General features: G+C 40.0%; 4 protein-coding genes across 5 annotated transcripts in view; 2 read left to right on the top strand and 2 right to left on the bottom strand.

Moving 5' to 3' along the window:
• Positions 1-2,546, bottom strand: part of LOC117338636 (uncharacterized protein DDB_G0284459-like) — a 6,573-nt gene extending 4,027 nt beyond the window's left edge. The window contains exon 1 of the mRNA XM_033899992.1: positions 2,350-2,546. Within this exon, the coding sequence (XP_033755883.1) occupies positions 2,350-2,469 (120 nt within the window). The 5' untranslated portion in view covers positions 2,470-2,546. The remainder of the gene's footprint in view (positions 1-2,349) is intronic.
• A 16,685-nt stretch (positions 2,547-19,231) lies between these two features.
• LOC117337297 (EKC/KEOPS complex subunit TP53RK-like) lies at positions 19,232-24,167 on the bottom strand. The gene is made up of 2 exons (XM_033898201.1): positions 23,924-24,167; positions 19,232-19,919 (listed from the first exon to the last, which is right to left on the bottom strand). Exons 1-2 carry the CDS (start codon positions 24,111-24,113, stop codon positions 19,426-19,428), a joined length of 684 nt encoding a protein of 227 aa, XP_033754092.1. The 5' UTR covers positions 24,114-24,167; the 3' UTR covers positions 19,232-19,425.
• A 2,513-nt stretch (positions 24,168-26,680) lies between these two features.
• LOC117337296 (ganglioside-induced differentiation-associated protein 1-like) lies at positions 26,681-32,890 on the top strand. Its single transcript, XM_033898200.1, has 5 exons — positions 26,681-26,770; positions 28,547-28,745; positions 28,910-29,080; positions 29,341-29,541; positions 30,468-32,890. Exons 1-5 carry the CDS (start codon positions 26,699-26,701, stop codon positions 30,794-30,796), a joined length of 972 nt encoding a protein of 323 aa, XP_033754091.1. The 5' UTR covers positions 26,681-26,698; the 3' UTR covers positions 30,797-32,890.
• A 12-nt stretch (positions 32,891-32,902) lies between these two features.
• On the top strand, positions 32,903-38,834 carry LOC117337294. Of its 2 annotated transcripts, none has more exons than XM_033898198.1 (2): positions 32,903-36,667; positions 36,782-38,834. In XM_033898198.1, exon 1 carries the CDS (start codon positions 33,388-33,390, stop codon positions 34,378-34,380), a length of 993 nt encoding a protein of 330 aa, XP_033754089.1. In that variant the 5' UTR covers positions 32,903-33,387; the 3' UTR covers positions 34,381-36,667; positions 36,782-38,834. The 2 variants fall into 2 exon arrangements, 1 of the variants encoding a protein (XP_033754089.1); XR_004534788.1 differs by having other exon boundaries at positions 36,656-36,743.
• Positions 38,835-72,089: the final 33,255 nt, after the last annotated feature.

Here is a 72,089-nt window from a genome sequence, read left to right as displayed (position 1 = left end):
GACACCCGTTATATATTACCTGTATATAAGGGACATCCGTTATATATACTCATGTATATAAGGGACATCCGTTATATATAACCTGTATATAAGGGACACCCGTTATATATACTCATGTATATAAGGGACACCCGTAATATACAACCTGTATATAAGGGACACCCGTTATATACAACCTGTATATAAGGGACACCCGTAATATGCAACCTGTATATAAGGGACACCCGTTATATACAACCTGTATATAAGGGACACCCGTTATATATAACCTGTATATAAGGGACACCCGTTATATATAACCTGTATATAAGGGACACCCGTTATATATGCTCATGTATATAAGGGACACCCGTAATATACAACCTGTATATAAGGGACACCCGTTATATATAACCTGTATATAAGGGACACCCGTAATATACAACCTGTATATAAGGGACACCCGTTATATATAACCTGTATATAAGGGACACCCGTTATATATAACCTGTATATAAGGGACAACCGTTATATATACTCATGTATATAAGGGACACCCGTTATATATAACCTGTATATAAGGGACATCCGTTATATATAACCTGTATATAAGGGACATCCGTTATATAACCCGTATATAAGGGACATCCGTTATACATAACCTGTATATAAGGGACACCCGTTATATATAACATGTATATAAGGGACACCGTTATATATTACCTGTATATAAGGGACATCCGTTATATATACTCATGTATATAAGGGACATCCGTTATATATAACCTGTATATAAGGGACACCCGTTATATATACTCATGTATATAAGGGACACCCGTAATATACAACCTGTATATAAGGGACACCCGTTATATACAACCTGTATATAAGGGACACCCGTAATATGCAACCTGTATATAAGGGACACCCGTTATATACAACCTGTATATAAGGGACACCCGTTATATATAACCTGTATATAAGGGACACCCGTTATATATAACCTGTATATAAGGGACACCCGTTATATATGCTCATGTATATAAGGGACACCCGTAATATACAACCTGTATATAAGGGACACCCGTTATATATAACCTGTATATAAGGGACACCCGTAATATACAACCGGTATATATGGGACACCCGTTATATATAACCTGTATATAAGGGACACCCGTTATATATAACCTGTATATAAGGGACAACCGTTATATATACTCATGTATATAAGGGACATCCGTTATATATAACCTGTATATAAGGGACACCCGTTATATATACTCATGTATATAAGGGACATCCGTAATATACAACCTGTATATAAGGGACATCCGTTATATACAACCTGTATATAAGGGACACCCGTAATATACAACCTGTATATAAGGGACACTCGTTATATATAACCTGTATATAAGGGACACCCGTTATATATAACCTGTATATAAGGGACATCCGTTATATATACTCATGTATATAAGGGACATCCGTTATATATAACCTGTATATAAGTGACACCCGTTATATATAACCTGTTTATAAGGGACACCCGTTATATATAACCTGTATATAAGGGACACCCGTTATATATAACCTGTTTATAAGGGACACCCGTTATATATAACCTGTATATAAGGGACACCCGTTATATATAACCTGTATATAAGGGACACCCGTTATATATAACCTGTATATAAGGGACACCTTGATATATTACCTATATATAAGGGACACGCGTTATATAATCTGTATATAAGGGACACCCGTTATATATAACCTGTATATAAAGGACACCCGTTATATAGAACATGTATATAAGGGACACCCGTTATATATAACCTGTATATAAGGGACATCCGTTATATATAACCTGTATATAAGGGGCATCCGTTATATATAACCTGTATATAAGGGACACCGTTATATATTACCTATATATAAGGGACACGCGTTATATAACCTGTATATAAGGGACACCCGTTATATAGAACATGTATATAAGGGACACCCGTTATATATAACCTGTATATAAGGGACACCCGTTATATATAACCTGTATATATGGGACATCCGTTATATATCACCTGTATATAAGGGACACCCGTTATATATTACCTATATATATAAGGGACACACGTTATATAACCTGTTTATATGGGACACGTGTTACATATACAGCCTGTATGTAAAGGACATTGTATATCTACAGCTACTTTATATACATCTGGAAATAGAGAACTCCTTGGAAGTCCCTTTTTAGAAGCGAATTACATTGCAAACAAAATTTACGTCCTCGTGAAGGCTGTGATCACTTGTTTGAAATGACGACAGATTAAACTACAGACGTAATGTTAGGTTTACTTGTACCTTCTTAGACCGTCTCTTGCCAGGCATGTTGTTGGAGAGGTTTGTTGACTCGTAAAGTAAGGCCTCCACAACAGTTCTTTGGATCAGAAGGCAAGCAATACTGCACAGATAGGTTCCCATTAACGCACGTGTCTCCTCTACCGTGTCTGAGAGACTTGTCCGGGGACTGAGATAGACTCACCTGAACGCCTCACACGCGCGTGTAGGTACGCTGTACAGGAACGCCGATACCTAGTTTATATACGGGTACGTCTGGTAAGTTTGACCATGGCTATACACCAAAGAATACGTGCAACCGTCACCAAGCTGAGGTCACGTGATAGATAATAACAATGATACTATACGATGATTAATACATATTTGTGATAATTACTAAGAACACTAAACTGCCTGATACACTCTTTAATTTATAATCAATTAACTTTGATTCTCTAAACATCTATAAATGATAAATATGTTGATTATCCCTTGCACTTAGTCTCGACTAGGATGAGCAAAGTGGTATTCTGGAATATATTTCTTTCTCAAGCGTATTACAGATTCATGTTCACATTTGAATATGTAATATATTCATCACCAATATCTGATTTATACACCTACAAATTCTCTCGTGACGAGGTATACCAAGCCATATTCCTGACTCTACTGGAAGTTTAATATAAGAGGATTAAAATTTACAGATATTTTTCCTGCCCTTTTCTTTAAGCTCTATGCCAAATTGTGTCTTAAATAAAGAATATGGTTGTCCTGTTGAAGAATTACCAATATCATGAAACCATTTATGTATAAACTGATTCTTCAATCTACTTTTAACTAGACTCTTTATTTCATCTCTTGAAAAAGAACATAATGATTGGTAAATCCAGACATAGTTTAAGCCATATTGAGATAAAATATCTTTAACGTATGACAGCCATTTACACGACGTTGAGCCTGTTTCCTGTAAAGTATATATTAGTGTATACATGTTACTTGATAGTTTATTTGAGATTTTTAAGTAATGTCAAAACGTGATCACTTAATGTCAGTGTTTTAACAAAATTGCAAATGACTTGTAATTAAATGTTTGTATTTTCAAACCCCAATATTTAATATGCGTTGAACAAAACTGGAATGCAAATTAATAGAATCGAATAATTTCAATTGGAGGTCAACATGTGACATTTGGAAGTTATATGTTCCAAAGTTTCTTTTGAATAGCTAAAACTGACTTATGCTCTTAGCTTGCTTAGCTACATTTCAGATTACATTAAAAAACTACCATTAAAGTTAAAGAATATACTTAGATATATATATCTTTCAAGTATGTCTAATTCTATAAAACACAATATAAAATGGTAAATTTGTACACCTTTCCGTTAGGAGATTAAATTCTAGTTTCCATGTATAACAATATTGGTCAAATTAATTTAATAATTGATATAAATCACCTGGTGTCTCTGATAACAAAACTGTGTTCAACAGGATAAGTTTATAAATCATTGGGGTAAATTGAAAACAGAAAGGTGACACCCCACCCCAGTCCTAATCTGACTGTTCACATCCATTTTAACACATGATTTGGTATATTCATATAACTTTAAAATGACATTGAAAATTTAAGTCTTTGGTGAGCATTGAGTTTTATGCTGGGGGCTATTTAAGCCTCGTCGCCCCTCCCGTTATACTGGTGGAACAAACCAAACCAATGTGGGGGGTGTGGCGTTGTGGGCGAGCCCATGTACGCCAGTCGCTCTACGGTGGTATAGAAATATCCCACGTTATAGTTTTTTTGTCGTGGGAGGGCGACCGAAGGGAGCCAAGAGGCTTACTATATACTGATGTTAAAACTTTATCTTTATATATTTATAAGTTATCTTTGCAAAAAATATCGATAGTTGTATATATTTGTTCAAGAGTGAAGTTATTGTCGTATGTTATTGTTCAAATAAGGGGCGATATATAATGTGTCTGTTATGTACCCCGGGTCTAAGGCCACCAGTTACTCCCAACAGTCGAGGACGTCACTGCTTCCGTAAGGTACAGTACCTTGCCCTTTTGCCGGGCTTTGCTGGAGGTACAGATGGTCCGGGGCGTCCCTATAGTGTATGCGGGTTTTTATTTTATTTTTTTATCTTATACTAGTGAATGCGTATCAAAGATATATAATATGAGAAAATGCAGACAAAAAACGGCAGTAGAAGTTTAATAAAAAATCAATGGATTTAACATGAAAAGGAGGAGGAATAATCATTAGCTGTCTAATACTTATAAAAAGTAATTTATTGTTACGTGAGGGCTAATGTACCCAGCTTATTTAAATAATTACGTAATAGCTACGTATAAAATGTATCAGTTAAAAAAAATAAACTAATTCCTCTGCCACAGGAATAGTTGTCTGGTATCATTTTGATGAAACAAAATAATAAAGATATTATAGTTGCCAGGCGGACTGTGTCCTTTAGTGTCCTGGCCAAAAAAGTGGGATAAAAAAAAACAAAAAAAAAACGATGATGCTGATAAGATTAATGTAAATGAAGATGAAGTAGAATTGAAAAAGTTTGGTTTAAGATATTACCAGCTATTTTGTGGAGATGATAGAAAAGAAAACACAAGTTATTACTTAACTATTTCCTCTGCCACAGGATTAGTTATCTCCATGTATAGTTTTAACTTTAATCTTATAAAAGTATCCCTATACTAAAAGGTACAAGGGGTATAGATTGCCAGGCGGGCTTGACCCATTTAGTGTCCTGACCGGTATTTCTTGCGAGTCGTCTCCCCTGGTCCACTACAGGTTTAGTGGGGGGTTGACTCGTTTCACAATATATAAATAAGAATTAATGTGTGGAGCACTTATTATAGAATTTTTTTTGGGTTTTTTCATAAAAAAAGTACAGCTGGATATCAAGGGTTGTTAGTTGTTATAAGTGGTACAGACCTGTCGCCCCTCCCTTTATACTGGTGGTACAGACCTGTCACCCTCCCTTTATACTGGTGGTACATAGACCTGTAGCCCCTCCCTTTATACTGGTGGTACAGACCTGTCACCCTCCCTTTATACTGGTGGTACAGAGACCTGTAGCCCCTCCCTTTATACTGGTGGTACAGAGACCTGTCAGCCCTCCCTTTATACTGGTGGTACAGATCTGTCACCCCTCCCTTTATACTGGTGGTACAGACCTGTCGCCCCTTCCTTTATACTGGTGGTACAGAGACCTGTCGCCCCTCCCTTTATACTGGTGGTACAGACCTGTCAGCCCTCCCTTTATACTGCTGGTACAGACCTGTCGCCCCTCCCTTTATAATGGTGGTACAGAGACCTGTCACCCCTCCCTTTATACTGGTTATACAGACCTGTCAGCCCTCCCTTTATACTGGTGGTACAGACCTGACACCTCTCCCTTTATACTGGTGGTACAGACCTGACACCCCTTCCTTTATACTGGTGGTACAGACCTGTCACCCCTCCCTTTATACTTGTGGTACAGACCTGACACCCCTCCCTTTATACTGGTGGTACAGACCTGTCACCCCTCCCTTTATACTGGTAGTACAGATCTGTCACCCTCCCTTTATACTGGTGGTGCAGACCTGTCACTCTCCCTTTATACTGGTGGTACAGAGACCTGTCGCCCCTCCCTCCCTTTATAACTGGTGGTACAGACCTGTCCACCCTCCCTTTTTATACTGGTTGGTACCAAGGACCTGGTCAGCCCTCCCTTTATAATGGTGGTACAGACCTGTCACATCCCTCCTTAATACTGGTGGTACAGACCTGTCACCCCTTCCCTTATTACTGGTGGTACAGACCTGTCACCCTCCCTTTATAATGGTGGTACAGAGACCCTGTCAGCCCTCCACTTTATAATGGTGGGTAGCAGACCTGTCAGCCCTCCCTTTATAATGGTGGTACAGAGACCGGCCACCCCTCCCTTTATACTGGTGGACAGACCCGACACCTCTCCCCCTTTATACTGCTGATACAGACCTGTCAGCCCCCTCCCTTTATACTGGTTGGTACAGAACCTGTCAGCCCTCCCTTTATAAGATGGTAAAGACCTGTCACCCTCCCTTTATACTGGTGGTACAGACCTGTCACTCCTCCCTTTATACTGTGGAACAGATTCTGTCCCCCTCCCTTTATATGTGGTACAGAGACCTGTCACCTTTATAATGGTGGTACAGACTGTCAGCCCTCCCTTTATAATGGTGTACAGACCTGTCACCCTCCCTTTATAATGGTGGTACAGACCTGTCAGCCCTCCCTTTATAATGGTGGTACAGACCTGTCCACCCTCCCTTTATACTGGTGGTACAGACCTGTCACCCCTTCTTATACTGGTGGTACAGACCTGTCACCCTCCTTTATAATGGTGGTACAGAGACCTGTCAGCCCTCCCTTATAATGGTGGTACAGACCTGTCAGCCCTCCCTTTATAATGGTGGTACAGCCCTGTCCCCCCTTTTATACGGTGATACGACCTTCAGCCCTCCCTTTATATGGTATAAAAACCGCACCCTCCCTTTAAGGGGTGGTACAGACCCCACACCTCCCTTTTACTGGGATACAGCCCCCCTGTCAGCCCCCCTTTTATCTGGTGGTACAGCCCTACACCCCTCTTTTCGGGTGGTACAAAAACCTGCACCCTCCCTTTATAATGGTGGTACAGACCTGTCACCCCCCTTTTTAAGGTGGTACAACCTGTCACCCCCTTTAATGGTGGTACAGACCTTCCCCCTCCTTTAAAATGGTGGACGAGACCTTCCCCCCCTCCTTTTAAAGGGTGGTCAGACCTGTCAGCCCTCCCTTTTAAAATTGGGGGAAAACCCGTCCCCCTCCCTTTATACGGGGTACAGACCTGTCGCCCCCCCTTTTTAAAAGGGTGGTCGACCTGAACCCCCCCTTTAACTGGTGGTACAGACCTGTCACCCTCCCTTTATAATGGTGGTACAGAGACCTGTCATCCTCCCTTTATACTGGTGGTACAGATCTGTCACCCTCCCTTTATTCTGGTGGTACAGACCTGTCACCCCTCCCTTTATACTGGTGGTACAGACCTGTCACCCGCCCTGTATAATGGTGGTACAGAGACCTGTCACCCTCCCTTTATACTGGTGGTACAGACCTGTCACCCTCCCTTAATAATGGTGGTACAGACCTGACACCCTTGCCTTTATACTGGTGATACAGATCTGTCACCCCTCCCTTTATACTGGTGGTACAGACCCGTCACCCCTCCCTGTATACTGGTGGTACAGAGACCTGTCACCCCTCCCTTTATACTGGTGATACAGACCTGTCACCCCTCCCTTTATACTGGTGGTACAGACCTGTCACCCTCCCTGTATAATGGTGGTACAGACCTGTCACCCCTCCCTTTATACTGGTGGTACAGAGACCTGTCACCCTCCCTTTATACTGGTGGTACAGAGACCTGTCACCCCTCCCTTTATACTGGTGTTACAGACCTGTCACCCTCCCTGTATACTGGTGGTACAGACCTGTCACCCTCCCTTTATACTGGTGATACAGAGACCTGTCCACCCCTCCCTGTATAATGGTGGTACAGAGACCGGGCACCCCTCCCTTTATACTGGTGGTACAGACCCGACACCTCTCCCTTTATACTGCTGATACAGACCTGTCAGCCCTCCCTTTATACTGGTGGTACAGACCTGTCCGCCCTCCCTTTATAATGATGGTACAGACCTGTCACTCCTCCCTTTATACTGGTGGAACAGACCTGTCACCCTCCCTTTATACTGGTGGAACAGAGACCTGTCACCTCCCTTTATAATGGTGGTACAGACCTGTCAGCCCTCCCTTTATAATGGTGGTACAGACCTGTCACCCTCCCTTTATAATGGTGGTACAAGACCTGTCAGCCCTCCCTTTATAATGGTGGTACAGACCTGTCACCCTCCCTTTATACTGGTGGTACAGACCTGTCACCCCTTCCTTTATACTGGTGGTACAGACCTGTCACCCCTCCCTTTATAATGGTGGTACAGACCTGTCAGCCCTCCCTTTATACTGGTGGTACAGACCTGTCACCCCTCCCTTTATACTGGTGGTACAGAGACCTGTCACCCCTCCCTTTATACTGGTGGCACAGACCTGTCACCCTCCCTTTATACTGGTGGTACAGACCTGTCACCCTCCCTTTATACTGGTGGTACAGACCTGGCACCCTCCCTTTATAATGGTGGTACAGAGACCTGTCACCCTCCCTTTATACTGGTGGTACAGACCTGTCACCCCTCCCTTTATACTGGTGATACAAGACCTGTACACCCTCCCTTTATAATGGTGGTACAGAGACCTGTCACCCTCCCTTTATACTGGTGGTACAGAGACCTGTCACCCTGCCTTTATACTGGTTGGTACAGACCTGTCACCCTCCCTTTATAATGGTGGTACAGATACTGTCACCCCTCCCTTTATACTGGTGGTACAGACCTGTCACCCTCCCTTATACTGGTGGTACAGACCTGTCACCCCTCCCTTTATACTGGTGGTACAGACCTGTCACCCTCCCTTTATACTGGTGGTACAGACCTGTCACCCTCCCTTTATACTGGTGATACAGACCTGTCACCCTCCCTTTATACTGGTGGTACAGACCTGTCACCCTCCCTTTATACTGGTGGTACAGACCTGTCACCCTCCCTTTATACTGGTGGTACAGACCTGTCACCCTCCCTTTATAATGGTGGTACAGAGACCTGTCACCCCTGCCCTTTATACTGGTGGTACAGAGACTGTCACCCCTTCCCTTTATACTGGTGATACAGAGACCTGACACCCCTCCCTTTATACTGGTGGTACAGAGACCTGTCACCCTCCCTTTATACTGGTGGTACAGACCTGTCACCCTCCCTTTATACTGGTGGTACAGACCTGTCACCCTCCCTTTATACTGGTGGTACAGATCTGTCACCCCTCCCTTTATACTGGTGGTACAGAGACCTGTCACCCCTCCCTTTATACTGGTGGCACAGACCTGTCACCCCTCCCTTTATACTGGTGGTACAGACCTGTCACCCCTCCCTTTATACTGGTGGTACAGACCTGTCACCCTCCCTTTATACTGGTGGTACAGACCTGTCACCCCCCCCTTTTACTGGTGTAAGACCTGTCGCCCCCTTTTTTAACTGGTGGTACAGACCTGTCCCCCTCCCGTATAATGGGGTGAAAAGTACAAGCCTGTCCCCCCCCCCCTTCTACGGGGGTACAGCCCTGCACCCCCCCTTTTAAATGGGGGAAGACCGTCCCCCCTTTTATGGGGGACAGGACCTGTCACCCCCCTTTATCTGGTGGACGACCTGTCACCCCTCCCTTTTACGGGTGGACAGACCTGTCCCCCCCCCTTTTTACGGGTGGTAAGACCTATCACCCTCCTTATATGGTGGTACAGCCGTCCCCCTCCCTTATTGGTGGCAACCTGTCACCCCCCCTTTTTTTGGGGGACAACCTGTCCCCCCCCTTTACGGGTTTGGTACGACCTGCACCCGCCCTGTTAATGGTGGACGAGACTGCCCCTCCTTAAAAAATGGGGTACAGCCCTTCACCCCCCAATAAGGGGTACAGACCTGACACCTTGCCTTTCGGGGAAAAAATCGTACCCCCCTTTAATGGGGGAAAGCCCGTCACCCTCCCGTTTGGTGGTACAGAGAGTCACCCCCCCCTTTTACTGGTGATACAGACCTGCACCCCCCCCTTTAACGGGGTGGTACAGACTTCACCCCCCCTTTTAAAAGGGGGTACGACCTGTCACCCCCCCCTTTTATTACTGGTGGTACAGAGACGTACCCCCTTTTATCTGGTGGTCAGAGCCTTCCCCCCTCCCTTTATAGGGTGTTACAGCCCGGAACCCCCGTTATGGGGGTTACAGCCCTGTCACCCCTCCCTTTTATGGTGATCAGCCCCTTCACCCCCTGTATAATGGTGGTAAGAGACCGGCCCACCCCCCCTTTATAGGGTGGTACAGACCCGCAACCTCCCTTTTATGCTGAAAAGATGCAGCCCCCCCTTTATATGGTGGTACGCCCCTGAGCCCCCCCTTTTAAAGTGGTCAGACCTGTCACCCCCCCTTTATCGGGTGGTACAGCCCTGTCACTCCTCCCTTTATACTGGTGGAACAGATCTGTCACCCTCCCTTTATAATGGTGGTACAGAGACCTGTCACCTTTATAATGGTGGTACAGACCTGTCAGCCCTCCCTTTATAATGGTGGTACAGACCTGTCACCCTCCCTTTATAATGGTGGTACAGACCTGTCAGCCCTCCCTTTATAATGGTGGTACAGACCTGTCACCCTCCCTTTATACTGGTGGTACAGACCTGTCACCCCTTCCTTTATACTGGTGGTACAGACCTGTCACCCTCCCTTTATAATGGTGGTACAGAGACCTGTCAGCCCTCCCTTTATAATGGTGGTACAGACCTGTCAGCCCTCCCTTTATAATGGTGGTACAGACCTGTCACCCCTCCCTTTATACTGGTGATACAGACCTGTCAGCCCTCCCTTTATACTGGTGATACAGACCTGTCACCCTCCCTTTATACTGGTGGTACAGACCCCGACACCTCTCCCTTTATACTGGCGATACAGACCTGTCAGCCCTCCCTTTATACTGGTGGTACAGACCTGACACCCCTCTCTTTATACTGGTGGTACAGACCTGTCACCCTCCCTTTATAATGGTGGTACAGACCTGTCACCCTCCCTTTATACTGGTGGTACAGACCTGTCACCCTCCCTTTATACTGGTGGTACAGACCTGTCACCCTCCCTTTATAATGGTGGTACAGAGACCTGTCACCCCTCCCTTTATAATGGTGGTACAGACCTGTCAGCCCTCCCTTTAAAATGGTGGTACAGACCTGTCACCCTCCCTTTATACTGGTGGTACAGACCTGTCGCCCTCCCTTTATACTGGTGGTACAGACCTGACACCCCTCCCTTTATACTGGTGGTACAGACCTGTCACCCTCCCTTTATAATGGTGGTACAGAGACCTGTCATCCTCCCTTTATACTGGTGGTACAGATCTGTCACCCTCCCTTTATTCTGGTGGTACAGACCTGTCACCCGCCCTGTATAATGGTGGTACAGAGACCTGTCACCCTCCCTTTATACTGGTGGTACAGACCTGTCACCCTCCCTTAATAATGGTGGTACAGACCTGACACCCTTGCCTTTATACTGGTGATACAGATCTGTCACCCCTCCCTTTATACTGGTGGTACAGACCCGTCACCCCTCCCTGTATACTGGTGGTACAGAGACCTGTCACCCCTCCCTTTATACTGGTGATACAGACCTGTCACCCCTCCCTTTATACTGGTGGTACAGACCTGTCACCCTCCCTGTATAATGGTGGTACAGACCTGTCACCCCTCCCTTTATACTGGTGGTACAGAGACCTGTCACCCTCCCTTTATACTGGTGGTACAGAGACCTGTCACCCCTCCCTTTATACTGGTGTTACAGACCTGTCACCCTCCCTGTATACTGGTGGTACAGACCTGTCACCCCTCCCTTTATACTGGTGATACAGACCTGTCACCCTCCCTGTATAATGGTGGTACAGAGACCGGCCACCCCTCCCTTTATACTGGTGGTACAGACCCGACACCTCTCCCTTTATACTGGTGATACAGACCTGTCAGCCCTCCCTTTATACTGGTGGTACAGACCTGTCAGCCCTCCCTTTATAAAGATGGTACAGACCTGTCACCCTCCCTTTATACTGGTGGTACAGACCTGTCACTCCTCCCTTTATACTGGTGGTACAGATCTGTCACCCTCCCTTTATAATGGTGGTACAGAGACCTGTCACCTTTATAATGGTGGTACAGACCTGTCAGCCCTCCCTTTATAATGGTGGTACAGACCTGTCACCCTCCCTTTATAATGGTGGTACAGACCTGTCGCCCTCCCTTTATACTGGTGGTACAGACCTGACACCCCTCCCTTTATACTGGTGGTACAGACCTGTCACCCCTCCCTTTATACTGGTGGTACATACTTGTCATCCTCCCTTTATACTGGTGGTACAGATCTGTCACCCTCCCTTTATACTGGTGGTACAGACCTGTCACCCTCCCTTTATACTGGTGATACATAGACCTGTCACCCCTCCCTTTATACTGGTTGTGCAGACCTGTCACCCTCCCTTGATACTGGTGGTACAGACCTGTCACCCTCCCTTTATACTGGTTGTACAGACCTGGCACCCTCCCTTTATAATGGTGGTACAGAGACCTGTCACCCTCCCTTTATACTGGTGGTACAGAGACCTGTCACCCCTCCCTTTATACTGGTGATACAGAGACTTGACACCCCTCCCTTTATACTGGTGGTACAGAGACCTGTCACCCTCCCTTTATACTGGTGGTACAGACCTGTCACCCTCCCTTTATACTGGTGGTACAGACCTGTCTACCCTCCCTTTATAATGGTGGTACAGATCTGTCACCCCTCCCTTTATACTGGTGGTACAGACCTGTCACCCCTCCCTTTATACTGGTGGTACATACTTGTCATCCTCCCTTTATACTGGTGGTACAGATCTGTCACCCTCCCTTTATACTGGTGGTACAGACCTGTCACCCTCCCTTTATACTGGTGATACATAGACCTGTCACCCCTCCCTTTATACTGGTTGTGCAGACCTGTCACCCTCCCTTGATACTGGTGGTACAGACCTGTCACCCTCCCTTTATACTGGTTGTACAGACCTGGCACCCTCCCTTTATAATGGTGGTACAGAGACCTGTCACCCTGCCTTTATACTGGTGGTACAGAGACCTGTCACCCCTTCCTTTATACTGGTGGTACAGACCTGTCACCCTCCCTTTATACTGGGTGGTACAGACCTGTCACCCTCCCTTATACTGGTGGTACAGACCTGTCCACCCTCCCTTTATAATGGTGGTACGAGACCTGTCACCCCTCCCTTTAGACTGGTGGTACAGACCTGTCACCCCTCCCTTTATACATGGTGGTACAGACCTGTCACCCTCCCTTTATAATGGTGGTACAGGACCTGTCACCCTCCCTTTATAATGGTGGTACAGGACCTGTCACCCCTCCCTTTATACTGGTGGTACAGACCTGTCACCCTCCCTTTAATATGGTGGTACAGACCTGTCACCCTCCCTTTATACTGGTGGTACAGACCTGATCACCCCTCCCTTTATACTGGTGGTACAGACCTGTCACCCTCCCTTTATAATGGTGGTACAGAGACCTGTCACCCTCCTTTATACTGGTGGTACGACATGTCACCCTCCCTTATTAATGGTGGTACAGACCTGTCAACCCTGCCTTTACCTTGGTGGTACAGACCTGTCACCCTCCCTTTAACTAGTGGTAAGACTGTCACCCTCCCTTTATTGGTGGTACAACTGTCACCCCCCCCTTTATATGGGGACGACTATCACCCCCCCTTTACTGGTGGTCAGACCTGTCCCCCTCCTTATACGGGTTGGTAAGACCTTTCACCCCCCCTTTTATACTGGTGGTACAGACCTGTCACCCTCCCGTAAAATGGTGGTTCCCCCCCCAAAGGGGGCCCCCAACCCCCCCTTATACGGTGGTACGCCCGCCCCCTCCCTTTATTGGGGGTCAGCCCCGCACCCTCCCTTTATAGGTGGTACAGACCTTCACCCTCCTTTATCTGGTGGTACAGTTTTTTTTTCGTCACCCCCCCTTTAACGGTGGTACAACCTGTCCCCTCCTTTAATGGGGGTAAGACCTGGCCCCCTTTAACTGGTGGTACAAAAACCGTCAGCCCTCCCTTTTTGGTGGACCAACCTTCAGCCCCCTTTAACGGCCTATGGTAACCTAGCAACTGCACCATGTAGGTTTCGAAGTCGTAACACAGAGATGGAGGGCTATTAGTGTTAAAGTGTCGGGACACCTTAACCACTCTGCCACCGCGGCCCCCTGTAGTAACCCTGACACATGGGTATTGGTGAGGATCTGTAGTAACCCTGACACATGGGTATTGGTGAGGATCTGTAGTAACCCTGACACATGGGTATCAGTGAGGATCTGTAGTAACCCTGACACATGGGTATTGGTGAGGGTGTGTAGTAACCCTGACACATGGGTATTGGTGGCGATCTGTAGTAACCCTGACACATGAGTATTGGTGAGGATCTGTAGTAACCCTGACACATGGGTATTGGTGGGGATCTGTAGTAACCCTGACACATGGGTATTGGTGAGGGTGTGTAGTAACCCTGACACATGGGTATTGGTGGGGATCTGTAGTAACCCTGACACATGGGTATTGGTGAGGATCTGTAGTAACCCTGACACATGGGTATTGGTGAGGATCTGTAGTAACCCTGACACATGGGTATTGGTGAGGATCTGTAGTAACCCTGACACATGGGTATTGGTGGCGATCTGTAGTAACCCTGACACATGAGTATTGGTGAGGATCTGTAGTAACCCTGACACATGAGTATTGGTGAGGATCTGTAGTAACCCTGATATATAGATATTGGTGGGGATCTGTAGTAACCCTGACACATGGGTATTGGTGGGGATCTGTAGTAACCCTGACACATGGGTATTGGTGGGGATCTGTAGTAGCCCTGAAACATGGGTATCAGTGAGGATCTGTAGTAACCCTGATATATGGGTATTGGTGGGGATCTGTAGTAACCCTGACACATGGGTATTGGTGAGGATCTGTAGTAACCCTGACACATGGGTATTGGTGAGGATCTGTAGTAACCCTGATATATGGGTATTGGTGGGGATCTGTAGTAACCCTGACACATGGGTATTGGTGAGAATCTGTAGTAACCCTGACACATGGGAATTGATGAGGATATGTAGTAACCCTGACACATGGGTATTGGTGAGGATCTGTAGTAACCCTGACACATGGGTATTGGTGAGGATCTGTAGTAACCCTGACACATGGGTATTGGTGAGGATCTGTAGTAACCCTGACACATGGGTATTGGTGAGGATCTGTAGTAACCCTGACACATGGGTATCGGTGAGGATCTGTAGTAACCCTGACACATGGGTATTGGTGAGGATCTGTAGTAACCCTGACACATGGGTATTGGTGAGGGTGTGTAGTAACCCTGACACATGGGTATTGGTGGGGATCTGTAGTAACCTTGACACATGGGTATTGGTGAGGATCTGTAGTAACCCTGACACATGGGTATTGGTGAGGATCTGTAGTAACCCTGACACATGGGTATTGGTGGGTATCTGTAGTAACCCTGACACATGGGTATTGGTGAGGATCTGTAGTAACCCTGATACATGGGTATTGGTGAGGGTGTGTAGTAACCCTGACACATGGGTATTGGTGGGGATCTGTAGTAACCCTGACACATGGGTATTGGTGAGGGTGTGTAGTAACCCTGACACATGGGTATTGGTGGGGATCTGTAGTAACCCTGACACATGGGTATTGGTGAGGATCTGTAGTAACCCCGACACATGGGTATCAGTGAGGATCTGTAGTAACCCCGATACATGGGTATTGGTGGGGATCTGTAGTAACCCTGACACATGGGTATCATTGAGGATCTGTAGTAACCCTGACACATGGGTATTGGTGGGGATCTGTAGTAACCCTGATATATGGGTATTGGTGGGGATCTGTAGTAACCCTGACACATGGGTATTGGTGGGGATCTGTAGTAACCCTGACACATGGGTATTGGTGAGGATCTGTAGTAACCCTGACACATGGGTATTGGTGAGGGTGTGTAGTAACCCTGACACATGGGTATTGGTGGGGATCTGTAGTAACCCTGATACATGGGTATTAGTGGGGATCTGTAGTAACCCTGACACATGGGTATCGGTGAGGATCTGTAGTAACCCTGATACATGGGTATCAGTGAGGATCTGTAGTAACCCTGACACATGGGTATTGGTGAGGGTGTGTAGTAACCCTGACACATGGGTATCGGTGAGGATCTGTAGTAACCCTGACACATGGGTATTAGTGGGGATCTGTAGTAACCCTGACACATGGGTATTGGTGAGGGTGTGTAGTAACCCTGACACATGGGTATTGGTGAGGATCTGTAGTAACCCTGACACATGGGTATTGGTGAGGCTGTGTAGTAACCCTGACACATGGGTATCGGTGGGGATCTGTAGTAACCCTGATACATGGGTATTGGTGAGGGTGTGTAGTAACCCTGACACATGGGTATTGGTGAGGATCTGTAGTAACCCTGACACATGGGTATTGGTGAGGGTGTGTAGTAACCCTGACACATGGGTATCGGTGGGGATCTGTAGTAACCCTGATACATGGGTATTGGTGAGGGTGTGTAGTAACCCTGACACATGGGTATTGGTGAGGATCTGTAGTAACCCTGACACATGGGTATTGGTGAGGGTGTGTAGTAACCCTGACACATGGGTATTGGTGAGGGTGTGTAGTAACCCTGACACATGGGTATTGGTGGGGATCTGTAGTAACCCTGACACATGGGTATTGGTGGGGATCTGTAGTAACCCTGACACATGGGTATTGGTGGGATCTGTAGTAACCCTGACACATGGGTATTGGTGAGGATCTGTAGTAACCCTGACACATGGGTATTGGTGAGGGTGTGTAGTAACCCTGATACATGGGTATTGGTGAGGGTGTGTAGTAACCCTGATACATGGGTATTGGTGAGGATCTGTAGTAACCCTGACACATGGGTATTGGTGAGGATCTGTAGTAACCCTGACACATGGGTATTGGTGAGGATCTGTAGTAACCCTGACACATGGGTATTGGTGGGGATCTGTAGTAACCCTGATACATGGGTATTGGTGAGGGTGTGTAGTAACCCTGACACATGGGTATTGGTGAGGGTGTGTAGTAACCCTGACACATGGGTATTGGTGGGGATCTGTAGTAACCTGACACATGGGTATTGGTGGGGATATGTAGTAACCCTGACACATGGGTATTGGTGAGGATCTGTAGTAACCCTGACACATGGGTATTGGTGGGGATCTGTAGTAACCCTGACACATGGGTATTGGTGGGGATCTGTAGTAACCCTGACACATGGGTATTGGTGGGGATATGTAGTAACCCTGACACATGGGTATTGGTGAGGGTGTGTAGTAACCCTGATACATGGGTATTGGTGAGGATCTGTAGTAACCCTGACATATGGGTATTGGTGGGTATCTGTAGTAACCCTGACACATGGGTATTGGTGAGGATCTGTAGTAACCCAGACACATGGGTATTGGTGAGGATCTGTAGTAACCCTGACACATGGGTATTGGTGAGGGTGTGTAGTAACCCTGATACATGGGTATTGGTGAGGGTGTGTAGTAACCCTGATACATGGGTATTGGTGAGGATCTGTAGTAACCCTGACACATGGGTATTGGTGGGGATCTGTAGTAACCCTGACATATGGGTATTGGTGAGGATCTGTAGTAACCCTGACACATGGGTATCAGTGAGGATCTGTAGTAACCCTGATACATGGGTATTGGTGAGGATCTGTAGTAACCCTGACACATGGGTATCAGTGAGGATCTGTAGTAACCCTGATACATGGGTATTGGTGAGGGTGTGTAGTAACCCTGACACATGGGTATTGGTGAGGGTGTGTAGTAACCCTGATACATGGGTATTGGTGAGGGTTTGTAGTAACCCTGATACATGGGTATTGGTGAGGATCTGTAGTAACCCTGACACATGGGTATTGGTGAGGATCTGTAGTAACCCTGACACATGGGTATTGGTGGGGATCTGTAGTAACCCCGACACATGGGTATCGGTGAGGATCTGTAGTAACCCTGATACATGGGTATCGGTGAGGATCTGTAGTAACCCTGATACATGGGTATCGGTGAGGATCTGTAGTAACCCTGACACATGGGTATCAGTGAGGATCTGTAGTAACCCTGACACATGGGTATTGGTGAGGGTGTGTAGTAACCCTGACACATGGGTATTGGTGGGGATCTGTAGTAACCCTGATACATGGGTATTGGTGAGGGTGTGTAGTAACCCTGACACATGGGTATTGGTGAGGGTGTGTAGTAACCCTGACACATGGGTATTGGTGAGGGTGTGTAGTAACCCTGATACATGGGTATTGGTGAGGATCTGTAGTAACCCTGACACATGGGTATTGGTGAGGATCTGTAGTAACCCTGACACATGGGTATTGGTGAGGGTGTGTAGTAACCCTGACACATGGGTATTGGTGGGGATCTGTAGTAACCCTGACACATGGGTATTGGTGGGGATCTGTAGTAACCCTGACACATGGGTATTGGTGAGGATCTGTAGTAACCCCGACACATGGGTATTGGTGGGGATCTGTAGTAACCCTGACACATGGGTATTGGTGAGGATCTGTAGTAACCCTGACACATGGGTATTGGTGAGGGTGTGTAGTAACCCTGACACATGGGTATTGGTGAGGATCTGTAGTAACCCTGACACATGGGTATTGGTGGGGATCTGTAGTAACCCTGACACATGGGTATTGGTGGGGATCTGTAGTAACCCTGACACATGGGTATTGGTGAGGATCTAGTACCTTGATTAATGTTTCTTACTGTGCTTGTTAAAAGTGAATGTTTCCAATAACTTCCTGAAATGTACCAATTACAAATATCAACCATTAACATCTAATATAAGATGGCTGCCTGCCTGCCATTTGATTTTCCCAATTAGTAGGGACCAAGGGCAGCCTACATGTGAAGTTTGAGAAATATCCCTTCTGTACTTCACAAGAAATAGTGATAACAAGGATACAGATGATTTAGAGATTTGTAAGACATTTCTGGCAACAAACACTGCTCGCCATGGCCAGTAATACTGTAACACTAAAATATAAACCCCGAGAGACAACATGTGAAACACAACAGGTAGAAAAATGGTTTATGCTGTTTTAGTAGCTGATTTTAATGATCACAAAAAAATCAATAACAAAACTCAATTTCATGTCATGTCAGTTTTGTAAATCTTTACAGTAATGTTTTTGCTGCCACCTTACATGATAAGTTAATTCATATACTATATTTGTAGTTCAAGGTTTTAACACTCAGTGAGAAGATTACTTCATCCCACCATGGTACGCTTTCTTCCTCTCATTCTCACTTCCTCCAGCTTATTGAGGACCTCCTTGGCTCCATCTTTGTTAGTGACACAGTAAGCATCAAGTATAACCTGGAACACTTTCTCTGTGTTAGGATGTGTACTCAGCAAGGCTCGTTCCAACACATACAAATCAACACCTTTGTCCTCTGGCATATTTTCAAAGTGACTCAGGCCAAAATCTATCATAACAATATTAAAAGATGACGGTTGCCCCTTCAGCAGCATATTGGAAGATGTTAGGTCACCATGAATGATATTATTTTTGTGCATGACACCTAAAATTTCACCAATTTTCTTTCCAAGGGGTTCTAGGACAGTCATTGCTAAATTGATATCAGGAATTTCTTTCTGAATGTTCATGATATAGTCTCTGACTGTCTGGGAGTCGTGCACCTCCTCCATATATATACTGTTGTTCACCATGTCTACAAAGTAAACTGTTGGTGTAAAAATACCTGTAAAAAACAAGGATTTATATGTAAGTGATTATGTATACATATATTTATATTTCATCAGCATTGTACAAATACAACAAGATCTCCAATTCAAACGCCAGATTGTTACTGTCGTTATAGACACCTTTATTCTAAAACTGTTTCTTATATATACATGCACAGGAAAAGTTGTTATTTCCTGTTAATACCATATCCCAAGACTGGTAATTAAAAAAAAAAATTCTGATGCCAACCAGCAAGCGTGCAACACACATCATAAATTACTCACTGCATGGCATCCAGTAGACCCTTGAGAGTATGTTTTTGACTCCCCAAATTGAGATCTGGCTCTTTTGACATGTCTATTTGACATATGTTTTGACCCTTTATATTTCTAAGAAATAGTGATTTGACTTCTGAAATTACTAAAGGTCAAGGGTCAACTGAATGCCCTGCACATGTACAGTGTAATCCTCTAACACTGTTGGAGTAACCCAGAGCATAAAAAGTGTTAAGGATTTTGAATAAAAAGAAATTGAAGTATATTTTCCTCCGTCTGGATGAAATTTGGCTATTTAACATAAAATCAAAGTTGTTAATGATGGGCCACATTGTGCTCACATAGATAACTATTTCCTCTAAAATGCTATCTGACCATGAAACCAAACCTTTGATAGATTTATGTATGTATGCATGTTATTGAGGAAGGTGAAGTACATTTATGCGTGTCTCTGCTCAATGTTAGCATATGCTCACTTTGCTTTACTAGACCGCTTTCAAAATAGATATTACATATAAATGATATGACTTCTATTTGTCTAACAGGAGAGGAGAAAATGCAGCGGCCAGACCGGGGTTAGAACCCGGTGTGGCATGGTATTTTGAAGCATGGTGAAATGAACTGGGGTCAAAATACAATATAATGGTCAGTGAGCCGCGGGACCTCCAAACACTAGCCGGATGCTCTACCAATTGAGCTACCTGATCACCGATGATCGACCAAGTCCAGTCCCGCTACACACCTCCCGCCTTCGAAGACACACAAGACCCTTATACCACCACCGTGGGTATTTTAGCTGGGCGCCAATTTTGTAACAGGAGAGGAGAAAATGCAGTGGCCAGACCGGGGTTCGAACCCGAGACCTCCGAACACTTGCCAGATGCTCTACCAATTGAGCTACCTGATCATCGATGATCGACCCAGTCGGTCCAGTCCCGCTACATTTGTAACATCTTTTTTGAAAGTGGTCAAGTGCTGCCTTTGATCTTTAACCTTGAGTGACCAATTTAATCAGGCATATAATTTCATGATGTCATATCTGAGATTTCTATGTCACAATGGGATTCAGTGTACAAGAGGCCCAATGGGCCTGTATCGCTCACCTGGCTCTACAGCAACTTTGAAGTTGATGAGGTCATTTCTAAAGATACTATGTTGATTACCTCTTTATTCAAATATCATTGTAAGCTAGTTTTATTCATATTAAAAATTGTCTAGTCCTTCATTCCAGCATTCTATTGGCCTAATATCAGGTCTTGGAGGCTCTTGGCTATCGCAAATTTCACCCCTGTGACCTTGAATGTAGGTCAAGGTCATTTATTTGAACAAAATTGGTAGCCCTTCACCCCAGCATGCTACAGCCCCAATATCAAGTCCCTGTGCCTCTTGGTTATTGAGAAGAAGTGGTTTGAAGATTATAGCCTATTTGACCCATGTGACCTTGAATGAAGATCAAGGTCATTTATTTGAACAAACTTTGTAGCCCTTCACCCCAGCATGCTACAGGCCCAATATCAAGTCCCTGGGCCTCTTGGTTATTGAGAAGAAGTCGTTTGAAGATTATAGCCTATTTGAACCATGTGACCTTGAATGTAGGTCAAGGTCATTTATTTGAACAAACTTTGTAGCCCTTCATCCCAGCATGTTACAGACCCAATATCAAGTCGCTGGGCCTCTTGGTTATTGAGAAGAAGTCGTTTGAAGATTATAGCCTATTTGAACCATGTGACCTTGAATGTAGGTCAAGGTCATTTATTTGAACAAACTTTGTAGCCCTTCATCCCAGCATGTTACAGACCCAATATCAAGTCGCTGGGCCACTTGGTTATTGAGAAGAAGTTGTTTGAAGATTATAGCCTATTTGACCCATGTGACCTTGAATGAAGGTCAAGGTCATTTATTTGAACAAACTTTGTAGCCCTTCACTCCAGCATGCTACAGGCCCAGTATCAAGTCCCTGGGCCTCTTGGTTATTGAGAAGAAGTCGTTTGAAGAGTATAGCCTATTTGACCCCTGTGACCTTGAATGAAGGTCAAGGTCATTTATTTGAACAAACTTTGTAGCCCTTCATCCCAGCATGTTACAGGCCCAATATCAAGTCGCTGTGCCTCTTGGTTATTGAGAAGAAGTCGTTTGAAGATTATAGCCTATTTGACCCATGTGACCTTGAATGAAGGTCAAGGTCATTTATTTGAACAAACTTTGCAGCCCTTCACCCCAGCATGCTACATGCCCAATATCAAGTCCCTGGGCCTCTTGGTTATTGAGAAGAAGTCGTTTGAAGATTATAGCCTATTTGACCCATGTGACCATGAATGAAGGTCAAGGTCATTTATTTGAACAAACGTTGTAGCCCTTCACCCCAGCATGCTACAGGCCCAATATCAAGTCCCTGGGCCTCTTGGTTATTGAGAAGAAGTCGTTTGAAGATTATATCCTATTTGATCCATGTGACCTTGAATGTAGGTCAAGGTCATTTATTTGAGCAAACTTTGTAGCCCTTCACTCCAGCATGCTACAGGCCCAGTATCAAGTCCCTGGGCCTCTTGGTTATTGAGAAGAAGTCGTTTGAAGATTATAGCCTATTTGACCCATGTGACCTTGAATGAAGGTCAAGGTCATTTATTTGAACAAACTTTGTAGCCCTTCACCCCAGCAAGCTACAGGCCCAATATCAAGTCCCTGTGCATCTTGGTTATTGAGAAGAAGTCGTTTGAAGATTATAGCCTATTTTACCCATGTGACCTTGAATGAAGGTCAAGGTCATTTATTTGAACAAACTTTGTAGCCCTTCACTCCAGCATGCTACAGGCCCAGTATCAAGTCCCTGGGCCTCTTGGTTATTGAGAAGAAGTCGTTTGAAGATTATAGCCTATTTGACCCATGTGACCTTGAATGAAGGTCAAGGTCATTTATTTGAACAAACTTTGTAGCCCTTCACCCCAGCAAGCTACAGGCCCAATATCAAGTCCCTGTGCATCTTGGTTATTGAGAAGAAGTCGTTTGAAGATTATAGCCTATTTTACCCATGTGACCTTGAATGAAGGTCAAGGTCATTTATTTGAACAAACTTTGTAGCCCTTAACCCCAGCATGCTACAGGCCCAATATCAAGTCCCTGGGCCTCTTGGTTATTGAGAAGAAGTCGTTTGAAGATTATAACCTATTTGACCCATGTGACCTTGAATGAAAATCAAGGTCATTTATTTGAACAAACTTTGCAGCCCTTCACTCCAGCATGCTTCATGCCCAATATCAAGTCCCTGGGCCTCTTGGTTATTGAGAAGAAGTCGTTTGAAGATTATAGCCTATTTGACCCCTGTGACCTTGAATGAAGGTGAAGGTCATTTATTTGAACAAACTTTGTAGCCCTTCACCCCAGCATGCTACAGGCCGAATATCAAGTCCCTGGGCCTCTTGGTTATAGAGAAGAAGTTGTTTAAATGAAAAAGTTGACGCCGGACGGCCGGACGGACGGACGACGGACGCCGCACCACGGCATAAGCTCACTTGCCCTTCGGGCAGGTGAGCTAATAATGTTTCTGGTACCCGATGACAATTGACATAACTCGTTATGGTACGTTGTGAATACATGTTCTGACCGGGAGTTCAAGTGTGAGTGTCAGTAATGCCAGGGACATACAAAGTATATATGCATGCCCCTGGTAATACTATTTCGTCTAAAAATGTCATATGATTATCGAAGTTCACTAACATTTTCCAAACTAAAATTCAGTACGCCTTACCGCACATACGGCTTCGGAGCATTGCTCGCACTTCTGATTTCATTCTCTGCGAGGTTAACGATGCATCGAGAGTTGTGTGTCTGTATGTTTTCTTAAAACGTTCTTTAACAATACATGGTTTTCCATAGAAGCTAAATTTGTACAATTTTGCTTCGGCGCCTTGTTTCATCAAAATCCTTTCGCTGGCCATTTTCCCTTCCCCTTCCCCACTTTCGAACCGGTGTTGATTTAAAGCTTTTTCGCGCTGTGTAGAAATGGCATAGCAAAAACGTTCGGAAGACGTTGACAAATCAGGTATTTTATATGGTGGTAGAGAATTTGTGTATCCCGAGCCGAGCCCGAGCTGAAGACCCGAGCCCGAGCTTTGGATATTTTCGTTTTTCTCCTTCATTACTGAATGGATTAAAGTGATTTTTTCTACAAAGATTTGATTTCAGGTTTTAAATCAATCCGTGTAAGTGGATTTTCATGAAATGTATTTTAACGTCCTAAATCGACGATTTTCATTTTTTAGGGGGAGAATTTGTGTAGCCCGCAATCAAGCGTGACTATTCATGTTTTTTGCTAATTATTTCCGATACATGCTATTATTGAGAAATATTACTAGATACAAACAACAAGTAAATATAGCTGATTCTAAAAATATAAATTTCAACATATATCTAATGTGACTTGATGTCAAATTTTGACATTTTTGTAACCGCGCCGACGATCAATGAACTCGCCGTGTTTACCGAGCTTTCACCGAGCCCGTGCTAAGGGCAGATAACTCTACCGATCCCGAGTTTTGTGACTGTACATTAGACAAGAAAGCAGGTAGGAAACGACCACGACCTTGTGATAGAGATGAAACTGATATAGTTCCCGCGCCAGACAGTAAGTTAACTAAGTTAGGTGATTCTGTACAATTTTCAACGCCAAGCACAACAATAGTTTCTCCAGTGAAATCTGATCAAATCTCTCCCCTCCATGATATTTCAGACATCGGTACTCCTAAAAAGCCCAAACCTAGGTCTAGATTATCTTTAACAAATAGGAGATTATCAAATATAATGGAAGAGAAGGAAGATATATCCAAAGACGTGGGTATTAAACAGTCAGAAGAAAATACAATACACAAATCCATCATACAGGTGAGGACCATCGGGTAGTATCAGTACAGGAGGTAAGTGGTAACGAAGTTTATATTCTTGATAGTTTGATAGGTATAACTAAGCAGAAAGATCATTTGTCAGCGTCCTTAGAAATGCAGGTAAGTTCATCATACGGGGAAAATAGGAAAATCTTAAAAACAATTTTACCTAGCATACAATAGCAAACAAATTGGGTTGACTGTGGGGTTTTTGCCATCGCTAATTTAGTAGAGTTTTGTTTTAATGGGTTTAAAGGTAGTGAAGAAATAGAATTCGACATAGATTATATGAGACAGCATCTAGTAAATTGTATTTCAAATGGTAGGTTTTCTAAATTTCCAAAGAAAAAACTTAGTAAATACAGAAAAAAGAAAGTTTCTCAAGCCTTAACTTATGATATTTGTATCGATTGTGAGTCAGATGGATGTCATATTTCTAATGTTTTTGATGATATGGTAAGTTGTGACGCTGGTTGCGATAGGTGGTTTCACAATAGATGTGTTTGTGATCAGTCAGATTATCATTTTTCAAGAGACAGTTTCGTTTGGCATTGTACTAAATGTTCGAAAATTCAAACTAGAATACAATAGGAAAATAGTACTGTAGTTGTATTAAAATCATGCAGTGATGAAAATATTTTTTTACTAAAAGAAATAGCTTTAGTAACAGATAAAAAGTAAACGAGTGAATTGGTTTATAACACAAATGAAAACTTTATTCTCTACGTAAAAAAATACAAAAGTACATATGGTGATAAAAATATTTTAATGTGATAAACAATAATGAAAAGATGTGTAAATATATATAAAATCATTAAAATAAAATGATATGGGCTCTTTGTAGAACTGCGTCCTCGTCGCAGAGCCCGGAAACATTCTTATACCAGAATGGCTAAAAGTTCTACAAAGCTCGGGATCGGTAGAGTTATCTGCCCTTAGCACGGGCTCGGTGAAAGCTCGGTAAACACTGCGAGTTCATTGATCGTCGGCGCGGTTACAAAAATGTCAAAATTTGACATCAAGTCACATTAGATATATGTTGAAATTTATATTTTTAGAATCAGCTATATTTACTTGTTGTTTGTATCTAGTAATATTTCTCAATAATAGCATGTATCGGAAATAATTAGCAAAAAACATGAAAAGTCACGCTTGATTGCGGGCTACACAAATTCTCCCCCTAAAAAATGAAAATCGTCGATTTAGGACGTTAAAATACATTTTAAGAAAATCCACTTACACGGATTGATTTAAAACCTGAAATCAAATCTTTGTAGAAAAAATCACTTTAATCCATTCAGTAATGAAGGAGAAAAACGGAAATATCCAAAGCTCGGGCTCGGGTCTTCGGCTCGGGCTCGGCTCGGGATACACAAATTCTCTACCACCATTTTATATTACCTTCATTTTAAAAGAGTTCTTGGAGTATTCTGTTTATAAATATTGGTCACCTTTTATTTTCACAAAGTAAAGAATTAACACGTGTATGATGATAACTGGAGCTAACGAAATTTTGTTATAAAAATTATGAAAGCTTTAATTAAGGCATTTACAACAAAATTAATCAAACAGGCATTTCCAGACTATCATCATTACAAAAGGAATAATGTTTGCTCCCTAAGAAGCCGGCATAAACGTCGGCCATGGCACAAGCTAAGGCGAAGTCAAATAGGTTTACTCTTTACTATTTTCCGACGTCATACTCATCTCAAAAGGTATACAATCAATGGAAACTACATTCTGTTTTTAGTTTTGCATCAGTTGTCATCAGGTAGCCCTACATACAAGTCTGCGGTGCATGTTTGACCCACTGAAATCATATGTCTGTTTATTTCTGACACTGGCATTGACCCGGCTTCAAACATAATTGGACATCGACAGTACTTTAGAAAAGATCGATGTTGACGAAATCTATTTCAGTCTGGTTCATTAAGACATGTTTGCACGCACGGTCCGCATATGCAAGTTCATTTGTTTTGACAATGCTGATTATATCTTGGCTCAAGGTCAAATGAACAGATGAAGTAGACTTACCATGGTAGCTGTGATCGCCACGCTGACAGAATGCTGTCGTGTGCAGTCATGCGTAGGTTTCTTAGAACATAGGTTCGGCACGCACTGGTTGCAGAGGATGAGTAAGTTGTTTCCCTCCATTATATATGTAACGGTGTGCAGGATTAATTAAATTTAAATCGCTGCCGCTGCTTGGGATCGAACCCAGGACCTCTAGCTGGCTTACTAGTCTTAAGGTCAACCGATCGAGCTAAAGAGAAGATCTCTCTAGCCGAGCGGTATATTGCGGCTAGTATTTACCAGGGTTACATATATATAGCTGCGAGTTAAACCTAGACCAACTGTGCTTCACTAGACACCCCCCCCCCCCCCCCCCCCCTTCCCCCGAAATATATGGTCACATGCCCCTGTCAAAGCTGCCTTTGTAACCAGACACGGATGATTACTTCAAACACTCAGGCCAAGGGTTTGTTTTTTTTGTTTTTGTTTAACGTCCTTCTAACAGCCAGGGTCATTTAAGGACTTGCCAGGTTTTGGAGGTTGAGGAAAGCCGGAGTACCTAGAGAAAAACCACCGGCCTATGGTCAGTACCTGGCAACTGCCCCATGTAGGTTTCGAACTCGCAACCCAGTGGTGGAGGGCTAGTGTTAAAGTGTCCGTACACCTTAACCATTCGGCCACCGCAGCCCCCCAGGGCAGGCAGGATATTTTGACATCACTGTGAACCGAAGGCACCTTATAGTAACAAACGAAATCTACTTGTGGATCCAAAAAGTGACAACGAGTGCAGAAATGAAGGAACATGAAGGAAAAGAAAACAACCACATACTATTTGGCACTAGTAGGAGGAAAAGAATGGAAGCAGACACCAAGGTGGTAGATGGATTTGTATAGGTATGTCGAAAAGAAAACAGCAACCGTGTAATGTACAGGAAAGTCAACAGACTGGGACAGAGACCAGAAGCAAACAAGATCATGGACAAAATTTGGTCGTTTGTATGTTTCAACTCTACTACACGGAAGAAAATGATATTTAGAAATATAAGAAGCTCGAGGAACATCACAACTTTTCCACAATACAGAAACATAATGATGTAACAAAATGGGAAAGACATAGAGAAAAGAAACTGAGTGATGAAGCAAAAACGAAGAAACAGAGAATTTCATCTATCAAGTTCGGGGGCCAACATGGAGAAGAAGTTTGCGTCTGTCTAAACCAACCAATAACTTGAATTCAAAGTAACAGGATTATGATCTGACATTTTGTTATGTTATGTAATGAAATAATCCAATGATCACAATAATCAGTTTCCAAGACACTTTAAATATATATGTGTATATGCAATGATCAATGGACATTTAGGCATGGGTTTTGCCTGCGTCGTTTATTTACTTATCTGTATTTTCATCACTCGTTCCTATTACACTTTATTAATTATATTCACAAACTTAAGGAGGTGATTATTGTTTAATTGTAGGTGTTGCTAGCATTCTATGAAAAGGAGGTTGCTTTTAAACCCAAGCTGGTCAGTTTATTTTCTGGTCAACACAATGCACCCTGGTATGTGAGGTTGAATCCTGAGGGAGCCCATATCCCGGTGCTGAAGGATGGAGAAACGATTATTACAGAACCAGACAAAATCATAGACTACGTTGACAGCAACACAGAAACCTCAGGTAAAATAAAAAATACAGTATATACATTTGAAGAATAACTGTTTTTTATGTCTAAAGTATACATCTGTTAAATGGAGACGATGAAACATTGTTCATAAAGAAAATATTATTGTACTGTTAATATGCAATTTATTGATGTCTTATTGTACATTTTACTTTTCCAGTTCCCAAACTGATTCCAGACCAGGAATCGGAACTTGGAAAAAAAGTTGCAGAATTGCGTAAACGTTTACAAATGGTTGAGGTGGACATAATTACATACGGAATAATTTATCATCCACACTTGTCTTCAGTTGGGTGTCAAATCCAAGGGGCTGTTATGAGGAGTATGAGAGGTTAGTTGCTACTTTATAATTGTGCTCTTTCATTATATATCACAAAATTTCCAAAGTAATCAAACTGACTAAAGTGGAAATTGGCAACATGATAGCTTTTCATCAATATGTAAATTTTCATTTTAATTTCAATTCCTCAGTGATTTCAGATTTGTTAGTTGATTAAATTTTTGTTTAAGGACAGTGTTTCTACAAATAATTCAAGGTTTCTTGGAAACAAGCCATTTTAATGTAAGCCTTTGTTAATATCATTGTTTCAGAAAATTTTGCCAATCGTCTGGCAGTACTAACAGACCTTGCGGCCAAGCACCCAGCTCTTAGGGATAGCTACCTGATGAAAAGTCAGACAGCAGCCCAGAAGTTTGATGTCATAACAGATGCTGCACAGGTGCAACGTCATCTAGAAGAGTTACAGCTTACCATGGATACGGTGGAACAGCAACTGAAGAGTATCAAGGAAGGTTAGTTATAATTGGTTCTGTTTTATCATTCACTCAAATTGAAGGTTTTTATCCTCTATGATATACACTCACGATTGCTCTCCAGATACTGAAAGTCTCTCAAGATTGCCGGCAAGATTACTTTCACTGTCTAAAGGTCACACTCAGGTGACATACAATGTGACCAAGTCTATCAAGGTCACTCTCAAGCCTTATATATTCTCAGGTTACACACAAGGTCAGTCAAGGTCACACTCAAGGTTACCCTCGTGGTATACTCTCAAGTTACACACAGTGTATACTCAGGTTACACACAAGGTCTGTCAAGGTCACTCTCAAGGTTTCCCTCGTAGTATACTCTCAAGTTACACACAGTGTATACTCAGGTTACACACAAGGTCTGTCAAGGTCACTCTCAAGGTTACATTTATAGAATATTCTCAAGGTCACTCTCAAGGTTACATTAAAGGAATATTCTCAAGGTCACACTCAAGTTTACCTTCATAGTATACTGCCAAGGTCTGTCAAAGTTCCTTACTCACATAGTATGATCTGGGGTAGTCACAATGTTTTGTCATTTTCATTCTCAATGGTACTTTTTTCCACAAAAGTCTCCTTGTTGTGTTATTTTTTGTTCATTATATCTGAACTCTGACAGTTATTTTACTATATGTAGGATTTTTAATAGTTGTCATAAAATCATTATCAGCCAAATACTGTACAATATGATATTATTGGTACATTGCATACATTCAAATACATGTATAAGGCACGATTGTCATTCCTTTTACAATTTACAAAACTGTTAATTAAGTTGGAAAACATTTAGTGCAACTTTATTAGAAAATATTTTTGATATTACATGGTAATTGAATTATAGGATTAGCTGCTATACAAAAATCATTTTTATCTATTGAAATAAACAAATACACTGACATTTTTTGCAGCGAGTCCTGACATTACTGATGATCTGTGGCTGTTTGGGCCGATGTACACCGTGACTGACATCAGTCTGACTGTACTGCTGAGTAGGCTGGCCCTTCTGGGGCTGGACAAGACCTACTTCTCCCAGGATACCCATCCGTACACACACAACTACTACAACCAAGTGAAGAAACGCCCCACCTACTTGATGATACAAAAGGAAATCTCCAATCTAAGAATGACACTGCTGTGGGAAAATTTAAAGACTGCCTCTCCTTACATTGCAGGTGTAGTTGGTTTAGGTATTGTGGGGACGTTAGGATACATTGTTTATAAAAAGTGGAATGAGTAGGTCATTTTGTCTGGTGTAGGTCATATTGTCAAGGTAACAGAACCAGTGTTGTGAGTGATTATTTATAGGAGCGATTTAGTTTTCTTGATGTGGATGATATTATTAACTTACAGTAGTATACAATCTAATTTTCTTCTGCATACAGTTGACCTTTCTGTATATAAATATGGTGGTTTTGTCAGACTGGATAACTGTATAACACCAGATTTTCTTTGAGCATTGTTTTTGTGAATGATAAGGAACCATGAAATATACAATGGTAATAGTCGAAATATTACAACTTTCTGTTGATATGAGATATCCATGGAAGTTTGTGCCACATAACTTTTTGAATATTTTTTTTTTTTGACAAGGAAAGAAAGTGACCACAAGCATTTTGTGTTATACAGAACATCCACTTAATTTAATGATAGCTCTGTGTTATACAGAACATCCACTTAATTTAATGATAGCTCTGTGTTATACAGAACATCCACTTAATTTAATGATAGCCCTGTGTTATACAGAACATCCACTTAATTTAATGATAGCTTTGTGTTATACAGAACATCCATTTAATTTAATGAAAGCTCTGTGTTATACAGAACATCCACTTAATTTAATGACAGCTCTGTGTTATACAGAACATCCACTTAATTTAATGATAGCTTTGTGTTATACAGAACATCCACTTAATTTAATGATAGCTCTGTGTTATACAGAAAATCCACTTAATTTAATGACAGCTCCACAGGCAAAATGTATTCTTGTCAGTCAGGTCATCTTCAGGTCAATATTTTCAGGTCAAATTGACCTAAAAAGTGCAGAATAGTCAATTTATGTTAAAGATTGAACTGAAAATTTCATCATGTGAAACTGACCTCACTTTAAGGTCAATTTTAGGTCAATATTTGTAGAGGTCAGATTTACCATTTTGCCATTGTACCAAGCAGTATCACAGGAACCCTGTGTGACAGATTCACAAGTTTGTACCTGTATCAGAATCATGTCCGATATCATCAGTTTGTAGTTTGAGATTTTTATACAACCAACTAAACTTTACAGGAGTGCATGGCTGGACATGGCTGGACATGGCGTTGTCTGGCCGGCATCAACTCTTGTTTTTTCTGGAGATGATCCTCCTACATTTCAATCTCTCTGAAACCCTGGTAGGTTTTATAATTAGGATATGAAGTTATGTTTCCCTGACATCTGTTTCAAGTATTTTAGCAAAAGTTATAGCCCTTTGTTTATTTCAGTGATTTGATTTTTTATCTGGAGATCTACTTTTTTTTACCCAATCTCTTGGAAACTTAGTTTGCATTATCATCTGTAGTTGTTTCCCTGAACTGCATTTTTGTTAGATCTTCAGTTTTCAACCAATTTCCTTTAAACTTTGTTGATTTTGCTAGACCCTGACATTTTATTTTCTGAGTGACATTTTGATTCAAATAAGTCAACAAATCTAAATATTTGTATTCATTTGATACAATTAATGTATTTCCTATGGGATGGACATATATTATTCCAGTCTGCGGTGTTTCCTCTGGAACAGACATATACTGTTACAGCCTGGGGTATGCTGGTTCCTATGGGACGGACATATATTGTTCCAGTCTGCGATGGTTCCTATGGGACGGACATATATTGTTCCAGTCTGGGGTATTCTGGTTCCTATGGGACGGACATATATTGTTCCAGCCTGGGGTATGCTGGTTCCTTTGGGACGGACATGTATTGTTACAGCCTGGGGTATGCTGGTTCCTATGGGACGGACATGCATTATTACAGTCTGCGATGGTTCCTATGGGACGGACATATATTGTTCCAGTCTGCGATGGTTCCTATGGGACGGACATGTATTGTTACAGTCTGCGATGGTTCCTATGGGACGGACATATATTGTTCCAGTCTGCGATGGTTCCTATGGGACGGACATGTATTGTTACAGTCTGTGATGGTTCCTATGGGACGGACATATATTGTTCCAGTCTGCGATGGTTCCTATGGGACGGACATGTATTGTTCCAGCCTGGGGTATGCTGGTTCCTATGGGACGGACATATATTGTTCCAGTCTGCGATGGTTCCTATGGGACGGACATGTATTGTTCCAGCCTAGGGTATTCTGGTTCCTATGGGACGGACATGTATTGTTCCAGTCTGTGGTATTCTGTTTCCTATGGGACGGACATGTATTGTTCCAGCCTGAGGTATTCTGGTTCCTATGGGACGGACATATATTGTTCCAGTCTGTGATGGTTCCTATGGGACGGACATGTATTGTTCCAGTCTGCGATGGTTCCTATGGGACGGACATGTATTGTTCCAGCCTGGGGTATTCTGGTTCCTATGGGACGGACATGTATTGTTCCAGTCTGCGATGGTTCCTATGGGACGGACATGTATTGTTCCAGCCTGGGGTATTCTGGTTCCTATGGGACGGACATGTATTGTTCCAGTCTGCAATGGTTCCTATGGGACGGACATGTATTGTTCCAGTCTGTGATGGTTCCTATGGGACGGACATATATTGTTCCAGTCTGCAATGGTTCCTATGGGACGGACATGTATTGTTCCAGCCTGTGATGTTCTGGTTCCTATGGGACGGACATGTATTGTTCCAGTCTGCGATGGTTCCTATGGGACGGACATGTATTGTTCCAGTCTGTGGTATTCTGTTTCCTATGGGACGGACATGTATTGTTCCAGCCTGGGGTATTCTGGTTCCTATGGGACGGACATATATTGTTCCAGTCTGTGATGGTTCCTATGGGACGGACATGTATTGTTCCAGTCTGTGATGGTTCCTATGGGACGGACATGTATTGTTCCAGTCTGCGATGGTTCCTATGGGACGGACATGTATTGTTCCAGCCTGGGGTATTCTGGTTCCTATGGGACGGACATATATTGTTCCAGTCTGTGATGGTTCCTATGGGACGGACATATATTGTTCCAGTCTGTGATGGTTCCTATGGGACGGACATGTATTGTTCCAGTCTGCGATGGTTCCTATGGGACGGACATGTATTGTTCCAGTCTGTGATGGTTCCTATGGGACGGACATGTATTGTTCCAGTCTGTGATGGTTCCTATGGGACGGACATGTATTGTTCCAGCCTGCGATGTTCTGGTTCCTATGGGACGGACATGTATTGTTACAGCCTGGGGTATGCTGGTTCCTATGGGACGGACATGTATTGTTCCAGTCTGCGATGGTTCCTATGGGACGGACATGTATTGTTCCAGCCTGGGGTATTCTGGTTCCTATGGGACGGACATATATTGTTCCAGTCTGTGATGGTTCCTATGGGACGGACATGTATTGTTCCAGTCTGTGATGGTTCCTATGGGACGGACATGTATTGTTCCAGTCTGCGATGGTTCCTATGGGACGGACATGTATTGTTACAGCCTGGGGTATGCTGGTTCCTATGGGACGGACATGTATTGTTCTTATACTTATTATTACATGTAAGATATACCCTAAGATATACCCGATATGTATACATATACTTAAACACTGGATGTTCAGTACTGAGAGCTGTTTTCCATTGTATGTTCAGTTCTGGGAGCTGTTTTCTACTGGATGTTCAGTTCTGAGAGCTGTTTTCCATTGTATGTTCAGTTCTGGGAGTTGTTTTCAATTGGATGTTCAGTACTGAGAGCTGTTTTCCATTGGGCGTTCAGTTCTGAGAGCTGTTTTCTACTGGATGTTCAGTTCTGAGAGCTGTTTTCAATAGGATGTTCAGTACTGAGAGCTGTTTTCCATTGGGCGTTCAGTTCTGAGAGCCGTTTTCTACTGGATGTTCAGTTCTGAGAGCTGTTTTCCACTGGATGTTCAGTACTGAGAGCTGTTTTCCACTGGATGTTCAGTTCTGAGAGCTGTTTTCTACTGGATGTTCAGTTCTGAGAGCTGTTTTCCACTGGATGTTCAGTTCTGGGAGCTGTTTCCACTGGATGTTCAGTTCTGGGAGCTATTTCCACTGGATGTTCAGTTCTGAGAGCTGTTTTCCATTGTATGTTCAGTTCTGGGAGCTGTTTTCTACTGGATGTTCAGTTCTGAGAGCTGTTTTCCATTGTATGTTCAGTTCTGGGAGTTGTTTTCAATTGGATGTTCAGTACTGAGAGCTGTTTTCCATTGGGCGTTCAGTTCTGAGAGCTGTTTTCTACTGGATGTTCAGTTCTGAGAGCTGTTTTCAATAGGATGTTCAGTACTGAGAGCTGTTTTCCATTGGGCGTTCAGTTCTGAGAGCCGTTTTCTACTGGATGTTCAGTTCTGAGAGCTGTTTTCCACTGGATGTTCAGTACTGAGAGCTGTTTTCCACTGGATGTTCAGTTCTGAGAGCTGTTTTCTACTGGATGTTCAGTTCTGAGAGCTGTTTTCCACTGGATGTTCAGTTCTGGGAGCTGTTTCCACTGGATGTTCAGTTCTGGGAGCTATTTCCACTGGATGTTCAGTTCTGAGAGCTGTTTTTCATTGGATGTTCAGTTCTGAGAGCTGTTTTCCACTGGATGTTCAGTTCTGAGAGCTGTTTTTCATTGGATGTTCAGTTCTGAGAGCTGTTTTTCATTGGATATTCAGTTCTGAGAGCTGTTTTTCAATAGGATGTTCAGTACTGAGAGCTGTTTTCCATTGGATGTTCAGTTCTGAGAGCTGTTTTTTATTGGATGTTCAGTTCTGAGAGCTGTTTTCTACTGGATGTTCAGTTCTGAGAGCTGTTTTCTACTGGATGTTCAGTTCTGGGAGCTGTTTTCCACTGGATGTTCAGTACTGGGAGCTGTTTTCTACTGGATGTTCAGTACTGTGAGCTGTTTTCCATTGGATGTTCAGTTCTGAGAGCTGTTTTCCATTGGATGTTCAGTTCTGAGAGCTGTTTTCCACCGGATGTTCAGTTCTGAGAGCTGTTTTCCATTGGATGTTCAGTTCTGGGAGCTGTTTTCCACTGGATGTTCAGTTCTGAGAGCTGTTTTCCACCGGATGTTCAGTTCTGAGAGCTGTTTTCCACCGGATGTTCAGTTCTGAGAGCTGTTTTCTACTGGATGTTCAGTTCTGAGAGCTTTTTTCCATTGGATGTTCAGTTCTGAGAGCTGTTTTCCATTGGATGTTCAGTTCTCGGAGCTGTTTTCCACTGGATGTTCAGTTCTGAGAGCTGTTTTCCACTGGATGTTCAGTTCTGAGAGCTGTTTTCCACTGGATGTTCAGTTCTCGGAGCTGTTTTCTACTGGATGTTCAGTTCTCGGAGCTGTTTTTATGTCAATCTGTTGTTTATATATATATACAATGTATACATATGTGTGTGCCATTAATTGTCAGAACACTTAAATCAATGAATATAGATAATAAAGACATTTAAATTCATACTATATTTAACACTTCCAACAATTTTAGAGAATGAAAAAAATTAGTGTTTCACTGTGATTAAAGCTTGTATCATGTTAGTTGTGCATGTGAAGACAGTAAGACTCCGCGTGGATATTTACTAGTATGACCAAAGACAGCTATAGCTGGATGCATTACTAAATTATTATATACAATAATGTATTTAGATATTTTTAATTTTGATGTATTTTTGAACTTAAGGAGCATTTCAGTCTTAAAAGTTGGTTATATATAATTAATGTGACTGTATATTTACGGGTAGCGGCATGCATTAGATTGTTCTATTTTCTCTCCTCTCTGTACACTGGCTAATGTGGATAACATGGAGCTACCTTTCCTATTTGGTTATATAAAGTGTCATCCAGTTTGAGATTTTTCATAATTCTCACTAGGAAATGTAAACTCCATGTTTTTATCACTGCTATTCCTAGGTATACTGATACCATGTTTTTATCACTGCTAGTCCTAGGTATACTGATACCATGTTTTTATCACTGCTATTCCTAGGTATACTGATACCATGTTTTTATCACTGCTATTCCTAGGTATACGGATACCATGTTTTTATCACTGCTAGTCCTAGGTATACTGATACCATGTTTTTATCACTGCTATTCCTAGGTATACTAGGAGAGAGGCCAATCACTAGGTGTATTTGGGTAGGAAGAAAACACTATACACAGTCATTACCTTATAGAAAACATGTATACATGTAATTATTTATCATATTCAGAGGAATATTAACGTCATCAAATCATAAGGTTAATGTTTTCCAATGGTGTAACAGTTTATATTCTAAAGGATCTGACCAATCAAACCAACTTACTGAAGTCAACTGAACTGAATGGCATAATAGTAACATTGTCAATTTGATATGGGCTTATTTATGTGGAACTTGATTTATATGGAAACTAATTACATCAATTCAGAGTTTTGTAAAATATGCTCCCTGTATAGAGGACATCTCTGGTAGATAATCCTTCTTTACTGCTGCAGAGTTGTGTTTAAATTAATTGAACAGAAACAAAACCTGTGTTGAATTATGTGTTAATTGAAGGTTTATTCTCGGATATTTGCCGCCCTTGCCATGGAAGGTGAGGATTGTACCGTCCCTCATCCCTTGTCATGACTGTAATGTTATAGAGCTTCTCTTCCTTCGTTACGGACAGGTATTTGTGTCATTATATCAATCTTTCTGTAACATTTGAGACATAATATTTTGCTCCATGATCCTTATCTCGAGGGATCAGGCATGTTATCTGGTGTGTGGTTATGGAGGGTAAAACTAGAGATTACACTAACACTTGTCAGAAGGTACATGACCAAGTGTATCGGTTTTGTAGATACAGTTTCATTTTCGTGTATCTGTCAATTCCCTTGGCCATGTACATTTGTAGGTAAGACTTTCATATAAGTAGGCCATGTTATATAAGTAGGCCATGTTATATAAGTAGGCTATGTTATATAAGTAGGTCAAGTTATATAAGTAGGTCAAGTTATATAAGTATGTCAAGTTATATAAGTAGGCTGTGTTATATAAGTATGTCAAGTTATATAAGTAGGTAAAGTTATATAAGTATGTCAAGTTATATAAGTAGGCCATGTTATATAAGTAGGCCATGTTATATAAGTAGGCTATGTTATATAAGTAGGCCATGTTATATAAGTAGGTCATGTTATATAAGTAGGCCATGTTATATAAGTAGGCTATGTTATATAAGTAGGCTATGTTATATAAGTAGGTCAAGTTATATAAGTAGGTCAAGTTATATAAGTATGTCAAGTTATATAAGTAGGCTGTGTTATATAAGTATGTCAAGTTATATAAGTAGGTAAAGTTATATAAGTATGTCAAGTTATATAAGTAGGCTATGTTATATAAGTAGGCCATGTTATATAAGTAGGTCAAGTTATATAAGTAGGCTGTGTTATATAAGTAGGCCATGTTATATAAGTAGGTCAAGTTATATAAGTATGTCAAGTTATATAAGTAGGCTGTGTTATATAAGTAGGCCATGTTATATAAGTAGGTCAAGTTATATAAGTAGGCTGTGTTATATAAGTAGGCCATGTTATATAAGTAGGTCAAGTTATATAAGTAGGCTATGTTATATAAGTAGGCCATGTTATATAAGTAGGTCAAGTTATATAAGTAGGCTATGTTATATAAGTAGGCTGTGTTATATAAGTAGGCTATGTTATATAAGTAGGTCAAGTTATATAAGTAGGCTGTGTTATATAAGTAGGTCAAGTTATATAAGTAGGCTGTGTTATATAAGTAGGCTGTGTTATATAAATAGGTCAAGTTGTATAAGTAGGCTGTGTTATATAAGTAGGTAAAGTTATATAAGTATGTCAAGTTATATAAGTAGGCTATGTTATATAAGTAGGCCATGTTATATAAGTAGGTCAAGTTATATAAGTAGGCTATGTTATATAAGTAGGTCAAGTTATATAAGTAGGCTGTGTTATATAAGTAGGCTGTGTTATATAAGTAGGCTGTGTTATATAAGTAGGCTATGTTATATAAGTAGGCCATGTTATATAAGTAGGTCAAGTTATATAAGTAGGCTATGTTATATAAGTAGGTCAAGTTATATAAGTAGGCTGTGTTATATAAGTAGGCTGTGTTATATAAGTAGGCTGTGTTATATAAGTAGGCTATACATTATAAGTAGGCTATGTTATATAAGTAGGCCATGTTATATAAGTAGGCCATGTTATATAAGTAGGCTGTGTTATATAAGAAGGTCACGTTATATAAGTAGGCCATGTTATATAAGAAGGTCACGTTATATATAAGTAAGCATTGTTGATTGTAATTCATGGTAAATTTAAGGGCAACAGTAGCATAATGAATGGAGAGGTTGACATAATTTATCTTAAACATTTTATCATTACAGCAGAAAAATAATGTTTTTATTATCCTGTATGTTTTCCAGTTTATTGTTTTTTGTTCAATGTCTAGTTAACATATATATTGTTTTTGTTCAATGTCTAGTTAACATATATATTGTTCTACTGACCAACACAACACCACGGGTTATAGAATTCCGTGGTGTTGTGGTGGTCAGTAGACTGGTCATTTACACAAGGAATTCTATAACCCGTGGTGTTGTGGTGGTCAGTAGACTGGTCATTTACACAAGGAATTCTATAACCCGTGGTGTTGTGGTGGTCAGATGGCTGGTAGGCTGGTCATTTACACAAGGAATTCTATAACCCGTGGTGTTGTAGTAAAATGTTTTATTTTACTATGCAATGGTACTGTATTCCTTTTCATTGTTTTTCTTTCTGTAAAATGCATTAGAATCAAGCCTAACATGTACACTTCTATTTGTCGTTTGATTGGACAGAAACTGTTATCCGATTGTTTTTCTACTGTCATTAAGGTTTTATGTAATCTATACTCAAACGTAAAACATTGGGAACTTTTGATGTTCTCTCTCCATGATTGAAGTATTAACACACAAAAAATCAATGGTTTCCACTAAAAAAGAGGACGATTTGAAGGAAATAAAACGTTGGATAATTTACAATATCAGAATCATGACATAGTCTTGACTCCTGCTGATTTATATGTAATGAGTCTATCAGGAATGATCTGGAGGTTGTACATATATAGAGGTCTTTTTATAAAAGTGAACTAATTAGTTATCACAGGAGACATAACGGCTATTTGATATGTCCTTCCCACAAAATTTCAAATGTTATTTTGTTGATGTGATATAATCAAGCATTTAAAATTAATGTGGGCATGACTAATTGTAACCCTTAATGAACTTTGACCAGGAAAATGATTTGTTAATGAAATGTAAATTCCTGTTTGTTTCATTTGTTCACTCTGATTATTTGTGTATAACAGCATTTTAACAATTCAGTGTACGGCCATATTTACTTTGTATGCATTTACTGATTAATTATAGGATTTTTGTTTGTTTGTAATATGTGCAATAGACACCCATTGTTACAATCTAACAATGAAGATCAGTATTTTTAGAATACTCCTTTTGTGTTTTAGTTGTTTTTCTTTGCTTTGGTTTTCCTTTTGAGAGATGGGAATTCTTCTAAATAGAAATTACACTGGCAATACATGTACAATAATGCATGTTTAATTTCATTTTTAAATGCCTCTAGTGTCTTTTTAAGCCACGAGGCTTTCGTTACCGTGGTTGTCACCAGTGGGATATGAAAACTGTTTTTAAGTAGAGGTTGTCTCCCCTTATATAGGATATATGTCAAGATGATTCTGTATCTAACTCTCCCCAAGGTAACGACGAGAATACAGCACAACCTGTTCTCAGTAAGATGAAACAAAAACAATTTAAAGGGTAGCAAGAATTAAAACTTGTACCAAGACTACCATACAGATCGGTGGATATAATGATTAGCACACCTATTCATATTTCAAAGGATGAATTCGTTAACCATATTTTCACGATACCGACTAATGATAAAGATGTGTGTCTGCTAATGGATTTCAAATTTCATAAGATTACTTAAAACAACGTTTTATTGCTAGTTTGAGAACAAACTTCTCCCTAATATTCTTGTAAGTCAGGGTTAGAGACGTCAAAGGATACTGTGTAATATGTTTCAAAGAGATTTTCATACTCGTCGCTTATATCAAAACATTTGATTTCCCACTCTTTTTACAATCATTCCATATCGCAAAAACAACATAAAATACCGACATACTGTCTAAACTGTAATTTTACCCAAAATCAATTTTACGGGACCAAAATTCCAACAGATAGTACAAGATAAGCCAGGTGTTCAGGAAGGTTCAGCGTCCTCCGCTTCATAGACGACCCCGTCATACAAATCTGGGTCATATCGGGGTTATGTCACTGAGACAAGCTTCAGAAACGTTCTGACATTACACTAGGAAATAAAATAATTGTATTTGGATATAAGATCGTAACGTCGACCGTACAACTGTACCATGTTCTTCGTCAGCCTATATCTGTCAAAGGTGTCAGTACCGACATCTCTCACAACGGAAATCTCAAGAATCATTACTTCTCTTTGGTGACAAATCTTCAAACTGACTACTACGTCCAGCTTCATCAGGTTACATTATACTGACAAAGATCGAATTTGGATTATATAGAAACGAGAGATTTGGGACCATAGGCGACTGGTCCTGGGGTCATTCCCGGCCAGTAGGCTGGGCCAGGATAACACGCTCTGTACAGACATATATATTGTAAATATGCACATGTTTATATGAAACATGTATATAAATAAAAATGAAGAAGTGTATGCGGCGCCATTAATCAACTAATTCATCTCATCGACAACAATCGACAGCAAACCTTTTAAAAACATTGAAATATTATATACATATTGTATGAGCTATGCAGACTTTTTGAAATGTAACGTTTATGCTACCGGATAAAATATTTCATCGTGTTTTCATTTTTTTACGATACCAGAGTATCGGATGACCACTTTTTAATAATATGATTTTAATGGTAGACAGAATAAGACGACTGTAGAAGCAGGGTTGCCACCTGTCACGTCCTCGGCGGGAGACTCACGATATTAAAGGCTTTCTCCCACGAAAACCTCTCACGCGACGTGAGACAAAATCTCATGTTTTCTTTACTAGAAGTTGGTCTTTTGATGCGCTCTATTCAGAAATGATTTGAATGCTGGAAAATCCCATCGAAAGATGCAAATAGACGATGATGACAGACAGACATATTCTTTATTTCCTCTTTACAGAGATTTTGATTTTGATTTTGGATTTCAATACATAAATACAATACATTAGTTAAGAAATACAATACATAAATTATTTGAATCAAATCATCGGAATGTTTTTAGTTTCTAGATCAGATTACACTGATTCAGTTTTTTTTTTTTTATAATTTCGAGTTCATATCAGATAGCAGCACATCAATCCCGTCTGAGACTACCAGCATTAGGTGTTTCCATTCCTCATCGTCCAACTGAACCTGCGTACGACATCCCAGTAAAAATAAGTTTGGTCATTGTCTTTATCAAATGAACATTTTGCATAGTCTTTTAACTTTGTTACATTAACATAGTCTTAACTTTGTCACGTTATCAACTTGCTCTAAGAAAGCATCGCGTGTCATATAGAGTACTGGACATTCAGTAAGTAAATGCGCAACGATATCGATGCTATTTTTCGCACACAATCTACATATCACTTCTTCGGTTACATTAGTCACTGATAAGAACATGAGGTCTACTAATTCCCAGCAATGTTTCAGAAACTTTGAACATAAACTCAGAATGGGGTTAGGACCCATCGATACGTGTATTCCACTATACCGTTTTAGTTCCACTTTTGATGCAAGATCATGTCTCCATTTATCATAATACCAATATGCTATAACATTTTTGATAAACTTTTTTACGGTCATTCAATAAAATATTCATTGCAATTACACAAACATATTATTGGTCAATAAGAATATCTGTATGTGTGACACGGTAACTCACTAGAGAATCAATCAATCAATTCTTTTATTCCTCTTGATAAGAGATACAAATGAAACAAATTGAAAAGTTATTACAAAATTTATGTTACATAAGCTTTAACTGGCAAGTGGTGTGTTACCCCGATATAAGGACGGTATAACCACATCCATGTTTGTGGCATGTTACCCCGATATAAGGACGGTATAACTACCTCCATGTTCGTGGTATGTTACCCCGATATAAGGACGGTATAACCACCTCCATGTTTGTGGTATGTTACCCCGATATAAGGACGGTATAACCACATCCATGTTTGTGGTATGTTACCCCGATACAAGGACGGTATAACTACCTCCATGTTCGTGGCATGTTACCCCGATATAAGGACGGTATAACTACCTCCATGTTTGTGGTATGTTACCCCGATATAAGGACGGTATAACCACCTCCATGTTCGTGGTGTGTTACCCCGATATATGGACGGTATAATTACCTCCATGTTTGTGGTATGTTACCCCGACATAAGGACGGTATAACTACCTCCATGTTTGTGGTATGTTACCCCGATATAAGGACGGTATAACCACCTCCATGTTCGTGGTGTGTTACCCCGATATATGGACGGTATAACTACCTCCATGTTTGTGGTATGTTACCCCGACATAAGGACGGTATAACCACCTCTATGTTTGTGGTGTGTTACCCCGATATAAGGACGGTATAACTACCTCCATGTTTGTGGTATGTTACCCCGATATAAGGACGGTATAACCACCTCCATGTTTGTGGTATGTTACCCCGATATAAGGCCGGTATAACTACCTCCATGTTCGTGGTGTGTTACCCCGATATAAGGACGGTATAACCACCTCCATGTTCGTGGTATGTTACCCCGATATAAGGACGGTATAACCACCTCCATGTTTGTGGTATGTTACCCCGATATAAGGCCGGTATAACTACCTCCATGTTTGTGGTATGTTACCCCGATATAAGGCCGGTATAACTACCTCCATGTTTGTGGTATGTTACCCCGATATAAGGACGGTATAACCACCTCCATGTTCGTGGTATGTTACCCCGATATAAAGACGGTATAACCACCTCCATGTTTGTGGTATGTTACCCCGATATAAGGCCGGTATAACTACCTCCATGTTTGTGGTATGTTACCCCGACATAAGGACGGTATAACCACCTCCATGTTCGTGGTATGTTACCCCGATATAAGAACGGTATAACCACCTCCATGTTTGTGGTATGTTACCCCGATATAAGAACGGTATAACTACCTCCATGTTTGTGGTATGTTACCCGATATAAGGACGGTATAACTACCTCCATGTTTGTGGTATGTTACCCGATATAAGGTCGATATAACTACCTCCATGTTTGTGGTATGTTACCCCGATATAAGGACGGTATAACCACCTCCATGTTTGTGGTATGTTACCCCGATATCAGGACGGTATAACTACCTCCATGTTTGTGGTATGTTACCCCGATATAAGGACGGTATAACTACCTCCATGTTTGTGGTATGTTACCCCGATATAAGGACGGTATAACTACTTCCATGTTTGTGGTATGTTACCCCCGATATAAGGATGGTATAACTACCTCCATGTTTGTGGTATGTTACCCGATATAAGGTCGGTATAACTACCTCCATGTTCGTGGTATGATACCCCGATATAAGGACGGTATAACTACCTCCATGTTCGTGGTATGTTACCCCGATATAAGGATGGTATAACTACCTCCATGTTTGTGGTATGTTACCCGATATAAGGTCGGTATAACTACCTCCATGTTCGTGGTATGATACCCCGATATAAGGACGGTATAACTACCTCCATGTTCGTGGTATGTTACCCCGATATAAGGATGGTATAACTACCTCCATGTTTGTGGTATGTTACCCGATATAAGGTCGGTATAACTACCTCCATGTTCGTGGTATGTTACCCCGATATAACGACGGTATAACTACCTCCATGTTCGTGGTATGTTACCCCGATATAAGGACGGTATAACCACCTCCATGTTCGTGGTATGTTACCCCGATATAAGGACGGTATAACCACCTCCATGTTCGTGGTATGTTACCCCGATATAAGGACGGTATAACTACCTCCATGTTTGTGGTATGTTACCCCGATATAAGGACGGTATAACCACCTCCATGTTCGTGGTATGTTACCCCGATATAAGGACGGTATAACTACCTCCATGTTTGTGGTATGTTACCCCGATATCAGGACGGTATAACCACCTCCATGTTTGTGGTATGTTACCCCGATATAAGGACGGTATAACCACCTCCATGTTCGTGGTATGTTATCCCGATATAAGGACGGTATAACCACCTCCATGTTTGTGGTATGTTACCCCGATATAAGGACGGTATAACTACCTCCATGTTCGTGGTATGTTACCCCGATATAAGGACGGTATAACCACCTCCATGTTTGTGGTATGTTACCCCGATATAAGGACGGTATAACCACCTCCATGTTTGTGGTATGTTACCCCGATATAAGGACGGTATAACTACCTCCATGTTCGTGGTATGTTACCCCGATATAAGGACGGTATAAACACCTCCATGTTCGTGGTATGTTACCCCGATATAAGGACGGTATAACCACCTCCATGTTTGTGGTATGTTATCCCGATATAAGGACGGTATAACCACCTCCATGTTCGTGGTATGTTACCCCGATATAAGGACGGTATAACTACCTCCATGTTCGTGGTATGTTACCCCGATATAAGGACGGTATAACCACCTCCATGTTTGTGGTATGTTACCCCGATATAAGGACGGTATAACTACCTCCATGTTCGTGGTATGTTACCCCGATATAAGGACGGTATAACCACCTCCATGTTTGTGGTATGTTACCCCGATATAAGGACGGTATAACCACCTCCATGTTTGTGGTATGTTACCCCGATATAAGGACGGTATAACTACCTCCATGTTCGTGGTATGTTACCCCGATATAAGGACGGTATAAACACCTCCATGTTCGTGGTAGTTACCCCGATATAAGGACGGTATAACCACCTCCATGTTTGTGGTATGTTACCCCGATATAAGGACGGTATAACCACCTCCATGTTCGTGGTCTGTTACCCCGATATAAGGACGGTATAACTACCTCCATGTTCGTGGTATGTTACCCCGATATAAGGACGGTATAACTAAAAAAAATGTACCTTCATGTTCGTGGTATGTTACCCCGATATAAGGACGGTATAACCACCTCTATGTTTGTGGCATGTTACCCCGATATAAGGACTGTATAGTCACCTCTATTACACTGATTGATTTAGATTTTATCTATGACATGTTTATGCTGAACATAAAATCAATTTCTAAGCCTAATCCTGAATCATGTGTCAATCAATGCGTCAATCAATACATTACTTCGTTATGACTGCCAGGAACCAGATTCCCAGAGGAAATCATTAATTGAGTCGTTCAGGTATGGATGTATATAGTTCGCTCGGAAAGCTGTATTGTTCTCATTATTTCCACCAGACTGAAGGTCATTTAAACATAATGGGTTCATACAAGCATATCCATAAAGCTGTGATAAAATGGATATAAAACTCCGGTTATATTAGAAAGTATGGTGATCAGTGGTAGGTACGGCCGTTATGTACATGTCACTTGTACGACCACGGTGTGTTGCATTTTTAGATCGTTTTGAATTACAACGTAGCCAACTACTAGACACATCAGACACACCAGACACATCAAACACACCAGACACATCAAACACACCAGACACATCAGACACATCAGACACACCAGACACACCAGACACATCAGACACCCCAGACACACCAGATACATTGGACACACCAGACACACCAGACACACCAGACACACCAGACACATCAGACACACCAGACACATCAGACACACCAGACACATTAAACACCAGACGCATCAGACACACCAGACACACCAGACACACCAGACACATCAGACACCCCAGACACACCAGATACATTGGACACATCAGACACACCAGACACACCAGACACATCAGACACACCAGACACATCAAACACACCAGACACATCAAACACACCAGACACATCAGACACATCAGACACACCAGACACACCAGACACATCAGACACCCCAGACACACCAGATACATTGGACACACCAGACACACCAGACACACCAGACACATCAGACACACCAGACACACCAGACACATCAGACACACCAGACACATCAAACACACCAGACGCATCAGACACACCAGACACACCAGACACATCAGACACCCCAGACACACCAGATACATTGGACACATCAGACACACCAGACACACCAGACACATCAAACACACCAGACACATCAGACACATCAGACACACCAGACACATCAGACACCCCAGACACACCAGATACATTGGACACACCAGACACACCAGACACACCAGACACATCAGACACACCAGACACACCAGACACATCAGACACACCAGACACACCAGACACACCAGACACACCAGACACATCAGACACACCAGACACACCAGACACACCAGACACATCAGACACACCAGACACACCAGACACACCAGACACACCAGACACACCAGACACATCAGACACACCAGACACACCAGATACATTGGACACACCAGACACCAGACACACCAGACACACCAGACACACCAGACACATCAGACACACCAGACACACCAGACACACCAGACACATCAGACACACCAGACACATCAGACACACCAGACACACCAGACACATCAGACACACCAGACACACCAGACACACCAGATACATTGGACACACCAGACACACCAGACACACCAGACACACCAGACACACCAGACACATCAGACACACCAGACACACCAGACACACCAGATACATTGGACACACCAGACACACCAGACACACCAGACACACCAGACACATCAAACACACCAGACACATCAGACACATCGGACACACGAGACACACCAGACACACCAGATACATTGGACACACCAGACACACTAGACACACCAGACACATCAGACACACCAGACACACCAAACACACCAGACACATCAGACACACCAGACACTCCAGACACATCAAACACCAGACACATCAAACACACCAGACACACCAGACACACCAGACACATCAGACACTCCAGACACACCAGACACACCAGACACACCAGACACATCAGACACACCAGACACACCAGACACATCATACACACCAGACACATCAGACACACCAGACACATCAGACACACCAGACACATCATACACACCAGACACACCAGACACATTAGACATATCGAACAAATCAGGCCGCTCTTTAATTTATATTATTTGGTCACTTGAAAAAAAAAGATCGGGTTAATTGTCAAAACTGTATCATGTGTGATGAAAAAAAACCGGTTTTCTTTTACCTTGAATTGCGATTTTGATAGGTATCATTACCGGTATTATTTAGTTTGCTGAAAACAATCGTCAATGTCTTTCTGGTCACAATTATGAGGCTGACAAAACAGTGATTTTTTTTATAATTGATTAATTCTGATATTAATGGTGCTATTCATATGTCCGCGAATCGGTACTAGGACACCCATACTTAGCGACTGTCTCGCGACTTCACCGAGCATCCCACGAACTTAAATTTTTGTTTATACCTTATCAAAACTAGCATGTGACATATTAAAAATCCATAATGCATATTGTATGTATACAGGTATAAACCATTATTCCTGACCATGATGACTCATCACGACCCGTAATCAGCAGACACAAATAGGAGTGTTCAGGCTAGCGAAGATGGGAGGACACTTTAAGACACATTTCTACACAACACCAAAAGTTTAACACTTGATGCTATGTCATCCTCCAAAAGTTTGAGATTTCAATTGTATCTAGAATGGAAAGATAATTAATTGTAAAAGGGCAGATTGAGGACTTGATGTGTCGAGGGGGTACAGATTGAGGACTTGATGTGTCGAGGGGGTACAGATCGAGGACTTGATGTGTCGAGGGGTTACAGATCGAGGACTTGATGTGTCGAGGGGGTACAGATTGAGGACGTGATGTGTCGAGGGGGTACAGATTGAGGACTTGATGTGTCGAAGGGGTTCAGATCGAGGACTTGATGTGTCGAGGGGTTACAGATTGAGGACGTGATGTGTCGAGGGGGTACAGATTGAGGACTTGATGTGTCGAGGGGGTACAGATCGAGGACTTGATGTGTCGAGGGGTTACAGATCGAGGACTTGATGTGTCGAGGGGGTACAGATCGAGGACTTGATGTGTCGAGGGGGTACAGATCGAGGACTTGATGTGTCGAGGGGGTACAGATCGAGGACTTGATGTGTCGAGGGGGTACAGATCGAGGACTTGATGTGTCGAGGGGGTACAGATCGAGGACATGGTGTGTCGAGGGGGTACAGATTGAGGACTTGATGTGTCGAGGGGGTACAGATCGAGGACTTGATGTGTCGAGGGGGTACAGATCGAGGACTTGATGTGTCGAGGGGGTACAGATCGAGGACTTGATGTGTCGAGGGGGTACAGATCGAGGACATGATGTGTCGAGGGGGTACAGATAGAACAAGAGGCCAATGACAACGTATTTCCCTGAACTGGATCTTTTCACAATAAAGCTATGATTTTTCTGATAAGCAATTTTTGATGGACAGATGGGTTCAGACCTGTGATAATGGCGGCGCCCAGGTAGATCGACATGTACATGTTTGCTCTGACCGAGATGGATATAAATCAGGTCGAGTCGATCGCTATATAAGGACATAAACATAGATTTACGTCACCGGCCTGTTATCCATAATGCATTGCGAGGTTCAGCCAATCGACTAAATGAGATGTGATCACATGATCTGTTTTATACGGAAGCGTAGTAGGCTCAGTTGGAGTATATTTTTCATGGCATGCGAAAATATTTTATCTGGCGGCCGCCACTTAATTATCTGGAGGTCGCCACTTATTATCTGGCGGCCGCCACTTAATTATCTGGCGGCCGCCACTTAATTTTCTGGCGGCCGCCACTTAATTTTCTGGCGGCCGCCACTTATTTATCTGGCGGCCGCCACTTAATTATTTGTTATTGTTTTTACAATTTGATATGATATCTGCTACGGTAATTACAGTGATTGTCGTTTTCAAATCCAATATTATGATTTAGAAATGATTTGTTAAATTTAAATTTAATTTTTATAATTTCCGGAAATCTTAACCGATTACCGGATCTATCTTCTGTTATTATTACTAAATGAAGAAAACTGAGACAAAATCAAGGTGCTATGTTGTCATGTTGCTACATGTAATTCCCTATGACTAAAATGCTACGGTTATGTTGCGGATAACGCTTTGAAAACGATCAGATGATACAAATAAATAAAGTTTTACAAAAAAAGAAATCTTTTGATTTTGTTGGAAACGGTAATATATTTCAATAGCCTAACTGGGCAATTTTCACTGAGGCTGAAAGCCGAGGTGCATATTTCTTAGGTCAGATCCGTAAAACCATGGATTGTCCTAAACTAAAGTCTGCATTTACTTTATTATGATTTCTACAGATTTGTCATATAAATAAAAAACATGAATAAAATGTTCATTTCATGAATAAAACGAAAGTTTATGTTAAGAATAAAGACTAAAAGTAACATTTTACGTTCCAGTAATTGTACATTTTGATGGAAGTCTATTTTTATATTTTAAATCTTTTTATTACAGTTTTGCCAGTGAAATATAGATAATTATCGAACTAATAAAGCTGATATTTTCTCTGCAATGGAAATATAACATGACAAAACCTTATATTTTCAAATATAAGCTTATATTTTTCACTAGTGAAAATATAAGGTTTTATCAGAACTACCCTAAACTAAATAAACACGAACTGAAGTTTATGTCGTTTATTATTTATAATACATTTTTAATTGTAGATTATTCTGCGAAATCTTGACTATTGAGCTTGTTGTACCTGAACTACACTAAGGGGTTGATATAACATTCCGCGGACCTGGCAGAACGTCATATGGACTTCTCGGTGACGTCATGATGTTTTATAACGAGATAATCAATGTAATGTTATCCGGTTTGGACCAATGAGTAACATTATAAAAAATACACTATAAAATTTTCGGAGCATTCCGTACCTTTATCGAGAAATATTTATATGTATATATTATATTTCTCTCGGTAGAACTTCGACAGGAAATACAAATCTATATCTTCGGATCACCAACACATAGTGTATATGATACATTGTGCTAATAAATAGATAAATAACTTAGCAACACAAATGACGAAGGAGGACAACGTTTTGACTCGTGCCCTTACCTGGCCTCGAACTCACGATCTACGGGAGACATTTTATACACGATATATTGTAAATTTTAAGTCTTGTCTTACATATATGGTGTTCCGTAAGGGCCAAATTTCCAATATCGCTCCTTCGCTCCTTCGACCTAAACGCGAAGGAGCGAAAACACGATGGCGAAGGAGCGAAAACATGATGGCGAAGGAGCGAAAACACGATGGCGAAGGAGCGAAAACACGGTGGCGAAGGAGTGATGTAGGAGCGAAAACACGATGGCGAAGGAGCGAAGTTCCATCGCTCCTTCGCCATCGTGTTTTCGCTCCTTCACTCCTTCGCGTTTAGGTCGAAGAAGCGAAGGAGCGATATTGGAAATTTGGCCATAACGGAACACCATATATATAAGATATCTTATATAGGAACGAAACCTTGCCAAAGTATAAAAAAAAAACGAACTCTCCCCACCCGGAATCGTTTTATGACCAATAACATGTTCTCTAGAACCATTACCGTTGATGTGGAACAGCTTTGTTCTCTTGATCTATTTTTCCATATCATCGAGCCTTCCCCGGGCTTTGTTTCCCAGATGTGATAATCGACATAATTTTACCGTTAAAGGAGTTACCTCTAGCGACTAATATTTTATAATCACGAACATTTTGACAATTAGCTCAAATTACTGCATCTCTTTTTCGGCATAGCCGTATAATATTTACTTTTGGCCGCGGATATGACGCGACAGGTGGCGTTACTGGTCAAGATGAAGTATGTGATTGGTCAATGTAGCGGTAGATGCAAAATGTAGATATGCAGTTAAAAAGGAAACAAAATTAAGATTGAATGCAAGCTGAATAAGTGGATGTATCTTTTCAAATGACACATTAATAAAATTACATTACTGATTCAAATGCAGCCTTATTATCACAAAAAATGATTCAGATCGATATAATTTTGTTATCCGTGCTGAAATGCATTAGTTCGTTAATTTATTTCAACAGCAGATTTACATTATAATCAACAGCATTAAAACTATGCCTTTTATCTTTTTAAAGATATTTCTTGTTATGAATATCTTCTACGAGAATCTGTTCTAGTAAGCTCATACATGTGACGTAAAGTTATTCAAGTATATTACCGTTTCCAACAAAATCAAAACATTTCGTTTTTTTTTGTAAAACTTTATTTATTTGTATCCTCAACATAACTGTAGCATTTTAGTCATGCTTTCGGAGTACATTTTGTATTTCCGTAGTAATACCGTAGTGCTACCGTACGTAGCTTATAGGGAATTAGATGTAGTAACATGACAGCATAGCACCTGGATTTTGTCTCTGTTTTCTTCATTTAGTAATAATCACAGAAGACAGATCCGGTAACCGGTTCAGATTTCCGGAAATTATAAAAATCAAAATTAAATTTAACAAATCATTTCTAAATCATAATATTGGATTTCAAAAAAGACAATAACTGTAATTACCGTAGCAGATATCATATTAAATTGTAAAAACAATAACAAATAATTAAGTGGCGGCCGCCAGATTAATAAGTGGCGACCGCCATATAATTAAGTGGCGGCCGCCAGATAATTAAGTGGCGGCCGCCAGATAAAATATTTTCGCATGCCATGAAAAATATACTCCAACTGAGCCTACTACGCTTCCGTAGTTTTACTACACAATAACTACGCATCAGTCACCTGTTTCATTCATTAGATAATGATTTGTCAATAATGTTGCAAAAACTGCAATGGGTAAAAGAATATGGCTTATTAACCCGTATAAATTGTTGAAATGTTAACTATACACATAAATGCAAGATTCTACCTTTGGAATTTGTAACTTAAATGTAAACAAAGACACAAAAACTGGTATACAAATTCAGTCAATTTGTTCATTTACTAGTTCCCAAACACTGGTCAAAAATTGCAGTAATATTGTTTTGCTAGCTGTTTTAATTTTCTCCACTTTCATTCTTGTTACCCATTCATCTTTTACACTTTCAGGCATCACTCTCACATGCTCGTCAATCATCGCAATCAATTCCATTTTCGTACGGTTTGATATCTTTCTCTAAATTCACTGTATCATTCTCAGTTACGGGGATTTTTCTTACTTTGATTTAAGGAATATTTTTTATAAGTTCAAAAGGCCAATGGTTTAACGTTTTCACATTTAAAAGTTGTGAGTTGTTGACATATTTCAATGTTACTATCAATCGACTTAATGTTTTCTATTAGAAACACCTTAAGGCCCATTGCCTATCAAATTATTGAACGAGTTTAATAAATTCCATGTGACATAGCCATTCATGTAAGATCCTCTATATACATAATACATGTACTTACTAGGTTATCTATTGTAACTGGGGGCTTCTCGGGTGGGATTCCCTCACTTCAAAATGTCATGTCACTTTATATACGGCCAATTTCTAGCTGTAACTCGGGTGTTAATTGTAAAACGAGAACTGCTTAATTGTCCTAGTACAAAAAATACATGTACATGTATGTGAATACATTATTGATAACGATTTCGGTGCTTTATTTTCTCAGTCTTTTATAAAAACTTGTAATTCCAAAGGTGGAATTGTTTATAATCTTGTAAACTTTAATGATACAAAATATTGAACAATAAATTACATAGATGAATTACCTAGAGCCAAAAAACATATTTATGCACGCAACACGTGTTTTTCGCATAGTAAACACGTAGTAAAAGAGATCATGTGATCACATCTCATTTAGTCGATTGGTCGAACTTCGCAATGCATTATGGATATTTTCAATTTAGTTTTATTCCGTGTGCAACAGCACATACGATTATTATATACATATATAATAAAACATACATATTATTTTCAAGATGGCGGAGAAACACAACCAGCCTATCAATAGTGATACTGTTCATGATAAAGATATGACATCGAAAGAAGATGAGATTAAAATACAACATAATTCATCAGATTTACAAACATAATTACTAGTTAGAAAACTAAGTGAAGTACATGCATATATACATGCAAAAATAATGAAGAATATATATCGTGTTTTTCATATAGTTTTTTTTTATGATAATTAAGCTTAGACAATTGACTACTTTATAAACATGAATTACCTATTCAACAGTGACTTCCTCTTCGCCGTGGCATGGATTTAATATCTACCTAAATTCCTTGACATTCTAATGTTATTAGTGGAGAACAGTTCAGTCATCTTGAAAACCGATGGTCGGCGATACAAATATGGTTTTATATATTTAGCTCTTAATTCTATATAAACTGGACATAATAAAATGAAATGAGACTCGTCTTCGACGTCATTACAATCACATAATGTACACAATCCTTGCGCTCTAGGTATACCATGATAGATTCAGATTATTTTATTTCCTTGTGTTACGAGACACATTGGAGAGTAGACATATACATATACAATAATACAATAGTACAGATAGTGATGGACAATCATATCATTATATCAATCAAGAATATATATATCTTGATACAGAAGAACACATTACATGGTATATCATTAACAAATAGCACAATGCATTACATTTACTTAAATTCATATTAAATGATAATCACAGTGTTTATGCACTGATATTTTAACATTCACTACGTTGACCACAAAATTTTCAGGATTTTTTAAAAGAAATTCTTCATACAAATCCTCGATATAAGCCCCAGGATAAAATCTATATGAACGCTGACATATTTATTAAGTATAGATAATATTCATATACATTCATCATAAATGCATAATAAAGTAATATAGTATACAATATGTTTCATTGATAATACAAGCATGATATAGTATACTAGTACTATAGAAACGGTAAATAGTGCCAATCCTTACTTTTAAGTATATACATATACGATTTTACATATTAGCTTTATAAGGACCACTGATTTGTAGACAGGAAGTACACTGATATATACCTTTTATCCTATAATTATACAATCTCAACCATTCGACATGTCTTTTAAACTGATATAAAATTTAAATGAAAGTACAGGTCTGATATGTTTGTATCAACCTATCTTGAGGCAAAATTAGATATAATTATTTCGGCGCTTAAAACACAAAGATATATATTTGCCTAACTTATTTAATTCTCCAATATTCCGGGTATTTAATAGAAGGATCAACTTAAAAACACTGGGACGTCTGTAATAATATGACTTAATGTACTTTTGCCTTAAATCAGTATAACAGTTACACCTTAGAAGAAAATGAAATTCATCCTCAACATCATTAGAATTGCATACTTCACATATCCTATGATCTCTAGGACGGTTTCTATACCGTCCTTGTTCAATATTTAAATTGTGTGAACTAAGTCTAATACGTGCTATATTCTTTTGGTAAGAACTACTAATAGGTTTAGTTAAATAAAATTGTAGTGTAAAATTATCGATAAGATGTCGGTATAGAAAACCCTTTGGAATTGCTTGTATGTTTGATAAAAGTTCTTGACGATAAACGTCGTAAAATCTATTTTCAATAATTTTATAAGCTTTCCTATCATTGCATGTTATATTGTTCCAAAGATAAGATAATCCTAATTTATCTAATTCTGCTCTTATGTTTAAAATCCAACTGTCATTTGATCTTATCCTTTCCTCATAGCAATTTCTTAATATACAATTATATGAATTTCTCAGTTTCAACCAGTACTTAATTATACGAAGTTTTCTGAATGTTGACAATGGTAATCTTCCGAGTTCACAATATACTAAATTATTACATGTACTTTTTTTCACACCAAGTACTTTTTTACAAAAATTAATATGTATCTTTTCAATATCTAAGGCTTTGTGGAAACCCCATACCTCGGCACTGTAACTAAGTATGCTATTTACATATGTGTCAAACACAGAACATTGGGTATTAATGTTGAAATCATGATTTTTGAACTTATTATATATAGCGTAATATGCTTTATTGCCCTGTTCAGCCACATGCTTTTGGGTAACATAAAATTTACCATTATAATTGAAAAGCATCCCTAGATAATTGAATTGGTCTACAATTTGTAGTTCAGTTTCATTGTAAAACCACTTTTCGTTATTTTTAATATTCCCGCCGTTTCTAAAGACCATTATTTTCGTCTTGTCTGTGTTCAAAATAAGACTATATTTATTGTTATAAGATTTGAGAGCATCTATGACCTGTTGCAAATTCTCTGGAGAGTCAGCAAATAACACTGTATCATCAGCATACATAAGAAGAAAAATACTGATTAAGTTAAGTTCAATTGATGGACAACATTCACTTATAAAATGCATTTCACAGTCATTTACAAATAATGAGTACAAAATCGGGGCGAGGATTTCTCCTTGGAAGAGACCGATTGTGTTGGAGAAGAAATCAGAGTAATAACCGTTATGTTTCACACAAGATTTAACTGAAATATATAATGATTGAATGACTCGTAACATTTTCCCCCTCACACCTTGTCTTATTAGTTTACTCCATAATTGAGACCTTTCAATAAGATCGAACGCTTTCTTGTAATCGACAAAGCAGCAGTATAACCTTCCGCCCTTTTTATTTAAATACTTGTTAATAAATGTTTGAAGTACAAATATTGCATCTACGGTAGAATGATTAGCTCTGAAACCAAATTGTGCATCTGTTATGATATTATTCTCATTACTCCACTTGACTAAACGCTCATTCAGTATGGATGTAAACAACTTACCCATACAACTAACAAGAGTAATACCTCTGTAGTTATTTGTATTATCAGCATCACCTTTCTTAAAAACAGGTGTAATAGCACCAGTAGACCAAGCCTCTGGAAATATCCCCGATTGAAAAATAGAGTTAAAAAGTTTAATAAAAAAAATGGAGACAGTATATCTTTACAATCAATAAAAAGTTCATTAAGTACTTTATCCTCGCCACAACTTTTGTTTCTTTTCAATTTACGTATAGCCAATAACAGCTCTTGCTCGGTGATATCTACATCCAATTCTTCAAATACACAAGACATATTGTTTTCATCATCGTCAATATTACCTTGCTCACTCGCTGTGTTACTTTGACCTGCGAGATTTTTAAAATGTAGGAAGAAATCATCAATTGAAATTTTGTTATGTATTTTTGATCGCCGTTTGCCGAAGAATTTATAAAAATGTTTTGGATTATGTTTTCTAAGGTATTCCATCATATCACCCTCTTGTCTCTGATATTCTCTTTTAATTCTTACCTCATATCTTTTATAATCTGTCTTTTTTCCTATAAGTGATCTATAATTAGTCTCACTTTTCTGAACATTAAAGTTATGCAAAGCGTTTTTGTATTCTCTGTATTTCTGCCTACACTGAATATTGAACCAAGGTTTATCATCTTTCAATTTAGATTTCTTCCTTTGACATATATTGGTTTCATGTGATTTACAATAAAAAAAACGTCACACATTGGTAAACAAATATTACATAAAAAGGAACAAACTTTGTCAATACATCTTTCAATATCTAATTCATTGATCAAGGGAGTTCCAATTATATCATTTAATGAGTCGATGTTTTGTAAAAGATTCTGTCTGATTACATTTACATTTTCATTCTTCCACCGTACATTTTCACATACACACCTAACATGAAGATGATCTTCCACTGGCCTTACTTCAGGATCTTGTTCTATTATTAACGTGAAGGATATGGGTGAATGATCAGAAACTGTTTCAAATTTTCCAGATTTAAACTCTACTATATTTTGAAAGCTATGTTTTTCTACTGAAAGGTAATCAATAAGGCTGGTGCCATAAGCACTACAAAAAGTAAAACTTCCATCAGGATCACCAGGATGGCGTCCATTCATTATTCTAAAACCAGTGTTCTTACAGAATGACAATAATTTTCTACCAAAAGAGTTAACTGTTTTATCCATATTGTTACGTACTGTTATATCATGTATATCATCAAAACGATAGTCAACAGATTCGCTAATATTTATAGCTAAATCATCATTTTCTATCAAATCGAGTTTACCACCAGTTCTCGCATTCAGATCTCCGGTTATATAAATTTTGCCATAATCTCTATATCTAGCTGATGCATCCTGTAGGTTTTGAAACAAATCAATGTCTTCAACATTCTCATAGAACACACTATTTTCAGGAGGAAAATAACAAAAAGCTATATAACTATCGATCATATTTTCAGCGATCTTAATCCATATAATACTATCATGTATATTTTCAACCACGGATATTCTATTTTTAAAACAGGTTTTGTACAATATTACTATACCTCCACCAATACCACTTTTCCTTGGATAGACCAATTTGGAATAACCGTCAAATTCAAAATCGTCTTTATCCGATATCCAACATTCGGATAAACAAATGAGATCATAGTTGACAAGAACATCTAAAAAGTCACCATTACATAATTTACTAAGGAGACCTTTTCCTATATTCCAAGATATGACCTGAAGTGATTGACGAATAAGGCTTGTTGGTACGTCACCCTCCGCGAGTCCCTATTTGCGTGTGGTAGTTCCGGTAGAACTTCCGGTAGCACTTCCGGTGTTGCTTGCAGCTGCACCACGCCTCCCGCTATCACCGACTGTCTCTGGCTCGTAAGGCTTGCCGTTGACATAGAGCTTATCCCTTACAAGTCTAACCGTGGCTCTCTCCTCAGACTCCTTGATATGTTTCATCACTGGGTATAATTTTTTACGTCGCTCTTCGACCTCAGGAGGAAATTGTTCGTGTATTCCATACCGTGTTCCTTTAAGCTTATATGAACTTCGTTTGACTCGCTGGAGATCTTGATAGAAGATGAACCTCGCGACAATAGGCCTGTTTCTACCACTTATATGTCTACCAAATCTATGGACATTTCCAAACTCAATTCTGTCATGAATGTTGAGTTCATTGGAAAGAAAGTCCCGTAGCTTGTTCTCCGTTAACTCCTCTCTTGACTCCCCACCAAGTCCAGTAAACACCAAATTATTCTTCATGGAGCGACACTGAAGATCGGTTACGGTTTCGGACAGTTTATTCCGTTCATCCCTGAGTTTTTCCATTCTGTAATTAATTAGATCTATATCATTTTGCTGTTCACTCAATAACTTTGATAGTTGTTCTGTTTCCTCACTCTTGTTCTCAATAACCTCACAACGATGATCAATAAAAGCAACTGCATCCTCAAAATCTGCAATTTTCTTTTCAAATGCATTTACTCTTCTAATGGTCTGAGATAGAGTAGCGTCAATGTTCTTTACTTGGTGTTCAATGATATCAAGTTTCTGAATTTTTGACACAAGGAAGTCTAGTTTTGCATGCGCTCCATGTAAATCAGTATTGCTAGGCATATATGTGGATGTTGCTCGAACAGATGAAGGTGAAGGAGTTGACACACAGGGCCTGGGAATTGTCTCATTGATGATTTCTCGCGGGTGTAAAACCTCATTTGCTTCCTTCAAAATAGTGCTAACAGAAAGTGTGTCCGTGCTGTCATTAACGCTACTTTCACTACTACAACTGGCATTGCTCTTCTTCTTACGCTTTTTAGACTTATTGCCCATGATGAATGATAGAATGCAAGTCCGTAATGCAGTAGACCGTGACGGAAAAAAATGTCAATAGGGACACCTTACCTGAGCACACAGGTGAAAATCTATTTATAGCACAAGTGTACCGCAGGTATCTCACATGTAAACAAGGTGAATGAGCAATATATGAACAGAATCAAAACATCAACAGAGGTACTTTTGAGTTGAATGACTACAAACCTCCGACACCACACGTCCAGTAATATCCTGTAATGGCACATTACGAGTTTTCAGAAGTGAGTTCAACGAAATGCATGGCAAAATCCAAGAAAATTCGGAGCAGGTGAAAAAACAACGTCCAATACTATCGCACATGCGCACAGATAACAGGCCGGTGACGTAAATCTATGTTTATGTCCTTATATAGCGATCAACTTGACCTGTAAATGTTATACACGCGTTTTAGCTGTGTCACCGAAGTGAGGCATGCACACGCTCGGCGATTCGTTACGCTCTAGTGGTCTTACCTGTATATGAACAATGGCTCCTTTCAAATCCTACCTCACTATGCCTGGAATTGTCATCCAGGAGAAAGGTGTCCTTAAACTTCTCCAGGGCCTTCTAAGGCCTCAGATCCTGACAACATCAAACCCAGGGCCATGAAAGAATTAGCCACGAAAATTGCACTGATCCTTACTCGGATATATAACAATCTCTGGCAACAGGTGTAGTCCCTCTGGATTGGAAAACTGCCAATATTTCACCAGTTTATAAAACGGCACCAAATCCATTCCAGAAAATTACAGGCCTATATTCATGACTTGAATCTGTAGCAAAATCTTAAAGCATATTATATCCAACATCAAGTTTCATGCTGGTAGAAATGATATCCTGTACCCGGTCCAATATGGTTTTCGTAAATCACGATTCTGAGAAACTCATTCCTTAGAATTCATAGACGATATATACAGAAACCTTGTCGATGGCCATAAAAAGAAATACTAATATATGGACTTTAACAAAGCCAGTCATTCACTCCTCATCCACAACTTACAACATTATGGAATAAGGGGAAGGGAGAAAATTCTGACTCTGTCAATGTAAACTCTGGAGTACCCCAGGGATCAGTTTTGGGACCCAGTTTATTTTTCTGCTATATAAATGATATCACTGTGTGTCTTGATGCTACAATTAGACTACATTTTTTTGTATTTGCAGGTGACACAATTTCATATTTGGTTGTCAAGACAAACAGTGACGCTGAGACGCTTGACAAACTTTTACTTTGGGAGCAAATATAGTATATGGCCTTCAATCCAATAAATGCGATGTGTTATCTGCGACTTAAACAAAACATCACACAGTCTACAACTACAAATTAAATAGGCATATATTAGAGCCATGTTGCTCGGGCAAAGTATTTAGGCATTACCATCCAATCTGACTTAAAATGGGATTCCCATATAAATACCATCTTCTCAAAAGCAAATTCCACTCTTGGCTTTCTGAGGCGAAATCTCAAAATTGGCTCAACATCAGTACAACTGCGGCATACCAATCACTAGTACGACCATCATTAGAGTATGCCTGCACAGTATGGGACCCACACATGGAGTTCTGGAAACACAGGACAGACAGTTAACCAGGAGACACAAAACTCCACACAAAGGAATCAACCAGAAACAATCTTCACGCCGAACTACAGCAAAACAAATACGACATGACGTTCCGTCTCTACCCTTAACAGCAATGAGGATCGAAACCAACCTGGCTTCACGAGCTCAGAGATCACCTACAGATGTCAACAATGGATCATACAGTGGTAATTCCATGGTAGACCGTTCGTTACATAAACGTACAGGTACATCCAGGTCTGGTCCTGGTAGGAGTGAGTATCACGAAATTCCTCAGTCGCACCATCAAAACGGCACTGGCAACAGAAGGTAGGGAGGCCCGGAGCACTGTGACTGTACAGATTACATATCCGTGACAGTAGTCAACTGAATTACAGTGTCTACAAACTATTTATATCCATGATGTAATATGTATGGGGAATGCTGGATCTCGGAGACGATTAATTTAAATGCTCGTGATATTCCAAATTTTCATATCCTAGGAAATCTGGAAAGGGAGGAGGAATGGTAATTTTTAAAACAAAGATTATTGATACAGTTATTGCGATAAAACTTTCCAAATAGAATAATATGATGCATTTAATTTTCTGTTACTTTCCCCAAGAAAACAGTATATATAACAGAACTAGTGATGTTGATTTATTTCAAAGTTTAGAGGAATCGCTTGTCAAGTATAGTGATGGAGACAGACTCGAGCCTCACTTTCTACAGCAAAAATGAAGTACTATGGATTAGTTGTTTACGTCTTCGGACAATTTTAAAGATATTAGCATGTTCAAGTCCGGAACGTTTTTACATTTTTTACAATTTCAGATCATTCACCACTATCGTTTCAATTACAGTTGAAATACAAACAGGAACTAGAGATTGACAAAATAAACACTACAGAAAGAGTTTAAGGTGAGTCTGTTAAATGGAGAAATAGAAATGTAAATATTATTAGAAATAATTTGAGTGGTACTGTAAACAATCTTATGGATATTGGTAATAGAATCATTAGCTCACTAAGGCGTTATAGATGATGTGTGTCAAGTTGGTAATACATGTGTTTTACCTTATTGTGACGTGCGTAAAGTGTGTGCCAAAAATGGTCAACGTAGAAATAAAAGGTCAGATGACAAGCCACGGTTTACAAATGAATGTAAGAGAAAGTATTTTGTCTACACACATGCATTGTCAAGCTTTAACCATTGTATGTCGTATTCTTCGTAGTCATCATATTTTTATAGGAAAAGTCGTTGTGCAAAACACTTGAAAACAGATTGAAACGGCAATATAACAGACACGAAGGTGACTTGTTTGATTTGATTCGCAAAAATAACCCAAAACAGTTTTATTAATATCTCTCGAAACCTAAAAGTAGAACAACGCAGTCCAATGTAACATTGGATGGATTTTATACTCACTTCCAAAACATTGATGAGTTTGGCAACACTGATGTGACAGTTACTGCTGGTGTGACAATTACTGCTTGTGAGACAAATTTTGAAGAATTATATTTACAGATCAGTGAGGAGGAAGTGTTCGCGGCAATAAGAAATCTGAAAAGGGACAAAAGTTGTAGTGAAGATAGTATTTTAAATGATTTTTTTTAGATTGTGCTAATGAATTGCTATCATGTATTATAAATGTCTTCAATATTTTCCAGTCTGGCTTTTTTTCAGAGTCGTGGACTCGTGGAGTCGTGGAAGTTTGAATCATTACAATTGAAAAAAGGATGATATCGATAATCTGAATAATTACAGAGCTTTGACAATAATAAGTTGTATGTGTAAATTATTTACATCTATTCTTAATAAGAGGCTGATGAAATGGGATAAACAGATGCAAAGCATGAGCGGAGTACTAATGGCTTTGCTCAGTCGTCAATAACGGAACACCTTAAATAATCTTACGTTAAATTTTGCTGTTTCTTGCATTTCTTTGTCCATGGACTGTTTATATAGTGTAGATTAGATGTTGACTTATATCTAGCTAAATATTGAAGCTGGAAATACAGACAATATCGTTCGTATACATCATAATAGCGTGGGTTTTGTACCAGGGTATGATCACCAAAACTATTTCTGATATTAATATATATGTATGAGATATAGATATATGTGCGCACGTAGATACATGAACGATTTTCCAGAAGACCAAAAAGAGTTTAACTTCTATTCTGTTTAGGTCTTTTATACTAAATACATCCATTTAACGGTGATTGATATTTCGGGATATATGACAAATATTACTAATAGATGATCTATAGAGGTCTAGGAATGCATATTCCATTCTTTGTTTCTCCATAGATTTCCGTGTTCAAAGTCAGCTACTGGAAATGTTTAAAGCATTTTACCTTTTGTTTGAAACTAAATAGAGACTGGTACTTGAAAGTCCAACACTTAATCGAAAATAAAAAATAAAAAAAAAAGCTGTTACACTAAATAAATTGTGGGTTGATGACCCCATTCCGGCACTTAACTGTTATTTTGAGTCATTTTATTGAAAGAGATTAAGTATCTTAATTAAGCAATCAGAATCGTAAAAGTACAAATACGATTGATACATGTAAGTGTCTTATTACAGAATCTATCCATACACCTTCCGTTACACACTCGGGACTCCGTGTATATCATAAACACACCATGCGTACTATATCCTGATTGATACAAATATATCTAGAGAACTGGCGAATTATCTTTTGAAAAACTGCACCTTGATCAAAATTTGAATAATCCAGTTTTTTTAATAAACATATTTTCTTTGTGTTATGTTTAAAACCTCCCTCATGGTACATTTTCTCTCTCTTGTGGCCAGATCGGGATAGCTAATTCCGGGAGAACACTTAATAATAGCACATCAATTGCAAAAACTGAAAAATGAATAACTAATCGAATCATACTTTTTTAATTTCAAGTCTACACCATTTATCCTATATAGGAGGAGATACTGAGAACATGAAATCAAGTGATATTTACGTGTAGGGGGAATGCTAAGTTTGTCATGCGTCTGTAGTGGTGAATTTTGGATGCTGTGCGTACACTACAAGGCTAAAAACTGTGTACCACTACAATAAAAGTGTACCATCTCAAATAATGCATTTCTCTAATTTAACAGATATAGTCCGACTTAGAATTGATTAATATTTTATGTCTTAAATGCTATCCACGAAGCTTTTTTGACCGTGTGGGTTGTTCTGTCATAGAGAACTTTCCGATATTTTTTTTTTCGTTGTTCCTATATTCTATTTTATCTGTGTTTACCTGTACCAATATCTGTTTCAATATATTGTATGGAACATAATTAATCTTGTCCCCAAGCTTCTGTTTAATTCTTTATGATGATCACCAATTAGGAATGACACTCGAACTTTCCACTTGTTAATGTTGTGTTATGTATGTAACGTTGTATGCCGATGATACTATTCTACATGAAGTCAATCGAAGATTTACAAACGCAACTTAACGTATTTCACACCTACTCAGAATTGTGGCATCTTAAAGTTACCATTGACAAGACTAATGTCATGTTTTTTGGGAGAGGAACGGTGTCTCAAAATAAACATTTCACCTATAATGGCAATGATATAGAAATTGAGGAAATTTCAATAAAAATGGTTTTACACATTTAAATATCAAACAACTATATAAAAAAAATGCCTTAGGGCCATGGATGGTGTAATTGCAAAATGCAGAAAACATCATCTGAACATCGATTGTACATTGGATATTTTTGATGTAGAAATCAAAGCGACTATATCATATAATTATATGGCTGTGAGGTTTGGGGGTTTTGTGACACCAAACACTTAGAACGTCTACATATAAAATTCTGTAAATATATCCTTAAATTGAAAACATCCACACCAAAAGTTATGGTATATGAAGAATTGGAAAGGTTTCCATTAAGTATAAATATAAAAGTTCAAATGATTGGTTTTTGGACCAAAATGATAGATTCAACTCATAATAAACCAGAGACATATATACAGATCTGTATATATGTCTCTGAATAAACTAAGTAACAAACTTTTCCAAATATTCAGAAATTATAACTAACACGATTCGTTTGCAACGCGTGTTTTGATTGGTTGCGGACCGACTTCTAATCTGCGATAGAACCATGACATATCGTGTTAAGCCACGCCCCGTTTCTAATCAAAACAATATGGCGTCAAGTTCGACTCGTAGCGAAATTCAACACTCTGCACCATTTATGATTGATGACCCGTGATATTGACAGTTAAGCTGACAGGGTTACGCTTAACGCTAACTATATGCTGTGTCTGTACTATGTGTACCTGTGTCACCTTGACCTTTGCTAGTCCTCTGTTCACGTGTGCTGTCTCTGGTCGATGTTTTTGTCGTGCATTGTTCGTAGTCGCTTGCTTTTTCGTCAGTGTCTGTCGTGCCTGTGTATCCTCTGTCGTGATTGGTCCTTATAGTTTTGTATTGTTAAAAAGTGGGATAAATTCAGAGTGCGCATGCGTCAAGGTAGACAGACGGATTTTCTTCATCTCCGTAAGTTTTGAAATATTTTGCATATTTACATGTTTAATTGGACTAATGAAGAAAACAGAAGTTATGTGTTACGTGTACATTACGAGATTGTATTGTTGTTCAGTGAAAGTGTTGTTCTATAGACTGGAATTGGTGTTAAATTCGCTGCCTTTGTTCTGACCCTGGTCAAGTATAGTGACCAGTGAGTGACCAATGTTCACGATATAGCAATAGTGCTTTACATACATGTACTTGGACCTATTCGGTGACAATATATATGTAACATGTGCATATACTGACTAGTTGAAAATAACAGAAATATGGGTGACGATAGCATAACGGAGGAAAAAACTGTGTTTGATAAGAGCGAAATAAGCTTTACATCTACGCAAATAGATAATGGAATATACGAGCTGTTGTCGGAGGAGGCAGGGTCACTCAACAAATCTGAATTTAAATCATATATAAGAAGAGTGTACACATGTGACAGCGACTCATTATTGAGTGTTCGACAGTCTTTGTATGATTGTGCATTAAAAAGGATTCCAGCTACGCCCTCTGGAGTCTTAGTAAAGCGTACTAATGGAGGGAGCATGAAAGCTGAGGGAAAACTTGTGGAAGATATTTATCTCCTGTATCATTACATCGGGGGTAGTGTTGGAGTCGAGGAATTGAAAAATGTTCTCAGATATAAAGATCGAAATAAGTCGCGAACGGAAACGGATATTGATACGACTGTCAATGCGACACCAGTCGTGCGTAGCGATAACGGTACTCCAGTGAATCGTCACATAAGCGTGGACGCAACGGAAGATCTATTCAGACTACTCGTTGGTATGCGGTCAGAAATAATGGAACAACTTAACTCTCTGCTACAGGTGTCGAACCAAGAGTTAAGGGACATGAAGGATGAAATATCGGCTCTGAAACGTGATAATACCGAGAAGGGGAAAATAATATCACATCTCGAGAAAGAACTTAATAGCTTGAAACCTAAACCTAGAAATACGGCCAGTGGTCTATTTGGAATCGCGCAAACTGTACAAGTGAATAGTAGTTATGACGTGCTGGATTCTGAAAATATTCGTCGCGACTCTGCAGACAATATTCAAAAGCATTTGAATACAAGTACATGTAAATCAAGTAATGTTTCGTCCGCTGACGATAAGAGTCAGCACGACCCGATAGCATCGGAGCCGGAATCTGCTATACATCAGCCGAGTTACGCAGAGAAGGTAAAAACTGTTCGCACACAGGACACATCTAACGCACGCGATGTTCTCCGAAATGAGACAGCGACAACTGATTCTAAAAGTAGACCTAAGTACGTGTTTCAGGGTGTCCGGAGAAAGTCAAAGCCCAAACGTTTACTCATGTCAAGAATTAAGGCAGACGGTTCGTCGAACGAAATCATCCAATCTATCATATCTTACGCCGCGAATCGCGGTGTCAAAATAACTTGGGTACAATTGTTAAAGTATTGGGACAGAGAGAATCCTACATACACCGCTAGGGTCAATGTAGTGGAAGAGGATTACCATATTGTTACAGATGGTTCCTTCTGGCCGGAAGGTGTGTTAGTTCGAGAATGGTGGGATCGAGAAGTCTCGCGAATATCGAATAAAGGAAAACGCGACGAACGCGATATCAGACGACGGAATGTAAAAGACAAAAATGATTACGCGAACGACTACATGTATAGTAATGAGGACAGGTCTGTAAAACCAACCCATTATAGAAATGCCGGTTTCGGATATGCGGATACATCGGACGATTGTGATGGATACTAGATGTCGAATCCCTGTGTTATTAGACTTGCTGTTATTAGTATTCTGTTGGTTGATGTTACTACAGACATGGAACATGAGGGGTGCCATGTATGGCACACCGTATTTGTGTGAAACGTTAAAGACAGTTGATGTGGCGGTTGTGGTTGAACATTGGCTTATGCCTGAACAGGTAAGGTTTTTCGATTCTGTAGACCCACATTTTAAGTCATATGCAAGACAGGATAGCCGTATCTCTGAAAACCCTAATAACCGAGGGAACCGCGGTTTTGGCGGCGTCGCTATCATGTGGAATACGCGTCTGCAGGTTATGCCTCTTTTTAGTGAAGGAAACGACAGAATTATAAGCATTCGAATCAAGACGGGTGGTACTGTGGTATTCATTATTGGTGTTCTGCTACCGTCCTCTAATCAGAGTTTACGTGAGTATCGTGACACTATCGATACGCTAGCTGATGTTTACGATAGACTTGTCGAAGATGGAACTGTTATCGTGATGGGCGATTTTAATGCTCACATTTCAAAGATATATGGCGAAAAGAATCATGATATAGCGAACCACAGGGGAAAACTCTTGGAGGAATTCATGGTTGAAAGGCAGTTGATATCGGCCAACACTCAGTCATGGTCCACAGGTCTAGAATATACGTTTGTTTCCGGTAATGGTTTAAACGTTAGCATGATTGATCATATATTCGTCAATTACTCGAAAATTGATCTAATCGACTTTTGTCATAATTGCGATGACCATTTTCTGAATGTATCGGACCATGTCCCTGTGCAAATCGGTCTACGTAAACTTCCCGAATTGTATAACCAACAAATCAATGTCCGTAATGTTCATTGGAAAGCTGCTACACCGGAACATATCCAAGCATATCAGGAATATGTTGTAACTTCCTTACGATCTTGCGACATAAGTAATTGTGGTGTGACTGATGCTGATTGTTGTATCAAAACCTTCGTAAAATGTATGAAAGACGCGGCTGATTCCATACTTCCGCATAAAGTATACAAGCATTACCTCAAACCATATTGGAGACGTGGCAATGTGAAAACGCTACATAAGGACATGAGGCACATGAGGTCAATTTGGATATCTGAAGGTCGTCCTAGGGGACACACTTTTGAGTCTTATGCTAAATACAAACACGTGAAGAGGCTGTTTACGAATGAACTTATCAGAGCAAAGACAGAGTATGAGCAAGAGCAATTTCAAAAACTTGGGCAATGTGCCGAAATAGATACAGGTACATTTTATAAAGCTGTAAGGGCTAGACGCGGGAATAACGCGGGTAACGGATCGTCGGAACTTCGCGTTAATGGTGACATAGTACGCGATCCTGACCTTGTACGAGACGCATGGAGAAACCATTATAGTCTCCTTGCAAGCCCACTTGAAAAAGAACATTTCGATAATAAATTCATGACTTATATAACCGAGCGTGTATGCAAACTAGAATCAGAAAGTTTTAATAACTGTGATTCAATATGTGACAATCCTGTAACGCTTAATGAATTGAAGCTTGCATTGCGCGAAATTAATTCTGGGAAAGCTGGTGGACATGATGGTATAGTGGCGGAACATTTAAAGTTTTTGAACGATGAATCGCTTGTCATTTTAGTAAAAATTTACAACGGAATAATCTATACCGAACATTACCCAGGGCATTTCAAATATGGTGTTGTGATCAGTCTGTTCAAAGGAGGGAAGAAAGACAAACTAGATCCGAACAGCTATAGGGACATCACCCTCACTCCTGTTATTCAAAAATTGTTTGAAAAAATCCTCTATCAAAGAGTATGGAAGAAATGTTCTGAACTAGATTTTCCTCATCCGCTACAGCAAGGCTTCCGTAGTCGCTGTGGTAGTATAACTGCAGCATTTGTGGCAAAAGAATCAATTTCTCATTATCTAGAACAGGATTCAAAAGTATTCGCTGCCTTTTTGGACAACCAGAAGGCATTTAACAGTGTATGGATAACCGGAATGATGTACAAAATATACCATCTTGGTTTCAATGGGAAATTTTGGCGTCTTTTGTTTGACTCTTATCGAAACGTTGAAGCGTCTGTGCTTTATAATCAAATCCTGAGCAAACGGTATCCGGTGTTGCAAGGCGTCGGACAAGGAAGAACTTTATCTGCTTGGTGTTTTTTGGTAATAATAAATGATCTGATAGCTGAACTTGACACTTACAATCACGGTTTGAAAGTAGGAAATGTACATGTCCCGGGTGTTTTGCTAGCGGACGATACCATGGTCCTGTCCGCTTCCATGGACCATCTTCAACATGAATTAGACATTGTACATACATATTCATGCAAATGGAGACTTAATTATAACCCACAAAAGAGTAACGTTATGCAGTTTACACTAAACCGTCAGAAGCTGACATTTAATCGCACTGTTCATCTTGGCGAGAAAGAACTGTCCTGGGTAACGAGCACCATTTACGCAGGAGTTAGCTTCGTATATAACCTGAAAGACGATGAAGGCATACTCGACTCATGTAAAAAAGGAAGACGTACGCTTAATTCCCTTGTAGGTGTTGGCATTCATTATAATGGGTTAGACCCCTTAACGAGTAAGACTATACTGACTTCTGTGGTTATTCCAGGGATAGTATATGGATGCGAATTGTGGAATAATTATACCCAAAAAGCAACTGACCAAGTAAATGTAACATTAAGACACGCTTGTAGGCGCTGCGTTGGTCTACCGCAACGATCATCTACTGCGGTTACCTCGCAATGTATCGGTCTGATGGATCTGTGGAGTATGGTAGAAGAGAGAAAGCTGAACTTTTGGAATAAGCTTGCAAATGGCAATATGTCATTTGTGTGGTGCCTGTTATTTGTCGTCAGATTATGTAGTTTCATTTATGGCAACACACTTAAACGGAAGATGGGTTTTATCCAAGATGTTTTTAAATTAATGGCGAAATTCCAAATCGATATGTTTTTCAAAGAACAGGTTACTGACTTTATTTCATATCCGAAGACTACATGGAAAAGGTTTATCAAAAATGTTATAGCATATTGGTATTATGATAAATGGAGACATGATCTTGCATCAAAAGTGGAACTAAAACGGTATAGTGGAATACACGTATCGATGGGTCCTAACCCCATTCTGAGTTTATGTTCAAAGTTTCCGAAACATTGCTGGAAATTAGTAGACCTTATGCTCTTATCAGTGACTAATGTAACCGAAGAAGTGATATGTAGATTGTGTGCGAAAAATAGCATCGATATCGTTGCGCATTTACTTACTGAATGCCCAGTACTCTATATGACACGCGATGCTTTCTTAGAGCAGGTTGTTAATGTTATAAACGTAAAAGATTACGTAAAATTTTCATTTCTTGAAGACAATGTTCAAACTGACTTTTTACTGGGATGTCGTACGCAGGTTCAGTTGGATGATGAGGAATGGAAACACCTAATGCTGGTAGTCTCAGACGGGATTGATGTGCTGCTCTCTGATATGAACTCAAAACTATAAAAAAACTTAATCAGTGTAATCTGATTTAGAAACTAAAACATTCTAATGATTTGATGATTTGATTCAAATAATTTATGTATTGCATTTCGTAACTAAGGTATTGTATTTATGTATTGTTCAAAATCTCTGTAAAGAGGAAATAAAGAATCTGTCTGTCTGTCTGTCTGTCTGTATGCCGATGATACTATTCTACATGAAGTCAATCGAAGATTTTACAAACGCAACTTAACGTATTTCACACCTACTCAGAATTGTGGCATCTTAAAGTTACCATTGACAAGACTAATGTCATGTTTTTTGGGAGAGGAACGGTGTCTCAAAATAAACATTTCACCTATAATGGCAATGATATAGAAATTGAGGAAATTTCAATAAAAATGGTTTTACACATTTAAATATCAAACAACTATATATAAAAAAAAGCCTTAGGGCCATGGATGGTGTAATTGCAAAATGCAGAAAACATCATCTGAACATCGATTGTACATTGGATATTTTTGATATAGAAATCAAAGCGACTATATCATATAATTATATGGCTGTGAGGTTTGGGGGTTTTGTGACACCAAACACTTAGAACGTCTACATATAAAATTCTGTAAATATATCCTTAAATTGAAAACATCCACACCAAAAGTTATGGTATATGAAGAATTGGAAAGGTTTCCATTAAGTATAAATATAAAAGTTCAAATGATTGGTTTTTGGACCAAAATGATAGATTCAACTCATAATAAACCAGAGACATATATACAGATCTGTATATATGTCTCTGAATAAACTAAGTAACAAACTTTTCCAAATATTCAGAAATTATAACTAACACAATTCGTTTGCAACGCGTGTTTTGATTGGTTGCGGACCGACTTCTAATCTGCGATAGAACCATGACATATCGTGTTAAGCCACGCCCCGTTTCTAATCAAAACAATATGGCGTCAAGTTCGACTCGTAGCGAAATTCAACACTCTGCACCATTTATGATTGATGACCCGTGATATTGACAGTTAAGCTGACAGGGTTACGCTTAACGCTAACTATATGCTGTGTCTGTACTATGTGTACCTGTGTCACCTTGACCTTTGCTAGTCCTCTGTTCACGTGTGCTGTCTCTGGTCGATGTTTTTGTCGTGCATTGTTCGTAGTCGCTTGCTTTTTCGTCAGTGTCTGTCGTGCCTGTGTATCCTCTGTCGTGATTGGTC

This window comes from Pecten maximus, chromosome 11 (genome assembly GCF_902652985.1).
Source record: "Pecten maximus chromosome 11, xPecMax1.1, whole genome shotgun sequence".
Lineage (NCBI taxonomy): Eukaryota > Metazoa > Mollusca > Bivalvia > Pectinida > Pectinidae > Pecten > Pecten maximus.
The sequence above is the reverse complement of the archived record's forward strand: the minus strand, read 5'-3'. Positions and strand labels throughout refer to the sequence as shown.

Bases quoted from the DNA above. Each gene is read 5' to 3' on its own strand.
- LOC117337297 (XM_033898201.1), bottom strand. From the start codon at position 24,113: ATGGCCAGCGAAAGGATTTTGATGAAACAAGGCGCCGAAGCAAAATTG. The intron at 19,920-23,923 runs GTAAGGCGTACT...TGTTTTTTACAG, and splicing joins GCTCCGAAGCCGTATGTGCG to GTATTTTTACACCAACAGTT.
- LOC117337296 (XM_033898200.1), top strand. From the start codon at position 26,699: ATGGCACAAGCTAAGGCGAAGTCAAATAGGTTTACTCTTTACTATTTT. The intron at 28,746-28,909 runs GTAAAATAAAAA...TTACTTTTCCAG, and splicing joins CAGCAACACAGAAACCTCAG to TTCCCAAACTGATTCCAGAC. The intron at 29,081-29,340 runs GTTAGTTGCTAC...TCATTGTTTCAG, and splicing joins TGTTATGAGGAGTATGAGAG to AAAATTTTGCCAATCGTCTG.
- LOC117337294 (XM_033898198.1), top strand. From the start codon at position 33,388: ATGTATTGTTCCAGTCTGCGATGGTTCCTATGGGACGGACATGTATTG.